The 72,089-nt window shown below is 40.2% G+C and overlaps 1 long non-coding RNA gene across 1 annotated transcript; it reads right to left on the reverse strand.

Annotated features, from left to right (window-relative positions):
* Positions 1 to 4,764: 4,764 nt before the first annotated feature.
* LOC138759857 (uncharacterized) lies at positions 4,765 to 46,329 on the reverse strand. The gene is made up of 5 exons (XR_011355157.1): positions 46,209 to 46,329; positions 41,760 to 41,860; positions 41,347 to 41,501; positions 14,439 to 14,458; positions 4,765 to 5,131 (listed from the first exon to the last, which is right to left on the reverse strand). It is a non-coding gene; the product is annotated as an uncharacterized lncRNA (long non-coding RNA).
* Between the last annotated feature and the right edge of the window lie 25,760 nt (positions 46,330 to 72,089).

Consider the following 72,089-nt stretch of genomic DNA (forward strand, 5'->3'; position numbering starts at 1 on the left):
CTCTCCATTCATAGAGTCATCCCTTCTCCCCCTGTGCAGTGAACTGTGTTGTTCAGATGGCTGGCTCCTCCCTTGACCCCACCTTACCTCAGATTCACCTGAGGACTATTGTATCTAATGGCCATTGATTGTCAGCTATTAAAAGCCTGTTTGTACTCCTCACTTGTCTCTGAGTTCAGTCAGTCATGTTACACCCTGTTTGCTGGTGTGCCTTCTTTCCCTTATCTACCTATTACCTCTTGCATGTGGGGCTGTGTTCCTGGCCCATCATTTTGTTCAGGCACCTGCCTACATTTTGTCATACCTTGATGAAGGGCTCAAACCCGAAATGTTGATTACGTATCTTTATCTTTGAAAGTTCACTGTTTGACCTGTTGAGTTTCTCCAGCTTTGTGTTTTTATTTAACTCAGACAAGTATGGGTGTTGAATCTGGGTAGGTTAAACAGGATAGAACTTACATGGCATATGATAGGGTCTGAGGAATGTTGTAGAAAAAAGATACTTGGTGGTACAGGAATATTTCTCCATGAATGTGATGATGCAGGTAGATTGGGTGGTAAAGATACATTTGACATGCTTGCTTTCATTGGTCAGGACATTGAATGCAAAATAGGAAGGTCTTGATACCACTCTCTAAAACATTGATGAAACAATACTGACTATTGTCTGCTATTGGTCACACAGTTATAGTCATTAAGATGTCATTAAGCTGGAAAGGGCACAGAAAAGATTCATAAGAATGTTGCCGGGAAGAAGAGCTTGAATTAATGGAGCCTGGGACTTTTCACCCAGAGCATAGAGAGGCCAAAGGGAGGCCTAATCAAGGATTATAACATAATAAGAGGAATAGATAAGGTAGATAGGCTTTTCTCCCAGAGTAGGTGAATCGAAAACTGGGGAGTGTAAGTTTAAGGTGAGAGGGAAAGATTTAAAAGAAACCTAAGGGGCATCATCTTCACACAGAGGGTGGTAGGTGTATGGAATGAGCTAGAATTTGTAGAAGCAGAAACAGATGTAACATTCAAAAAGCATTTGTTCAAGTACGTGGTCAGGAAATGTTTATAGGGATCTGGGGCAAATGCAGGCAAATGGGACTAGTATGATCAACATGGACAAGTTGGGCCAAAGGGCCTGTTTCTATCTTGTAGAACTCTATGAATCTCTGACACCAAATTGACAGTGACTTTTAGCATTAATTTGGATTTAATTTTCAGGTTTGAGAAGAACCCTGATGGTAGGTAACCTCACAGCCCATTTACTTATCACAGATGTATCAGGGAGATCACTGTTGTGGATCATTGTTCTGGAATCATTGTTTTTTTTCCCCAAAAATAAAAAAAAAACAATTTCCCTATCAGAGGCACCACAGAGAATGTTGTGATCCTTTACTGAATGAAATGGGACATTTCACCTGCATTCATTTTATGGTATCTGAGTAAAGAATTTGGCTGGATCTCGTTCCAGATGAATAATTTAAATGCCATGCTTTAAAATTCCCTATGAAGTTGAATTTTCTAAAAGTGATAATATAAGTAATCTTTATAGAAAGGTACCTACAACTTCTACTTGGTAAGTTGGCCACAGCTCATGTTCTTTGAAGTGAGCCAACAAATCAATCAGTTATAAAAAATGTGATATGATAACGGGAAACTCAATACATTGTTCCCTCTCTCTCTCCCAGTTCCCTTGACATCTTGAATCTGGAAATTTTTCTATTTCTTTCAGTGATTTGGCCTTTGTGGCAGCAAATTCCTCAAATTCTCACTCTCTAAATTAAGAACTTTCTCCTCAATTCTACGCTAAAAATGTGACTTTCATTCCCTCTTTTTCTAAAGAGTGGATGGAAACATGGACAACCACTGGAGAACCTTTTCTGCACTTTTTTGATAAAAAGTATATCCTTTCTGAGCTAAGAAGAACAAAAGTGAACACAATAAGAACCATTGGTCCATGGCCTCACATACTATCAAACCAAGACCACCTGTCAATTGGAGGACCAACACCTAATTTTCCATTTGTGCTCTCCGACTGGATGCCATTAAGATCAACTTCTCTGGTTTTTGCTAACCTACTCCACATTCTCCCTCTTTTTTTTCATCCTTCTGCCTTCTTTCCTCCAGCTCTCCATCCCCTTCCCTCTCAATTCACAGAGCCATCTCCCCTCCACCTATTTGCTGGTGTGGCCTCCCTCCCATACCCACTTATTACGTCCTGCGTGAAGGAATGTGCTCTTGCTCCTGCCCCTCCCCCCACTATTTTGTTCAGACCCCTGCCTACATTTTGCTCATACATGGATGAAGGGCTGAAGTCTGAAAAGTTGGTTAAGTATCTATATAAAGTACATTGTTTGATCTGTTGAGTTTCTCCAGCATTGTGTTTTTACTTCAATCATGGTATCTGCAGATGTTTGTATTATATACTACAATTAGAACAGGAGTTAAACAAGAAAGTATGCATATGATATGATTGCAGTAAATAATGTGCCCCTTTCACGAATTCTCCTTTCTTCCAGCTCCCCTCCGCTTATCTCCCTCTCTCTCCCTATCTGTCTGACTCCTTTTTTCCAGTCTGAATTCAGATCAATTCTCAGCTTTTCTCTGCTGCCCTCCTATCTGTGTCCACCTATAGCCTCTTGGCTCCTCCACTTGTGCTTTCTTCCATCCTCCCTTGCCTTTTTATGCAGGTGCCTGCCTGCTTTTTGCCCAGATCTCAATGAAGGGCTCCTATGAGAGCTGCAGGACCTACTGAGTTTTTCCAGCAATTTTGTGTATTTGGAATAGATTTGATTTCATGAAGGCCCTGAATAATTGCAGTAAGGCACCCATTTACTCACATCATTTTTAACTCAAATCCTCAGGGCAACACAGTTAACGTAGTGGTTAGAAAAATGGTGTTAAAGCACTAGTGACTAGGACAGGGTTTTGAATCCCATGCTGTATGTAATGAGTTTGTATGTTCTCCGTGTCTGCATGGGTTTCCTTGGGTGGTCCGGTTTCCTTCCATCGTTCAGAACATACCAGGATTGTCCGTCACTTGGGTATAATTATGCAGCATGGGCTCATGTGCGCTGTATGTCTAAATAGAAATTAAATATAACATCTTGGAGTGAAGTTCAGCTTACCATTTTCTTTTTGCTGCATTTGCATATTTACTCTCAGGAATTAAAATACATGAAATTCCAAGTTCCTTTATACCAAAAAAACTTTCCACTCGAAAACCATTCATCATGCCGTCTGTTTATATTCCAATCTAAGTAGATAATTTCATGCCTGCATATCAATATATTCCCAAGTTTATGCCCTCCCACTCAATATTTGTTTTGGAATTCATGAGCCAAAAATGATGAAGTCCGTCTCTTTTTCTGCTTTGACTTATGTTAAAGAGTAACTGTATAAAATAATGCAATTGTTACAGCATGGAAGGAGGACATTAAGTCAGGGAGAGCCCAAAGGTGTGGGTTAGTAGTTATTTGAGGCCTGCATATTTGCCTTGCTCTGGAGGCTGCAGTAGGAAATCTACGACCCTTACCACCGTGTCCTGATCGAGGGTGCTCATGACGTAGAAGTAGTGGGTGTTATTGGCGATGATGTGGCAAAGCTGGAACTGATATTCGGCCTGCTTAAACCATACGTGTGACTGCAACACCCAGAATGTTGGAAGCCCAAGAGAGACCTCGTGGATTGTCGCTGGCTCCGCTTGATCTGGCATCTTCTGGTCCAACTGGTGGTTGTATGTGCTACACATGTGAGAAGAACGACATGCACATCAAAGCATTGGAAAACGAGACTGATTTATCGCTCTGGCCATCTCATTTATATGGGCCTCTGGTGCTGATGTCAGAGCCCCAAGTCATCGGAGCACCAACCTCAGATTGGCCAGGATTCCCCATCTTCCCTCACCTGGGTCAACAGTGGGTATCACCCCCAAGTCTGGGTGGTTATTGCATTCGTCGGCCATTTTGCAGTCCGGTCCAGTTCTCTGTGCACATTCCGCTACAAGCAAATATATATTGATTTTAAAAAAATCAATTAGTTTAGGACTCCAGATTCCAAGACATTGACTAAAATAAATTAAAATTAACTGAGTTAAGTTCATTATATTAACTTTAATTGTCCAGAAAACAATTGAAAAATCCACCCTTATGTCAATTTGAAATCCCAATACCAATGTAGAATTGGCATTATAAAAGTAATATCAGTTTTTTTGTGCTTCAGAATAAAGTTACAATAAATAGACATGATTTCCTTTTAAGCTGTCAAAATGATTTGTTTTGAAATGTTATATATATGAGACAAAAAGGCAGTTGAATGAATAAGCAATTTCATCTTTGGCTCTGACTATAATAAAGCATTGCCCCTGGATGACCTCACAAATTTTACATTCACAGGTGGAAAAATGAGACAGACCCAATTCTAATCAAAGTCAGAGTCTCAAGTTAAATTTCAAGTTAAAATATTCGGAAAGTATTAATGCAAGATATGATAAAATCATTTTTGGAATGTGCAAGTGGGATCTTAATATAACCTTCAGAGATGAGGACTGGCATCCCACTCTCAGCTTGATTAATGATTCGTCATTTTGTGCTAGGTATTGTTTATTACAATTTAAAGTTCAGATGTTGATCTATTGTGTGAAATGTATGAAAATTTAGAGGCCTCACTAATTCACATGTTTCGGGAATGTTCCAAATTAGCAAGATTTTGGGAGAACATTTTTTAATCTTTATCAATGATTTTTAAGATTAAAATAGATCATGCTCTTTAATTGCCTTGTTGGGCTTCATTCACGATCTGACTATACCTTTGTCAGCATCTCACGCGATGGTTTTAGCTTTTAGTACGCTGATAGCCAGATGAGGGATTTTAATGAAGTGGAAAGATGAACTTCAACCAACTCATGGGCAGTGGCTACATGCTGTAATGGCATATTTATATTTGAGAAAATTAAGTTACAATATCAAAGATAACAAGTAACAGTTTGAAAGGATATGGGGTTAATTCATAGATATTATGTTGGTTGTCAATTTTAGGAGGTTTGGCTGCTCCGGCGATGCTCCGACTGGCTTCTGGAGGTAGATCCGACCCAGTTTTGTTGTTTTTTCTCTTCTCTTTGTTTGGTTTTATAAATAACCTTGAATGGAGGGAAAGGCGAGATTAGCGATAGTTTAGTTTTTTTCTCTTTTTTTCTTCGACCTTTTAAAAAAATAAGATGATTAATTAGGGTTAATATATGGTTGTCCTAGCCCATAACATTATTTGATATTATACTAAGTCATAAACAAAATGCTTATAATGTAATTTGAGTGATTTTCATTTTTTTAATTTTAACAGTATTGATCAATAATTATTAACAAAAATTGAAATTGCTAATTAATGGATTTTTACCAGTTATATAATATTTATATATAATGAGCAACGTGATTCCCCTGTAGTTTGAGCAGTCTGATTTCTCGCCTTTGTTTTTGTACAGGGTGATGATGGTGGCATCACGAAGATCCTGAGGCAGTTTTCCTTCGTCCCAACAAAGCTTGAAAAACTCATGCAGTTTGGCATGCAGAGTTTTGCCGCCAGCCTTCCAGACCTCTGGGGGGGATTCCATCCATACCTGCTGCTTTGCCACTGTTCAGTTGTTCGATTGCCTTATATGTCTCATCCAGGGTGAGGACCTCATCCAGCTCTAGCCTTAGGGACTGTTGAGGGAGCTGGAGCAGGGTGGAATCTTGGACTGAGCGGTTGGCACTGAAAAGAGATTGGAAGTGTTCTGACCATCGGTTGAGGATGGAGATCTTGTCGCTGAGGAGGACTTTGCCGTCTGAACTGCGCAGCGGGCTTTGGACTTGGGGTGAGGGGCCGTACACAGCTTTTAGAGCCTCGTAGAAACCCCTGAAGTCGCCAATGTCCGCGCTGAGCTGGGTTCGTTTGCAGGCAAAATCTTCGCTAGGATTCTACTAAATAGAATAATACCTAGTGTCGCCGAGAATATTCTCCCAGAATCACAGTGCGGCTTTCGTGCAAACAGAGGAACTACTGACATGGTCTTTGCCCTCAGACAGCTCCAAGAAAAGTGCAGAGAACAAAACAAAGGACTCCACATCACCTTTGTTGACCTCACCAAAGCCTTCGACACCGTGAGCAGGAAAGGGCTTTGGCAAATACTAGAGCGCATCGGATGTCCCCCAAAGTTCCTCAACATGATTATCCAACTGCACGAAAACCAACAAGGTCGGGTCAGATACAGCAATGAGCTCTCTGAACCCTTCTCCATTAACAATGGCGTGAAGCAAGGCTGTGTTCTCGCACCAACCCTCTTTTCAATCTTCTTCAGCATGATGCTGAACCAAGCCATGAAAGACCTCAACAATGAAGACGCTGTTTACATCCGGTACCGCATGGATGGCAGTCTCTTCAATCTGAGGCGCCTGCAAGCTCACACCAAGACACAAGAGAAACTTGTCTGTGAACTACTCTTTGCAGATGATGCCGCTTTAGTTGCCCATTCAGAGCCAGCTCTTCAGCGCTTGACGTCCTGCTTTGCGGAAACTGCCAAAATGTTTGGCCTAGAAGTCAGCCTGAAGAAAACTGAGGTCCTCCATCAGCCAGCTCCCCACCATGACTACCAGCCCCCCCACATCTCCATCGGGCACACAAAACTCAAAACGGTCAACCAGTTTACCTATCTCGGCTGCACCATTTCATCAGATGCAAGGATCGACAATGAGATAGACAACAGACTCGCCAAGGCAAATAGCGCCTTTGGAAGACTACACAAAAGAGTCTGGAAAAACAACCAACTGAAAAACCTCACAAAGATAAGCGTATACAGAGCCGTTGTCATACCCACACTCCTGTTCGGCTCCGAATCATGGGTCCTCTACCGGCATCACCTACGGCTCCTAGAACGCTTCCACCAGCGTTGTCTCCGCTCCATCCTCAACATCCATTGGAGCGCTTTCATCCCTAACGTCGAAGTACTCGAGATGGCAGAGGTCGACAGCATCGAGTCCACGCTGCTGAAGATCCAGCTGCGCTGGATGGGTCATGTCTCCAGAATGGAGGACCATCGCCTTCCCAAGATCGTGTTATATGGCGAGCTCTCCACTGGCCACCGTGACAGAAGTGCACCAAAGAAAGGGTACAAGGGCTGCCTAAAGAAATCTCTTGGTGCCTGCCACATTGACCACCGCCAGTGGGCTGATATCGCCTCAAACCGTGCATCTTGGCGCCTCACAGTTTGGCGGGCAGCAACCTCCTTTGAAGAAGACCGCAGAGCCCACCTCACTGACAAAAGGCAAAGGAGGAAAAACCCAACACCCAACCCCAACCAACCAATTTTCCCCTGCAGCCGCTGCAACCGTGTCTGCCTGTCCCGCATCGGACTTGTCAGCCACAAACGAGCCTGCAGCTGACGTGGACTTTTACCCCCTCCATAAATCTTCATCCGCGAAGCCAAGCCAAAGAAAGAAAAAAGAAATATATAATGAAGATGCTGTTTATATCCAGTACCACACGGCTGGCAGTCTCTTCAATCTGAGGCGCCTGCAAGCTCACACCAAGACACAAAAGCAACTTGTCCGTGAACTACTCTTCGCAGACGATGCTGCTTTAGTTGCCCATTCAGAGCCAGCTCTCCAGCACATGACATCATGTTTTGCGGAAACTGCCCACTGTTTGGCTTGGAAGTCAGCCTGAAGAAAATTGAGGTCCTCCATCAGCCAGCCCCCCCCCCCCCCCCCCCCACCCCACATCTCCATCGGGCACACAGAACTCAAAACAGTCAAACAGTTTACCTACCTCGGCTGCACCATTTCATCTGATGCAAGGATTGACAAAGAGATAGACAACAGACAAACCGAGGCAAATAGGGTCTTTGGAAGACTACACAAAAGAGTCTGGAAAAACAATCACCTGAAGTCTAGTGGGCAAGATCAGGGAGCATGGTATTGGAGGTAAGGTGCTAACGTGGATAGGAAATTGGTTAAGAGATAGGAAACAAAGGATTGGAGTAAATGGGTCTTTTTCAAAATGGCAGGATGTGACGAGTGGAGTGCCTCAGGGATCGGTGTTGGGTCCTCAGTTGTTTGTAATTTATGTTAATGATTTGGATGAGGGGATTATAAATAACATGAGCAAATTTGCAGATGACACTAAACTGGGTGGCGGTGTGGGGTGTGAGGAGGATGTAAGGAAAATGCAGAGGGACTTGGACAGGTTGGAGGAGTGGGCGGCTAAATGGAAGATGAATTTCAATGTGAACAAATGTGAGGTTATTCATTTTGGGGGATGTAATAGGAAAGCTGAGTATTATTTAAATGGAGACAAGCTAAGGAGTGGGGAAGTGCAAATGGATCTGGGTGTACTTGTTCACCGGTCACTGAAGGCTAGCATGCAGGTTCAGAAAGCTGTGAAGAAGGCAAATGGAATGTTGGCTTTCATAAAGAGGGGATTGGAGTATAGGAACAGAGACGCCCTTCTGCAGTTATACAGGGCCCTGGTGAGACCCCACCTGGAGTATTGCGTCCAGTTCTGGTCTACAAACTTGAGGAAGGACATACTAGCTATAGAGGATGTGCAGCGCAGATTTACAAGGTTAGTTCCAGGGATGGCAGGGTTGTCATATGCAGCAAGGCTAGAAAAACTGGACTTGTGTCCATTGGAGTCTAGAAGGATGAGGGGGGACATGATTGAGGTATACAAAATCATCAGGGGGATAGACAAGGTGAAGTCTGATTACTTGTTCCCAATGATGGGGGAGACGAGGACTAGAGGGCATAGTTTAAGAATACAGGGTAGGCCCTTTAGGACGGAGATGAGAAAGCATTTTTTTACCCAGAGAAGTGTGAATCTGTGGAATGCTCTGCCACAGAGAGTGGTAGAGGCGGATTCGCTGACTATGTTCAAAAGAGAGTTAGATAAGACTCTTGTGGGTAACGGAGTTAAGGGTTATGGGGATAAGGCTGGAAAGGGGTACTGATGGTAATGATCAGCCATGATCTCAAATGGCGGTGCTGGCCCGACGGGCCAAATGGCCTACTCCAGCTCCTATTATCTATTGTCTATTGTCTAAGAAGCACACAAAGATCAGCGTGTACAGAGCTGTTGTCATACCCACGCTCCTGTTCAGCTCTGAATCATGGGTCCTCTCCGGCATCACCTATGGCTCCTAGAACGCTTCCATCAGCGCTGTCTCTGCTCCATCCTCAACATTCATTGGAATGACTTCATCACCAACATCGAAGTACTCAAACTGGCAGAATCTGCAAGCATCGAATCCATGCTGCTGAAGACCCAACTGCGCTGGGTGGGTCACGTCTCCAGAATGGAGGACCATCGCCTTCCCAAGATCGTGTTATATGGCGAGCTCTCCACTGGCCACCGAGACAGAGGTGCACCAAAGAAGAGGTACAAGAACTGCTTAAAGAAATCTCTTGGTGTCTGCCACATTGACCACCGCCAGTGGGCAGATATCGCCTCCAACCGTGCATCTTGGTGCCTCACAGTTCGGCGGGCAGCAACCTCCTTTGAAGAAGACCGCAGAGCCCACCTCACTGACAAAAGACAAAGGAGGAAAAACCCAACACTCAACCCCAACCAACCAATTTTCCCTTGCAACCACTGCAACCGTGGCTGCCTGTCCCGCCTCGGATTTGTCAGTCACTAACGAGCCTGCAGCAGACGTGGACATACCGCTTCATAAATCTTCGTCCGCGAAGCCAAGCCAAAGATATATAATGATTAATTATTTCTGTTATAGTAATGCAACATGTAGATAGCATTATCATATTGAACTCAATAAAATATGTTAAGAAGGAATATACAAGTGAAAATGAAAAAAAGCATTCCAGATACTGCAAATCAAGTCAAGGTAAGTTAAGTTGAGTTTATCATCATCTGATTGTACAAGTACAACTCGACGAAACAACATTCTCTGGTCATCAGTGCAAAACACACAGACACACAACCAGACATAACACACAGCAGACAAATAATACATATGCCCAACAAGTATTTTAATCTATGAAAACAAATAAATAAATAAATAGATTTTGCTTTGAACAAATGAAAGTCTCAGATGGTTAGTGTGAACAGTTCCTTCGGTCGTTCAGCATTCTCACTGTCCATGGAAAGAAGCTGTTCCTCAGCCTGGTGGTGCTGGCTCTGATATTCCTGTATCTCTTCCCCCCACAGGAGCAGCTGAAAGATGCTGTGTGCAGGGTAGAAGGGGTCCCCAATGATTTTGCGCACCCTCTTCAGACAACGATCCCGATAGATCATGTCAACAGGCGTGATCCTCTCTGCCGCTCTAACAGTACTGTGAATTGACATCCAATCCATTTCTCTGCAGCAACAATACCACACTATGCCAAACATCTAAATCAAGAACAGAAAATGCTAGTTTCAGGTTGAAGACATTTCCAGTTCCAACAAAAGGTCTTTGCCCTAAAACATTAACCCTGTTTCTCTGCTCCATGTTTCCAGTATTTCTGATTTTGTTTCAGGAAGTACATTTATTTCATAGCTGAAATATTTTTGTCTTACAACATCAAGTACAACATCCTCTGTTGCAATTCAATGGTGTGTTAGACTTACTCCTGGTTAATGGTTAGAGACCCTTAATGGTAGTTTACAAATGTTCTGTGATATTTTGATCCAAAGATTAGAAAATTCAATGTTTTGGAATCATAAATGAGTTTAATGTTATGATGAACCATCAGAGATTTAAAGCCTGGGGTCTTCATCAGGAATAAGTAACAACAGGAGGAGGGAGAAGGAAGGAGGAGAGGAGAGGAGGGACAAAGGGGCATGGTAAGGAGCACAGATAACAGGGAAGAGGTAATAGCTGGAGACAGGTGGGAGGATAGAAGAGAAAAAGCTGAGGTGATGGGGAGAGGGTAACTCTCTGGCAGGAGAGGAAAGGTGGTGTGGAGCTACTGTCAGAGTGGGAAAAGGGGTAATTAAGTTAACTATGGGAGATAGTGGGTTTCTAATAAGTGTCTGCAGATTCCAGCTACGTCATGAAATCCACTAGGGAAGAGAGACTGATGAAATTACCAAGAAAGCATCTATGACCTGACTAACTGCTATGTTTGTTTGCTATCAAAGTTTAAAGAATTTTCAAATGTGAAATTTTATTTGCAATTATATTTAAATGTTAGTTTTAAATGTTCATAATATAATATCAGTTAAAGAAAAATGAAAATATTTAGAATATCATGGAATAAAAACTTACATTTTCCTTACATTTCTTATCCCACTGCCCTAAAATTCCCATTGACGTCATCTGGCTCCAGGTTCTGAGAGTGGTAAGAATGTATTGATAGACATTGTACCATCTATCATTGAGGACTTGAATATTTGAGTATATGGGATCCCATTTAAACATTTTAATTATTGGCAGTTTTGGACCTATATTTCTGATTGATTCTGGGAAATCATGTTGAACAAGTTGAGATTTCCCCCAATATAGCACCTAATCTTCAGATTGCAGTGAGACATTGAAGCAGCAAATTCACAACACATGATTTTGAAGAAGATGGTTGCATGGAAAAGAAAGAAAATACCATAATATTTTGTCATCCATGGTGATGAGGAATAAAGGCACCCTGTATGCACAATGAGAATGGGAGAAGAACGTCTGGACATGAACATCTGCTGGGAAGAATGAGATGCAAAGTTTAAGGCCTCGATTCTAAAGGCAAGAATGGATGCATTTCAGGAAGAAGTGCATTGACTTAATTCAAGTTGACAAGATGAATGAATTCAGTCTTCAAATGCATAATATTCTCCAGGTTCAGCTAAATTCCCTGAGGAAAGTGTGGCAGGTAACTAATGTCTCTGAGCATTTTCTTTCAGCAGAAAGTTTTTAAAATGTATTGCAGGCTTAGATAAGTATTCAAAAATTAACCCATAGTTGTGTGCAGTTTCATGAGTAGCTGGAAGGGATATATCTAGAAATGATCTCTTTAGGTGGTACTCCTGCGGGTGTACCAATAATGTAATGAAAGTTGTCTTCAGTGAATAATATTAAGACTGTTCATAAACTGAAATCAGAATTTAAGATATGGAATAGCTTCATATCAGCATTACATAATAGCATCATCCTCTAATTGTTCATGGCTAGTGGCAAGTAGACAGGAATTCCCAGGTGTGGATTTCCCTTTACTACGATAGCATTGTACACATTCCTGTTGGAAGTGTGGCTTGCATTTCAAACCCTATTTCCAAGATTTATTTGGTAATTCAACTGTAAAACTGCAGGTGCATCATTGCATAGTTTATCCTTCATTGAGAGAGAGAGAGAGGAAGAGATACAAAGATGGAGGGGAAATATAATGGATGTAGTTACACGAGTGGTGGGGGAGAGAGGCAGATATAAATCACATTTCCCATAATTTATATTGTGATCTACAATTAGCTGGATGTATTGATGACTAACATTATAATCCATCAATCTCAAATAGATCACACTGATGGCCTTTTCCTATTGCCTTAATGCATATTCTTAAGACATATTTACTGCAATTCTATTGATTAGTTGGTGTATTGATGAGATTGCTAAATGGGGCATACTTTTAAGTTTTGACGTTCTGCTAAATTTTTCATTTGAATTTGATGGAAAGTTTCTCCCACAAGAGAAACAGCTGAAACATTGTTCTGTAGATCTATGACCAGTAATGTCAGGTCATGTTAATAGTAATTCTAATAACGATGACTCTTTGTTACATCTAACTTACTATGTATATGATTTTGCCACAGCAATTTTGCTGATTTTTAACTGATCTTTGAAAATGGTTGTAGCCATACAATTGGTGCTAAGGGTACCAAGGTAGTCATGGGGTGGGGTGTCCGGGCATGCATGTGTGTGTGTGTGTGTGTGTGTGTGTGTGTGTGTGTTTCTGATTTTTTTAAAAGAAAAAGGAGACCCATGTGCATTTTATAACGTGTACAAAGTTGTTATTTTTAAAAAAAAGACTCTTTTTTTGCAAAGGTGATATATTATTCACTGGCTCGATATTCAAAGGTTGGTGTTTAGTGGATTAATTTAAAAAGTTCTCTGCTCATGGCATTGTTGTATGGGCCATATTTGGAAAGAAAGCTGAAGGACGAAAAGTCCATTGATTGCATTGTACAATCAGAAATTGCCTTCATAAAGTTAGACGATAATACATTCACAGCAAGGAAAATTTTTCAATATTGATCTGCTAAACTTTCAAAAGTTATCAGAGTTTATAGCATGCTTCATCATAGATGATTACAGGTGAAGCTATCTACAGTCAGTTACAGAGAATTGTCCTCATTTTTCAATATTTCAATATATATTCACACTGTGCTGAGATCCAGACCCCTACCTTGTGCCTCTTCTCTGTTATGTGTCACGTGGTCTTTGGTCCCTATCATTTTCAATGCCTGTCTCTCAATAGTTTGTGGGAGAAATTGAATTTGTCCCATGTGACACAGATAATACATGGCTGTCAAATGAAATCTCTGGGACTATTACTATAAAAAAGTTGACTAACCTATTTAAAATTTGGTTTATATTCACAGTAAAATAGCAGAGACAATTCACATAAAGAGGGTAATCCATTTCTTTCTTAGATGTTCAGCTACTTCAGCTTGGAGGTATTTAGTTCCTGCTTGTGGTCAGTTTGAGCAGTCCATGGAAACATGACCACGCTACATGCTCTGAAGCTTGATAAATTATAATAAGCAGACCCAATCATTTTGATATTTCATTTTCATCTTTTGAGCTATAAAGCACTTGGATATGGTACAAACAAGTAGATATAGTGCATATGGCTCAAATCCTACATTTTCTGATTCATATGTTATATGCCAGGAGTGCAGGTGCTAAAGCAATCTTTCAATAAGATGCAGCTACAAGGATGTACCACCTGCTCCATATGTTGCTCTCCTGTCATTTGTAGGTTTGCCATTGAAACTTAAGTACTCTGTGAATTCAGATTGATTCAATTGACATCAGTTTCTTATAGCAGCTTATTTGTTTTTCAGCCCCACATGTGGCAATGTAATTTACATAAGCCTGATACTTTAACACATATCATCTCACTGTGTAGGAACTGTGTGTAAAGCAACTTCTGCCTTGCATGTTATTTGTACATGGGTCTTGTATTGTCTTAGCAATCAATTGTACATCCATACACTCTTTTGATTTGATAAATGGATATTTATTTATTTTTATTGTGAAAAGACAAATAGAGAATGCTAATATTGCAATGCAAATTTGAATAAAAGTTAAGGGGGCATAGTTACTCTGTCATTCTATAGACTTCACAGTAAGGCCTGGATATCCTTGATCTCAGTTAAACTGGGACTCATCCTTCATTTAATCAGGATCAGAATTCTCTGATGGATAGAACTGGGAAAACAATGCTAATGGTTCCTGCTGCCTTAGACTCAAAACGATTAGAACTAAAGTTTACCTGTTATGTTCAGTGGGTTACTGTTATATATTTGGATAACGTGCCAAACGATTCCATGTCAGATAGCCCAGTGGATGGGAGGTGAAAGGGAAAAAAGAAAGTATTAGAGTATGGACAGAACCAATCCATTGTGTCTACTCACCTTCAACCCACAAGCATTTATTCTTTATATTAACAGTGAAGGTTAGACTTTGAACAATGCAAGCTCAGACTGCTGCCATTATGGCCCTGGATATCAATCTTCAAAGAACTTTAAGCATTTAAAGAATCCATTCTTCACCAGTTTAGTAAGATTGCTGAAGCACATTTCTGGAGGAGTGACAGTGAATCCAAGGATCATGAATCAGTAGCCCTCTCCTCGTTATCTCACCACTATCACTTTGCCAGTGCCCTGATATATGACAAAGCAACAGTGCAGCTTGGACAAATTCATGCAATATTTTATATGGATTGATGTGATCCAATTTTATAGATTCAACACTACATCAGGGCTGCAGAAGGACTGATATAAACAGCTCTGCTAGCTTCCTGTGTGTATGTGCTGTTGATGTCCCATCACTACACTGTGAAATTTGAACAAAAATATGAGTCACACTATAAATGTGCATTTTCAATTTATAAATGAAACAAGCAAATTATCACATGTAATTCAAAAGAAAATGGTGCTATGTGGTATGGTTTGTAGCAATACACTTCTAGTTTCATTTTTGGGAATCCTTGAATGATGATAGACACTGAAGCTTCTGGCAGTTTTCAGTAAACAGGTGCCAAGAATGTGCTCAAAAGGACACAAGAACCCAGCAGCTGTGTGCATCGGATACTCCAAAACCACCACAACCTAATTCAATGAATGCAGTGCTGGCAGCACAGAAAGGCACAATCCCACTGCCACCGTCAGAATGGTGGCCTGGGGCTTTTTTTTTGGTTGCCAAGACTGCTAATTTATACACGATTTAAAAAAATCAATTTTTAACCTTATAAATTGGATTCAGGAAACTCCTGCAGAATTTATAGGACTTAAGACAGCTAATGAGACAGTTTGATAACTCATTCATGCAAAGTTCATGCTAAATTAGGCCCAAATAGCTTATGATTCTATTGAATCACATCTCCATCTGATATATTGCACATGATGCATCATATTTAATGCATTGTCATTCTATTCATGGTATAACACATCCCAAATTGAATCTCTGGATTCACTGAAAGATTAAATTCTTTTGTATTTATTATTTGTATGTGACAAAGCAGCATTTTTGCTGTCAGAATCTTCAAGGACATATGCTAGAATATATACTTGTTTTTTATTTATCTTTCTTTTTTATTCCATCCATCACAGTGGTCTTTCCTCCCACGCTCCAGAAAGATGTCTCTTCTCAATAATCTAAATTTCCAGGGTTGTGTGACGAACAGGATTAACCAGATATCACACTTTGTTAAAGTAACATGCTTCAGATAATTACAACTCAATAGTTAAGAGGTGCAAGAATTTCTACAATGTGTACAGAAGAAATTTCAAGTTAAATTGGACTGGACTACATACAGATCATTGCATAAAATTAACCAAGCTCATTTGCCCAGATGCCTATAAAATTTGTGCTCCCCCCCCCCCCTATTGTCATATTTGTAGCATCCATTAGCATGGACTGCACTGTTTACTGGCAAAATGTATATCCAATGATTCAAAATTGTGAGCTACATCTAAGGTGGCCAGCAATGATTGTAACTTTGCAAGGGGTTATCACAGTTATCATTCACTACCGTTGTAAATGGGAGTCATTGCACAAGATGTTGGGTGATGTTTGGAAGTCCTGACAGAGTACATGTGAGGTGAACAGAGTTATTTTTTATGAAATAATTCTGTATGCTTTGATTAGCAGGATGAAGAGAAGGGGGAAGCTCCTTTGCACATGGAGCACAGAAAAACGTTCATGTCCACACTGAAGAGATCACATTCCAGGTAAACATCAAGGGAGAAGACTGAAAAACATAAATGCAGTGGTGCCTAAAACTTAATGAGGTCATTCATGTGCTCAAGAAAAGTTAAAATGTCCACTACTACCTTCACACACAGCTCCATGCAATACAACCCAATTAACCACGAATACCTCTACATAAGCGTATGTTCCATGACATTCACACACACTCATTCATGATGAAACTGACACGCACACCACACCAATATATTGCGAAACCTCCCAGCTGTTCAAACATGAAAGATTGAATGTCGACTCATACAATGATCTCACAACGTACCAATTCCATTGCTGAATATCTTGGACATTCCTATTATTATGGGTAGATCTGATCCATATTGCATCATATTTTCATTGCAATGATATGGAATAATTCAAATTTAGAGGTTGTTACTGAGGAAGGAGATAGGGAAAATGGTTAATTATTGTGAAAGGAGAAACAGAACAAATGAAGGAGAACAAGATGAAAAAGACAAATGGAAATCATTTCGGAGACGAAAAACAGGTCTTCAAGATAAGAGAAAGAATAATAGATTAAATTATGAAGTAAAAGACCAGATGCTGAAAAAAAGGATACTTGTAAGATAAAAAAAATTGAAATGTAGCAACAAGGAGGAAAGAACAAAATTATTGTTGCAGTCTCATAATAACCCATCTGTTTTAAGTGACAACGTGAGTGAAAGAGCCAAAAAGAACAATAATAAAAATTTGTGTTACTGTAGAAGGCAGGAGATGCTAAGTGGCAAAAGGAATAATGGTCAAGGTTTTACAATGAACAAATTTACAGGTTGAAAGAAAACATTTAAGTATGATGCAATAGGCATGCAAAATGAATTGGTAATGAGTGGGCAGTTAGCAAATGATATGAATTGCTGCAAAATACATATACTGATGGTCTTAAAAATGAAATGAGGCAAGGTTAGCAGAGCTGGGACTTTTTACTTTGAGTGTAGAAGGATGAGAGGAGACTTGATAGGTCTACAAGATTATGAGGGCATAGATAGGGTGGACAGCCAGTGCCTGTTTCCCAGGGCAGGATCAGCCAACACCAGAGGCCATATGTACAAAATGAAGGGAGGGACGTTTAGGGGAGATATCGGGGTAAGTTTTTTTTTACTTAGAGACTTGTGGGTGCCTGAAATTCCTTGCTGGGGATGGTGGTGGAGGCTGAAACAATGGGGGCATTTAAGAGACTCAGACATATATATGGATGAAAGGAAAATAGAGGGTTATGGGGTAGGGAGGGGTTAGTACTTTTTTCTAGGAAGGAATATATGGGTCAGTACAACATCGTGGGCCAAACGACCTGTACTGTTCTGTATTGTTCTATATAACCGAATTTTAATTTCTTAATTAATGAAGGTGCACTATTAATAGACCTGATAATTACATTTTATCTGATAAACATAACAATAAAATGTGAACTTGTTAGAAACAGTATTTTTATAAAATATTGTTACATTATTTAAATTTATCTTTGCCTCTCAGGCAAATGATAAACACATTGTTTCCATCTTAGATCAAACATTTAAAAGATATTTTTAGCAAGCAAAACATTTGACATTCTAGCAGGAAAGACTGAAACAATATAAAGGCAAAAACATCGTCTGAGCATCTTCAGGAAGTTTTACACTGATCATGTGACTTTACTCAGCACTGGGGCTGGCAAATCTCAGGACATCTTTGAAGATATTTAATCCCTGCCTGAGCTTCCCAGGCCACTTCTTGGCTACATTCCACTGCTCAATTCTACATGGAGTCCAATGACAGACCAGGAATCAAAAATAAAAAAAATATAAAAAAAGGTGCTGGAAATCAAATATAAAAACATAAAATATAAAATATAAAAACATTCAGGTCAGGTAGCATCTGGTGAGAAAGAAACTGAGACAATGTTTCAGGATGAAATGAAAGGAGTAGCCATAGGTACCCGCATGGGTCCCAGCTACAACTGGCTGTTTGTGGACTGCCTGGAGCAATCCATGCTGCAAGCCTACACAGGCAAGACTACATCTGGGCTGCCTCATGCACCCTCCATGAGCTTGTCAACTTCATCCATTTCACAACCTCTGATCTCAAAGTCACTTGATCAATCTCCAATTAACACTCTCCTCTTCCTGGATCTCTCTGTCTCAATCTTGGGAAACAAACTTTCCACTGGCATATATTACAAACCCTCCAACTCCCACAACTACCTGGACTGCACTTCCTCACATTCTGTCCCCTGCAAGAATTCCATCCCTTTCTTTCAATTTCTCCATCTCTGTCACATCTATTCCCAAGATGAGGCCTTCCAGTGCATAGCTTCTGAAATGTCTGCCTTCATCCACAAATGTAGCTTCCCCTCCACCATATCAACTCAGCCCTCACCTGCATCTCCTTCATTTTCTGTTCATCTGCCCTTGCCCCTCTGCCCCTAGATGCAACCAACATAGAAACTGCCTCATTCTCACCTACCACCCCACCAGTCTCCGCATCCAAAACATTATCTGCCAGAATTTCCAGCACTTACTACAGGATCCCACCACTAGCCACATTTTTCCTTCTACTCCCCTCTCACCCCTTTCCCCTCTCCCCTCTGTGATTCCCTTGTGCAGACATCCCTCCCCACCCATCATACCCCTGGTACCTTTCCCTGTGCCCACAGGAGCTGCAACACTTGCACTCACATCTCCTCCCTCACCACAGTCCAGGGCCCCAAACAGGCCTTTTAAGTGAAGCAACACTTCATTTGTACATCCTGAGGACTTACCTAATGCATCTGGTGCTCCCTTTGTGGTATTCTCTACATCGGAGAGACTGCTTGGTGATTGGGAGATCATTTTGCTCAGCACCTTCTCTCCGTTTGCAACCTACCAGTGACCTACCAGTGGCTAACCATTTCAATTCCAATTCACACTCCTGGGCTCACATGTCTATCCATAGCCTTGTGCACTATCCCACTCAGACCACCCGCAGATTGGAGGAACCACACCTTATTTTCCATCTGGGCACTCACCAGACAGATGGCATTAAATTTTGACTGCTTTCCACTAAACTTGCTTTTCTTTCCACTCCTCTTTTCCTGTCTTTCCAGTTCTTCCACCCATCCTGCCATCCCTCCTCCCCCTCATTGCTGCTGTCCCCTCCCTCCTTTCTCCACCTATCATCTCTTGCCTTTGTCACCCCCCCCCCACTCTTTTCTTCCGACGCATTCTCTCATACTTTGAAGAAGGGCTCAAGCTTGAAACGTCAGTTATGTACCTTTGGTACTCAAAGGACACTCTTTGACCTGCTGAACTTTTCCAGCATTTTGTGTTTTTACTTAAAGTTCAGATAATGCCAATCATGTTCAAAAAGCAGATTACTTTCTGTATTATGAACAACACCTAACCTCTGTGTTTGTCTTCAAATGATATGCAGCTCTGCAAATGGGGTATAGAGGACACAATTCTAAAATGTACATCTGAAGTAGCCATACCTACTAGGAATTCAAGGCAAGAAAGCATGGTTCATTCCCTAGAAAAGAAGCTGCAATAGTAAGTGTGATTCCAAAGACACAGTGACTAGAAAAATCATAATAGGAAATTATAATGGCTGAGGTATTAAACAAATATTTTGCATCTGTCTTTTTTGCTACAGGCATATTATTATGGGAGAAATGAAGGGGGATATAAGATTTTAATGACCACAGGTCCTTAAAGTGATTAATATCACTAAATTAAAAGGTTGATATGAAAGATTGTATCCCGGGATCCTTATAGATCTGGTTGCAGAGGCAGAAGATCTTCTGAATTTCCCTTGATTCTGAAACACGTGCAACAAATTGGAACAGAGCAATTACATCATTGCTGATTAAAAAGGGGCAGATGGAAAAGAACTAGAGATATCAGCCATCTTCAAAATGTTGGAATTCATCACTAAGAAAGAATAACAGCATCCAAAGACAATAATATGAAGGTCAACCAGAGTCGCTGTGATTCCAAACATCAGAATTTAAAAAGCTTCAGGCTTACTTGCAAGTTGTCAGAATCAAGAAACTGCTGATAGGTCTAAGAGGCTAAAAGTTTTATTAAGAATTGTTACTGGACTCCATGTGGTGTCCAATGGAGAGGCACACCCTTGCTAGCATTCTCCAGTGTTACACTATGGCATTGCATCTCAAACCTTAATTATTAGACCTGAAATCTCAACAACTCTCTTTCTTCCCAATGAGATTTTTGACCAGTAAATTAGCAGCAAGGAAAAAAAAAGTACTTTTTAAAACATTATTTTGCTCTAGTTCACAATGTTTTTTATTATTTTCAAGAGTTTTGTGCTTTGAATTAGCCTTATTTTTAAATAATTCAATTTTTAAAATTTTTTTACTTTATTTGCTTCAATTTTAATTAATTGTCTGAACATAAAAAGGTTTAAAATTTACCACATCTTTGACGGCTGTCAAATATCTGCCTCCAATTCAACCTCTCTCAAAGACTGTTGGATGTTTCCGGGGCAGAAGTTCAACACTGCACCATTCACAGCTTAACTATCATTTAGACTAAGCTCCCGTGAGGCAAAAGGCCAACAAGATAGGCTCTTTCTATTGGTTCAGGTAAAGGCAATTATGAGGGGACCAAAGTTATGAGCTGGTCATGTTCAACATGATCAATCCAAATGTACACAGCTGAAGTGAATGATTAAAAATGTTTTATGGAAATGCATATCCAGCTTGACAGCTCAATCAGATCCATGGCCTGCAATTTGAAAATCTGGGGAATTCATGGGAATGTTGACATGCATGTTACCAGCTTCTGTTTATTTCAAATGTAATACAAACCTCCTGGTTGCCTTTGTATTCCATAGCCAGTCGAAGGGCTGACACAATTTTCTGAAAGAAATTATCCATTTTAAAGGCAATTAGCCTGATATCATGGACAAAGGTATATTTTTTTGGATATTAAAGAACTGACGAACTAATCACCAGGTTATACTAGATTTCAAGATGAGCAACTAATTAGAGTTAGTTAATCTGAAAACAAAAAAAAATCATGAGAAATATGATCAGATTTAATATCAAGATTGGAATAGGGTCAAAAGCAAATACTTTAAATGCAAATTGAGAAGGAATATAAAATGAACCGACCATTCTGAATTGAGGTAATTAAGACAGGTGGTATAGCCTAGTGCAGTATCCAGAAGTGCTGGGGAATCTCAGCAGGTCACGCAGCATCCATAGAAAGCATAAATCAATGTTCCAAGTCTGAGTCCTTAGCTTAAACTTGAATATGTTAACTGATGAACCGAGTGAAAGATTTTGGGTAATAAAAGCCACTATGTAGTTCTAAAAGGCAAACTTATGCTTTGGTAATGAAGAAACCACACTTAGCAATTGAGGTACGGACTTGATCAAGATAAAGGATGTTATAAAACCAAAGGAAAAAGCAGAACTTCAGCAAAGCAACAAAGTACTACAAAGACAATCACATGTATCACTGAGATCATGCCTTGAGGAATTTCAGGGCTGGTACACAGGATTTCAGTTGAATTTATGAGTGTGTACGACTGTAATAAAGCATTTTCTGTCAGGCATATAGGACCTGAATTTGCACACAGCAGAGACCTGCCTGTGAACATTGCTGATTTCCAAATGGAGTAAATACTTGGAAATTTCAAGTTTTTTGATCCCTCATGACCATGCCCTATGACATCACAGGGCCTTCCACAACACAACAGGGTGGCATGGTTAGTATAGCATTTAGTGCAACACTTTTACAACACTGGTGACCGGGGTTTGAATCCCACACTGTCTGTAAGGAGTTTGTAGTTTCTTCCTGAGTGGATTTCCTCTGGGTGCTTCGGTTTCCTCCCACCATTCAAAACCATACCAAGGTTATAGGTCAATTGGGTGTAATTGGACAGCATGGACTGAAAGTGCCTGTTCCCGTGCTGTATGTCTAAAATAATTATAGATTACACGAGTAGATATGTGGAGATTGTCAGAACAAGAGCTGCTAAAAAAAAATGAAATCCTTTGTCAGCTGGAGTCATATCCCCAGTTTAGCTGAAAATGTCAAAACTATCAAAACACTATATAAAGCACTAAATAATAAATATCTCTGACTGTCTCAAATAATTAAAAACATTAATAAATTTTAAATAATAGAGAAAACAATTAGATTTTCAAATGTTTACAGAAATGTAAATAATATATAAAAAGCACTTAATATGATTGACAAATTATTTTTTAAAAATAATATCTACATCAATCCCTTACAGCTAATATCTTCATTGAAACAAATAAGAGAGGTTCTCCCTGCATTAGATCTAAATTGGTGTAAAATGTCTTCTCCATTGTAAGTACTAAGGTATAACTATTTCAGGTTCCAACTTCAAAGCTTGCAGGTTCGTCCCAAAAACACTGAATACACTTCAAGTATGCAGTGAAATACTGATTTATTCCTCTGAAAGTTGGCACCTAAATAGGAGCATAAGAACATGCGAATAAATTAACTAAAGAGTGAAAAACAGGAGTAAATTTGGCAGCTTGAACCTGTGTCTCACTCACTTTCAGGCTCTTTTCTCTGATTCCATGAATGCACACAACAACTGAGCATTCAGAATCATTTCACAAAAAGAATTTGAAAAATATTAACATTTCCTTATCTCTTGCTCAGATGGATCACAGCATATTTCCAAGAAAATGTTCCCAGGTCTGGACTTGTATGAGAAAAAAAAATCAGCGGCAGGATTCTTTTCTCATGGCAGAGTATAAAAAACAAGAAAGCATTGGCGAAGTTAAGAATAATGAACTCTAAAGGGAATCTGAGGGGACTATTTCCTGCACAGAGAGTGGTTGCTATCTGGAATGCATTGCCAGTAGAGGTGGCTTGGCTTGATTCACCCATGATGATCAAAATGCCTGTCTATGCTAATTCCATTTGCTTATATTTGGGACATATCCCTCTAAATCAATGGTTCTCAACTTCTTTCTTTCCACTCACATAGCACTAAATATTCCCCATGCCATCGGTGCTCTGTGATTAGTAAGGGATTGCTTAAGGTGGTATGTGGGTGGGAAGGGTTGAGAATCACTGCTCTAGACCCAATTGTTACTGAGATATTTTGCTTGAGAAAAATTGTCATTGGCTCATTTCCTTTGGAGTTAGGAAACCGTGAACATATCGAGTTAATTAGGTATGATTAAAACAGTGGTTTTCAAACTTTTTCTTTCCACCCACATACCTCCTTAAGCAATCCCTTATTAATGACAGCGCACTATGGCATAGGGAATATTTAAAGTGGTATGTGAGTGGAAAGAAAAAGGTTGAGAACCACTGCTCTAAACCTTTCTCATCCATCCACTTGCCCTAATGTCTTTTAAACAGTATGATTATAGGGGAAACTACCACTTTCTCTGGCAGCTTATTACATATACCCATCATCCTCTGTGTGAAAAACACCCCTCAGATCATTCATCTCATTACCTTAAACCTATAGTGTGGGATCAATGGACTAAAGGGCCTATTTTTGTACTCTGCAGATTTGGAGTGAGTTCTTACATATTGGCAGAAAACTTTACCCTGAAATTTGAAAACTTTGCTTCCTGAAGTGGAATTATACTCTGTCAATTTGCTTATCAATTCATCAGATTGTTATAGTTATACAGCAAGGAGTAGACCTTTGGCTCATGAGTCAAGTTGGTGTTCGGGCCTACTCCCATTTGCCTCCATGTTGTCTCTATGCATATAAACCTTTCCAACCCATATATAGTGCATGTCCAAATGCTTTTTGAATGATGAAATGTTACTTTCTTCTTTAGCTTCCATTTTACCAGCTTTAAATCCTATTAGCCAGCTCACTTTGGATCCCACGTGATCTAGTCATCCTGACTAATCTTCAATGCATAGTTGACAAAGGCCTTGTTAAACTCCATATATTCAACATCAACTGCCATGCCCTCATCAAGCATCCTGGTCACCTCTTCAAATTAGACTCACGAGACAGAATCTGTCGCACAAAGCTATGCTGACTGCCTGTAATCAGTCCCTGCCTATCGAAACGCTGATAGATCCTGTCCCTCAGAATTTCCACCAAAAACTTTCCAACTACTGACCTCAGGCTCATTGGTCAGTAGTTCCCTGGCTTGTCCTTGCTGCCTGTTTTAAATAATAGTACAACATTAGCCATCCTCAAGTCTTCTGACACTTGAGTCCAACTACCTCTTAAATACCCCTGGAAGAGCCTCTGAAATGTCTTCCTTTGCTTCCTGGGGTGATACAACCACTACACTGGCTGCACTCCTACCAGCCAACTGTATTGGGCAACTACTGTATCTGCAAGTAGGCAACCCGGGAGGCTGGGCCCATGTGCCGGGTGTCAATTACAAACCTGTATAAAGACTTGAGCTGGCCCCTTTGGAGAGCCAGACATATGGAGCCAGCAAAGATACTGAAAATGGTATGTGCAAGTTTAAGCTAATTAAAGCCTGTACAGTCTGTGGACTTTGCGTCAGAATTATTCGCACAAAAGTGCTCACATTTCCCATAAGGATCCATTTGGTCAGGCCCTGGTGAATTTTCCACATTAATGCACTCTAAAGGCATCAAAACCTCCTCACCAGTACCTCATACATAGCCCAGGACATTGCAAATCGTTTATTTCAATTCCTTATTTTCCATAATCTTCTCCACGGAAAAGATTGATGAGAAATATTAATAATGCACCCATCTCCTGTGGTTCTACACAAAGATGGCTATATTGATGTTTAATAGGATTGACTATCTCCTTAAACATCCTTTTATTTTTCTCTTACAAATCTCTTGGAATATTCTTTTATTCTACCTGGTTGATCTATCTCCTAACCTCTTTTATTCTTACTGATTTTCCTCTTAAGTGTATTCCCACACCTCTTATGCTGACTGAGAGATTTATTTGATCCAGACTGCTAAGTCTAACCTTGATCAGAGTCTCAATATCCCTCATCAACCAAGGTTCCTTAAACTTGCCACATTGGCCCTTCACCTATTAGGAACGTGTTGTGCTTGAACCTGTGCTGTCTTACATTTAAAAGCCTCTCTCTTGCCAGCTGCTCCTTTATCTGCAAATAGTTTCTTCTGATCACTGCTACCAATTTCTGCCGAATTTCTCCAAAATTCGGCCTTGTCCCATCTTAGATCCTTGACTGTGTACCTTATATTTCTCCATAACTTTTTAAACTAATTGGGTTATGCACACCTACGCAGGCACTTCAGGCACTTGTCCTATCTTGTTCCCGAAGAAAGGGTTCAGGTTTATGCCATTGAGGAAGTTCCCTTGGATACACTTGACAAACTTGACCCAGTCCAAGCCCTTTGCACTATGAGTGACCCAGTCAATATTAGGGAGGTTAAAAATCTCACAGTAATACTACCTTATTATTCTTATAGCTATCCACAATTTCCCTGCACACCTCATTCCTTTTTTTTTCTAAGCCTCTACCAAGAATATTCCATTTAAGCACTGTTTTTTCTCATCAAAAAGACACCCCTCTTACTTGTATCTCTGTCGTGTCTTTAGTATCTTCACCTTAGAATATTGAGATACTAGTTGTGTTGTTCTCTCAATTAATTTTCTGTTATAGCAATAATATTTTAGTCCATTAGTCCAACCCCTGAGTTCATCCACCTTGTCACTTAGGCCTCTTGCTTTGAAATAAATGCAATTTAAACCACCAGTCTTTCCTTTCTCTTTGCCCTGCTCCTACCTGTCCTTTTGATTTTACTTTTCTTTTTAACTAAAATATTTTCCCCAGCTTCTCATCTGCTTATTCTCTTCTTTGGACAAGCCAATCTTGTTTAAATCCTCCACCCCTCCCCCAACTTTTCACCTGAGTCAGATTAGCTCTAGGTCTGTGCTATATTCTGATGCACCTTGACCTTGAGGTCTAACCATCACATAAGTGTGAATTGAAAGAAAAGGAATGATTTTTGTTCAATGTTTTTAACTCAATGGCATGATGTTATTCACATTTTCTCTCACTGAGCTCCACAGTTCTGCTGAGCAAGAGTAGATGCTCTCGAACATGCATCAGGAAAACAGATCTTGGTCATCCATATTCTATTAATTCATCAGTTGAATGTTACTGCTACTGCACATTTCAAAATCCACTTTAAGAAAGCTCCCTGAATTAACCATAGAACTGAAATGTGATACACATTTCCTTCACTGTGAATTTCACATTCTTTCAAGAGCTAATTAATTGGATTGTTAACAGTGGCACCTTGAAAAAAGTTTACTGGTACGTGATTTATTTTCAAATGTTCTCCATCTACAGATGATCCTGGTGTAATGGAAAATTGTAAACTGATGATTTAGTTGAATAGAAAATACAGTAGAACATAGAACAGTAGAGGCCCATCAGCCCATAATGTTGTGCTGACCCATGTATACTTACAAAAAAACCCCAAAAAAAAACAAAAAAAACCCCTTCTCTACCTCATAATCCTTTATTTTTCTTTCATCTATAGACCTGTCTAAGAGTCTCTTATATGCACCTATTGTTCCAGTCTCTACTACCACAAATGGCAATGCATTTCAGTCACATACAATTCTCTGTGTAAAAACCTACCCTTGATGTCTCCCATAAAATTTTCTCCCTTCACTTTGTGCTGACAGTTTTCCTTATCTATGCTTCTCATAATCTTGTAGACCTCCAGTAAGTCACTTCACATACTTCCTCACTCCAAAGATAAGAGCCCTAGCTCTGCTAACCTTGCCTCATAAGATATATTTTTCCTATCCAGGCCACATCCTGGCAAACCTCCTCTGCACTCTCCCCATAGCTTCTACATCTTTCCTGTCATATGGTGACCAGAACTGAAGTGCCATCTCATCAGAGATATATAGAGCTGCAACATTACCTCATGACTCCTGAATTCAGTACCCCAATTAATGAAGCCACACATAGCATAGATCTTCTTAAGTGTCTTATCAACCTGTGCAGTAAACATAAGAGATCTATGTATTTGGACCCAAAGGTCCCTCTTTCGTCCACACTGTTAAATATCCTACCATTAACCATGTATTCTGCCTTCGTTTGACCTACAAAAATGCATCACCTTACACTTATCTGGATAGAACTCCATCCTCTGCTTGTTTGCATCCTGTCTATAGACTTTTGTAACCTACGACAGCCTTCCACACTATCCATCATCTGCATGCTAACTGATCCATCCCTCTACTTCGTTCATTTTCCAGGTCATTTATAAAATTCAAAAAGAGCAGGGGTCCCAGAGTAGATCCCTGTGGAATTCCACCAGTCACTGACATTGAGGCACAATACTTTCTGCCCATGACTACTTTCTGCCTTTTGTAGGCAATCCAAGGTTCCACGGATCTTATGAATCATGACTTTATGAATGAACTGCCCAAGGGCAACCTTATCAAATGCCTTACTAAAATTCATATACACCATATCTACCACCCTACATTCATCATTTTTTTTGTTACTTCCTTAAGGACTCAATTTGGCTCAATTGACCTTCCCTTCATAACTACCATGAGAAGACTGTTCTTCTCTATATGCTCATAAATCCTGTCTTTAAGAATCTTCTCCTTTAGGTTGTCCACCACTGATGTAAGAATCACTAGTCTAACTCCCTGGATTCTCCCTGCTACCTTTCTTAAACAAGGGGACCACATTTGCCATTCTTCAATCCACCAGCACCTCGCCCTGTGGACAAGGAGGACACAAAGATCATCACTAATGCCCCAGCAGTCTCTTTCCTCCCTTCTCAAAGCAACATGAAATACAGGTACTCCACGACCTATGACCATAATGGGGACCAAAGGATTGGTTATAACTCGGGTTGGCTGTAAGTCGGGGAACAGGGAACTTGGGCAGCCGCCGGGAAAGGGGACCTCGGGCTGCTGCGGCAAACGGGGACCTCAGACTTCAGGCTGCCACTGGGAGTGGGGACCACTGTATACAGTACTTTTAATACAAAATGCAGTAGTTTGAACAAAGATATTTTTAAAAATTTGTTCATATGTGCAGGTGGACGTAACTCACGTAGGTCAGAAGTCAAGGACTACCTATATTTCATCCAGTCCTGGGAATTTATCAATCCTAATGCTTTTAAGAAGATCCAGCACTTCCTCTTTCTTAATCTCAACATTGTCCAGCACAAAAGCTTGTTCTGACCTCACCTTGACCGAGGTTCTTTTCTCCAGTAAATACTGAAGCAAATTATTCACTCCCCAGCCTTGTCTGCCTCGAGGCACATGTGGTCTCCTTTATTCTTAAACAGCCCTACCTTTCATTCTCATCATCCTTCTGTTCTTCACTTAAGCATAGAACAATTTAGGGTTTTCTTTAATCCAATTTGCCAAGGCCTTCTCATGTTCCTTTCTGGCTCTATTAAGTCCTTTCTTAAGTTCCTTCCTGTTTACCATATAATTCTCATGAGCCCTGCCTGTGTTTTGCTTCCTAAATTTAATGTATGCTTCCTTCTCCCATTTTTCTATCATCTAGGCATTGTTGTCGTAACATTTAGTACAACGTCTTTCTTTTGTTTTGGCTTGGCTTCGCGGATGAAGATTTATGGAGGGGTAATGTCCACGTCAGCTGCAGGCTCGTTTGTGGCTGACAAGTCCGATGCGGGACAGGCAGACACGGTTGCAGCAGTTGCAGGGGAAAATTGGTTGGTTGGGGTTGAGTGCTGGGTGTTTCCTCCTTTGTCTTTTGTCAGTGAGGTAGGCTCTGCAGTCTTCTTCAAAGGAGGTTTCTGCCCGCCGAACTGTGAGGTGCCAAGATGCACTGTTTGAGGCGATATCAGCCCACTGGCGGTGGTCAATGTGGCAGGCACCAAGAGATTTCTTTAGGCAATCCTTGTACCTCTTCTTTGGTGCACCTCTGTCACGGTGGCCAGTGGAGAGCTCGCCATATAACATGATCTTGGAAAGGCGATGGTCCTCCATTCTGGAGACGTGACCTACCCAGCACAGTTGGATCTTCAGCAGCGTGGATTCGATGCTGTCGGCCTCTGCCATCTCAAGTACTTCGATGTTACGGATGAAGTCGCTCCAATGAATGTTGGGGATGGAGCGGAGACAATGCTGGTGGAAGCGTTCTAGGAGCCGTAGGTGATGCTGGTAGAGGACCCATGATTTGGAGCCGAACAGGTGTGTGGGTATGACAAAGGCTCTGTATACGCTAATCTTTGTGAGGTTTTTCAGTTGGTTGTTTTTCCAGACTCTTGTGTAGTCTTCCAAAGGTGCTATTTACCTTGGCAAGTCTGTTGTCTATTTCGTTGTCGATCCTTGCATCCGATGAAATGGTGCAGCCGAGATAGGTAAACTGGTTGATCGTTTTGAGTTTTGTGTGCCCGATGGAGATGTGGGGGGGCTGGTAGTCATGGTGGGGAGCTGGCTGATGGAGGACCTCAGTTTTCTTCAGGCTGACTTCCAGGCCAAACGTCTTTACAGCGCCTGCAATTGGCACCAAGGTACAAATCCTGCACTATCTTGAAGGACTTTGTATGTTCTCCCCATGTCTGCATGGGTTTTTTTCCGGGGCTTCGGTTTCCTCCCACCATTTGAAACATACAGGGATTTAGGTTAATTGTGTGCAAATTGGGCAGCAAAGACTCACGGGCCGAAATGACCTGTTGCCATGTTGTATGTCTATACTTAAAATTTAATTTAAATGTTCCATCTCAGTGGGACAAACCCATCCAGAACCCCACACAAGTGGTCCCTAAACATCCTCCACATTACTTCTGTGCTTCCTCCTAAAGACATTTGTTCCCAGTTTACCTTCCCAAGTTCCTGCCTCATCCCATCATAATTCTCCCTTCACCAATTGAACACTTTCCCATTCCGTCTGCTTTTATCCTTGTCCATAACTATGCTCAGGGAGTTGTGGTCTCTATCACCAAAATGGTCCCCCACCGAGAGGTCTGTCACCTGACCAAGTTCATTAACCAGTATGAGATCAAGTATGGCCTTCCCTGTCTGCTGGTCCACATACCCGTGTCAGGAATCATTATTGAACAACCCTAGCAAATTCCGACCCATCTATTCGTCTTGCAGTAAGGAGGTGCCAGTCAACATTTGGGAAGTTTAAGTCTCCCATCACAACAAACCTTTTCTTTCTGCTCTATTCTAAAATCTGCCTGCTAATCTGTTCCTCAGTGCACCAAAGGCTATTAGGGGCCTATAGACTAGTCCCAATACAGTGATCAATCCATTCCTTATTCTGTCTTCCACTTACACTAACTCAATAGAAATTCCCTCCACAGCATCCTCCCTTTCTTCAGTGAGATACTATCCCTGACCAATAATTCTACCCCCTCTCTTTTACACCCATCCAATCCCTTTTATAACATCTAAACCCCAGTACCTGCATTAGTCAATGCAGTCCTTGCATCAGCCATGTCTCTGTAATAGCCACATCGTCGTAATTCCATGTACTGCTCTGTGCTCTAAGTTATTACCCTTTATTCTTAATAATCCTTGCATTGATATAGATACATTTCAAACCCTCCAACTTACTACATTTATGGTTCCCTCCCTGTCTGTCCTTCCTCGCAAATCCACAGTGTCATGATAATGAATATGTATGAGATGTACCGGAAGTCACGTGGTATGAGAGGGAGATAAGAACACAAGCAGGAGAACAAAGGGAAACTGGAGAATAAAGACCCAGAGAAGTTTACCTGATAAACTTGTGTTTAATGTTTTATTAACTTCACATTTCGGGCCACAAATGTGACATTGGCGACGAGGATGAAAGAAGCTTGGAGAAAATTAAAGACTAAACAAGATTACAGAGGATTACAGACAACTTCAAGGTGATAAGAATTTTCTCTGTGACTCAGTACTTTTGGGGCTGGAATATTTCCTCATGGCTGGTGCAAACGGTGACTTTCTAACACATAGTGGAATTGCTCATTTTGACCCAACGGGTGATGCAAGCACAGTAAGTGTGAAGTGGAAGGCATGGCTGGAAGAATTTGAATCCTACGCCGACAGTCGTGGCCTATTTCTAGATACCGGTATAGTTGAACAAAAAGCACAGAGAAGGGCGTTACTTCTTTTCACCGCAGGACCTGCAGTTCGGGAAACATTTAAGACACTTTTGAATACTGGAAGAAAGGATGAGTACCGGAAAGCGGTAGATGCATTAAATGCACACTATGTAGTGACACCGAATGCTACATTTCAACGCCATTTGTTTCGGAGAACGAGACAAGAAGATGGCCAGACAATTGCTCAGTACGTGACGAGACTATGCCAGCTAGCTGTTGGATGCAATTACATGCCAGCTGATTTGGAAAACTAATTATTGGATCAAGTCATACAGCACTGCAGATCAGATAAACTCAGAAGACGTCTACTGGAAAGAGGAAGTGAGTTGGAATTCACCGATGCTTTAGCCATTGCTGCTGCATTAGAGGTTGTTGAAGGGCAATTTCATACCATGACCCTGAAAGACAACTCAAGCCAGCAAATTAAGAGGCTCTCACATCGCCATAATCAGCCAAGATATACGTCGACACAGGACGTGGAGTGTTATCGATGTGGAAACCGAGGTCACTTTGGAAAAGACCCATATTGCCCGGCCAAAGGCAAAGTTTGCAGAAAGTGTGGAGGTAAGGACCACTTTGCAAAGAAGTGCAAAAGCAAGTCCAATGCAGACCAGAAGAGGAAGAGTACAACTTCCAAAGGCAAAGCCTGGGGGAAAGGAAAGTATCCTGGAAAGAAAGATACCATTCGCCAGATAGACGGTGACGATGATGATACCCAGGAGGGACAGATTTGTTACCAATTCACGTTGAATGAAGTACATCATGAGAAGGTCCCAGTGATCATTGGTGGAGTGACAGTTCAGGTCATTGTAGACTCAGGCAGTGACAGTAATGTGATTGATCGACATTTATGGGAGAAGTTGAAAAGGAAAAAGGTCATCTGTAACTCAAAGAAGTGTTCCAAGAAACTGTATCCATACACAGCAACCAAGCCATTGCAGACCATTGGATGTTTTACTGCAACTGTTGAAGCTGGAGATAAGTACACCGAAGCAGAGTTTATGGTCATAGAAGAGAGGGGAGAACCATTGCTGAGTAGAAGCACAGCGCAAGACCTGGCAATACTTCATATTGGAGCTTGTGTCAATTCAATTCAATCATATGAGGATATGAAGCATGAATTCCCCGCAGTCTTCCAAGGAATAGGAAAGCTGAAAGGTCGACAATTGAAGCTAGCGGTAGATGAAACGGTCAAACCCAAGGCACAACCAATGCGCCGAACTCCGTTTGGACTTCGTGGGAAAGTCGAAGCCAAAATTAAAGAATTGATCGAACAAGACATTATTGAACCTGTGGAACATTCGACACAATGGGTCAGTCCTGTAGTGATTGTGCCCAAACCAAAGGGTGACATAAGACTATGTGTTGACACGAGAATGGCCAATGAAGCTATAATTAGAGAATGACATCCTATACCAACAGTGGAGCAAATACTTCAAGAACTAACTACCAGCAAGATATTCTCAAAAATTGATCTGAAATGGGGCTATCATCAATTAGAGCTGGATCCAGGTTCCCGAGATGTAACTACATTTGTGACTCACTGTGGATTGTATCGTTACAAGAGACTATCATTTGGAATTAATGCAGCTTCGGAGATCTACCAGTATGAAATCCATCGAGTGATTCAAGGCATTCCTGGAGTTGCTAACATTTCTGACGACATCATAGTCCATGCACCAACGAAGGAAGAGCATGACAAACGGTTGAGGCGTGTACTATCTAGACTACAGGAGGCAGGCCTTACCGTGAATGGAAACAAGTGCCAGTTCGGTGTGTCAGAAATGGACTTCATGGGACACAGACTTACACGGAAAGGACTAAACCCTGCAGAGGCCAAGGTGAAAGCTATTGCAGAGGCACGTGCACCTCAGAACGCAACAGAGGTGAGGAGTTTCCTGGGATTGGTTAATTTTTGTGCAAAGTTCATTCCTAATTTCGCTACAGTGGCAGAACCACTAAGGAAACTAACCAGGAAAGGTGTACCTTTTCATTTTGGATCTGAGCAGAAGAAAGCGTTCACAGCGCTGATGCAAAGCCTGACAGATGCAAAAACTCTTGGATATTACGATCCGGCGGCATCAACCAAAGTCATAGCGGATGCCAGCCGGGTTGGTTTAGGAGCCATGTTGGTCCAGATGCATGATGGAGGACCAAGAATCATTGCCTATGCCAGCAGATCGTTATCAGATGTGGAAAGAAGATACTCTCAGACAGTGAAAGAAGCACTCAGACGTGTTTGGGCCTGTGAGAGGTTCCATGCATATTTATACGGCATTGAATTTGAACTCATCACAGATCATAAGCCATTAGAGGTGATATATGCACCTAGATCCAAACCATGTGCCAGAATAGAGAGATGGGTACTCAGACTACAACCCTACAAATATAAAGTAATCCACATTGCAGGGAAAGCAAACATTGTCCAGATTGGTGAAGGATGGAGGTCCACAATCCAAGTCAGAATTGGGAACAGAAACAGAGAGCTTTGTACGCTTCGTACGCTTCGTACGCTTCGTAGCTATTCAGTCGACACCAAAAGGAGGTCAAGAAGAATCCGAACGTGATCCAGAACTCATGGAAGTAAGAGAATGCATACAGGGTGGACAATGGGACAAGTGTACTCACAAGGCTTACATTCCCATTTGAGACAAACTTTGTTGCATCAGACAGTGTGTATTGAGAGGTTGCAGATTGGTGATACCGCAAAGATTGAGACTGAAGATCGTATCCTTAGCACATGAAGGACACCTAGGTATTGTTGGTACCAAGCAAAACCTCAGGACCAAGGTATGGTGGCCAAGTTGTGATAAAGATGCAGAGAGATTTGTTAAAACTTGTCATAGATGTCAAATCACAAGTAAGAGTAATCCGCCAGAACCGATCCGGAGTACGCAACTCCCGAATGGACCATGGATCGACGTAGCTGTTGATTTTCTTGGACCTTTACCGACGGGTGAATCAATTATGGTAGTGATAGATTACTACAGCAGATACTATGAGTACGTGGTGTTGCATTAGCAGAGATATTCGCAAGATATGGATTACCTGTTACATTATACTCTGAAAATGGTCCACAATTCATTTCAGAGACATTTGCGGAATACATGAGGACCACAGGTATCCACCATCATAAAGTAACTCTGAAATGGCCGCAAGCCAACGGAGAAGTAGAGAGACAAAATCAATCCATTGAAAACGACTGAGGATTGCACACGCAGAAGGACAAAATTGGCGAGAAGCATTGCTATCTTATGTGGCTGTCTATCGAGCAACACCTCATGCAACCACTGGAAAAAGTCCTGCAGAAGCATTTTTTGGGAGAAAAATCTGCACAAAAATGCCAGAAATAAAGGAAATCCGAGACGACCAGGAGATGAGGGACCACGATGCTGAAAAGAAAGGTGCAGCAAAGCTGTACACAGATTCGAAACGTGGAGCCAAGTACTCAGACATCATGCCAGGAGATAATGTTCTAGTGAAGCATGAAACTGGTGGTAAGCTAGACACACCTTATTACTATCAACCCTATACTGTCGTATCCAGAAGTGGCAGTATGGTGACAGTGAAGTCTCCGACTGGAGTCCTGTATAAGAGAAATGTATCAAGTCTAAAAAGGTACCAGTCCAGAGATACATCGAGCGAAGAGGTGAAAGGCCAATACGAGATGCTGAAACTGAGAGACCTGATGATGTTCCAGAGGCAGTTACCAGCACTCCTGATGAAGTGACTAGAGCGCCAGAAACACTCGAAGCCGTGGTGAGCAGTATTTCCAACGCCGAGAGTGAACAACTGAGAAGCGACGACAATATCGCAGGCAGGCCGAAACGAAACCGGAAAGTGCCCAAACGATACGAAGACTTTGTGCCATAATTTTAATAAGAACTTTGGGACAGTATTTAATCTTATATCATAAAGTGCATGTATGAGTGCTGTAGGAAGTAAACTTTATGTAGTTGAGTTATAGTATAACCATTAGTTACGATGTTTGTATGTTTCCGAGGGATATTGGTAAGTGAAGGTAAAGTTTATTTCTGATTAAAGGAGGGATGTCATGATAATGAATATGTATGAGATGTACCGGAAGTCACGTGGTATGAGAGGGAGATAAGAACACAAGCAGGAGAACAAAGTGAAACTGGAGAATAAAGACCCAGAGAAGTTTACCTGATAAACTTGTGTTTAATGTTTTATTAACTTCACATTTCGGGCCACAAATGTGACACACAGCACCTTTCCTTTTCTACTCTATTTTCTGCCCTCACATTCTTGTTCCCATCTCCATGTCAAACTAGTTTAAACTCTCCCCAACAGTTGTAGAAAATCTGCCTGCCAAGATATTGGTTCCTCTCCAGTTCAGGTATAGTCAGGCCTTTTAGTATATGTTATACGTTCTGCAAAAACAATTCCATTGATCTACAAATCTGAACCCCCAACTCTTCAGCCATGCATTCATCTGCCACAACTTCCTATTGTTAGTCTCACTGGCATGTAGTACAAGCACCAGTCATGACATTACTACCCTTGAGGTCCTGCTTCTCAGTTTCCTTCCTAACTCTCTATATTCCCTCTTGCTGAACTCATACCTACACTTATCTATATAATTGGTACCAATGTAGGCCATGACATCTGGCTGCTCTCCCTCCCATTTGGGAATGTTGTAAACTTGATCAAAGACATCACTGACCCTGGTATTTGGGAGGCAACATACCATCCAAGAGTTTTGATCTTGTTCACAGAACCTCCTATCTATCACCTAACTATCTAATCCACAATCACTATTACTCTCTTCTTCCCTTCTTAGCTAAAGGGCCAGACTCTGTGCCTGAGACCTGTCCATTATGATGTCCCTAACTTGGCCATAGGAGCTGCAGCTGGATGTACCTCTGCACATGTAGTCATCAGGGACAATTGTGTCCTCCCAGTATCTCATATCCTGAAATCGGGACATTCCACTGCCCTAGTTGCCATCTCACTGTCTACTCTTTTACTATGCCAACATATTACCTGACCTTACCTGTTGTACCTTCTAAGCCTCTGTTCGCCGAAGCTTCTTGAGTCAAAGTCTCAGACCACCACTCCTACACTTAGCTGCTCCACACTAGTAACTCTATACTCGCCGCTCCACTTGAGCTCCCCTTCTTCTTATTGGCTGCAGCTAATTGAAAATGGAGAGATTGAAAAGAGCACCTACCTCTCCCGCTGCTTCCTAAAGGCTTCTCTGCTCCACTAACAGCCCACCCTTGCAGTCGCTAACAAGAATGCAAAGAGCACCTATCTCTCCCACTGCTTTTTAAAGCTTTCTCTGATATCTGAAATCTGGACTTCAATTCTGCAACAGATCTAGCTTTTGTGAAACCAGTGAGAGAATCCCATCTATTCCTAGACTTACAGTTCTTGTTCAATCCATGTCCAACTTACTCAGCGATCACACCACATCATTTGAGCATTGGCACTGCTTCACACTAATCTGCTATATTCTTATCGACACAAATTGATGGAAAAACTCAGCAAGTCAGGTAGCAAGATTTTGCCTCCACAGATGCTTCCTGACCTGCTGAGTTCATCCATCAGTTTGTGTTTTTTTTTTTCGCTCCAGGTTCCAGAATCAACAGAATCTTGTGACAGCAAAGTACTTCACTTGGACCTGGAGGTGACTGTGTGAGATCTCAGTTGAATCATAAATTTATCCATCAATTGTATTTCTTGAGAATCTGATATTTGCATAACCTCAACATTTAATTAAACAAAAGAATCCATCTGTTATGTCTCTGTCCTTAGCCGCCAATACTATTATAATTGCTTAAGAAGCAGCTCCAAATTTGTAAGAACAGATTTATTATTTCTGGACTCAGTATTCAGAATAGGAAATCTTGACTCTTGAAGGAAATTGGTAATATATCTTTACCTCCTATGGATGTTGTGAGACTGGCTGATTCCCTCCATCATTGTGTTTTTGCCAGTATATTACAGTATGGAGGGATGGGACAAAGGCTGTTGGATAATAGATGCAGAGAAATGGAGAGGGAATGATGGGCAAATGGAATCATGTTAGGGAGAGGGTAGGAGGGATGAACAAAGGAAGAAGAAAACTAGGTGGACGGGTGAATGGGAGGAGAGCATTTGTGGTGAGGCTCTCTTAAAATGGAAAATTCCATATCCACTCCCAAATAGAATATGTGATGTTCTTTTTTCTGATTCACATTTGGCCTCTTCAGAGCAATGGAGAAGACTGAGGACAGACAGGTTGATGTGGGAGTGTAAAAGTGAGTCAGGATGATGCGCGCCTGGAAGCTTGAGATGGCCATTGAGGACATGGAGCAAGTGCATGACATATTTCTTTGCACATCTGACAAACACCGTCTTTCCCCTTTTCAGTGCAATGCCTGTTTGTCATTTAATCCCTTCTGCTTTACACTTCGACACAATCCTACCCATTCCATCATAATCTTCCCCCTCACCTGAATGCATCTTCCAAATTTGTTTATCCTATCTGTTTCCAGTTCAGATGAAGTCATTCACTCAAGTATATGAAGAAATTAAAAATTATAATTACCAGAGGTGTGGGTGACAGAAAAACCTGATTTCTTTGGGAAAGAGATGATCTATTTAAGGTAGATTTCCGGTGGAAAGGTTTGAGGATAGATGCGAGAAATTTGATCGGTCTCTCACATTTAGACCTATTTTCTATTGTTGTAGAAGCCATTGATTTGACTTTACCCAGTGATGACCTTTCATTCTGATTCCCTTTGACTTCAGCATTAATGCTAGACTCAATTAAAAAAAAAGAGTCTAGATGTCATTCTTCACCTCAACTTTGAAATTCAATCCCTTTGACCACCTTTGGACTGGAAACATAAAAGGATTTTGGTGTTATATAGTCTTTGTGAGGTACAAAGTGAACATTTGTGAGCAGGTTATTGTGAATATACTGTACATATGTTGCTGACTAGAACTGTAATAAGAGTAAACTGTTGGGGTGTTAATACAGCACTGTGATTGGTCCTTTTGCTTACAGGAAACACATGGGGAATGTTCCATTGATCTCATTGGTGCCCTTAGTGTGGCTGCACTAACATAATATTGTTAGAAGCAAGGCTAGAGCATTAAACCTGATGTTGTCAGGACAGTAGAATTTTAATCTGATCTATAATTTATGAAATAATTTAGTTCTCTGTATACCACATGTTTCTTCTGTTTACAATGCCATGCAACTGAGATTGAGTCTCAATAATAATGGCCCAATAATGGCAGATTCCCCCCCCACCCCAACCCCCACCATGATACAATGAAATTGTTGGCCTTAATAATAAAGTGATTATTCCAAAGTCACCATTATTGATATGAGCTTTTCCTCAATAATTTAATCAATTAAAATCTTTCAGCTGCCTCACAGTGGTATTTGAAATTGACTCCCTGTTTTATTGGCCAAGGCTGTGGGTTGATAATGGAGTAACATAACCACAATATTACCATACTCGAACAAAAACGATTCAGAACTTTCAAACTCATGAAAAGGCAATTTGGCTAAAATGCACACAGTAAATTGATGCATGCTATAAAAACATTATAAAAAATATTGACAATTTTCCTCAATATTGCAGAGTCACATTTGACCTTACTGAGTTTTTATCTTGAAAGACATATAATACACAAGCTCCAAAGGACAGTTGTGCAAATAGGAAAATCCCAAACATCCTCCAGCTGATTACTGGCATTTTCCAGTTTTACTTCAGAATGGATACCTCATGAAATCTACTTCCAAAGATTTTCATGCACCTATACTGAGAAAACAGCACTCTATTTCTAACACCAATTTGGTCTTAAAAGAAAAATGAAACCATTAATTTCTGGTAGGGTAAATTACAAATATTTTGCTTCTTCGTAACTTGATCAAATAAAATTATTGAATTCATTTAAACATTTGCAATTAATGAAATAAAATGATTAAAATTCCTATAATTTACTCTTCTTTCTTGAGTTATGAAATAAATAAAGTTAACAAGACAAAAAATGTCTTCAAAAATCATTGCTGGAATAACAACAGCAGCTGCAGAGACAAAATATGTATGTCGACATTTTGGGTTGACACCCTAATGCAACTTGAAAAATGTTATGATTTGACAAAACATTTGGTTTTGTTCACCTGTACAAATACGTTTGTGGATTATTTTACTAAAATTCCAGTAACATCTATATGGCTTTAGAAAATGATGTGCTGCTGAATGTATGTATGGATATCTAGTTGGATTCTTCAATTATCAAGTCTATGTAGGCCTTTAATACTCTGCTGTGATCCATGAATGGAGGGGAACTTTGTAAGGGCAAAGAGGCAGTCAATGTATACTGGAACATCCTTGACCCTATCACGCAGCACCCTATCCACTGCATTCTTGGCTGCATCTCTGCCAACTAAGCTATTGAAAAGGACAATCAACAACCTAAAAACAGCAACAGAGAATGTGAAATCCCTGCTGAGAAGAAGCACTTTGGAACAAATACATGATCTTCTCCACTCATCATAAAAATCCCCAATATGCTGGCCATGCTCTCTTCTTGTTGCTACCTTCAGGACGAAGATACAGAAGCCAAAAGTCTAGTACCTCTCAGTTCAAGAACTGTTTTTCCAACATCTTATGGGTTCTTTAATCTCCCTGTATTACCATCACAAGACCATTAAATATTTATCTGTATTACTGAAATAACACAGTTTTTGTATCATGAATATTTATTCTTTATCTTATTTTCTCTTTCTTTTATACTTAACTTTTTTCTCTTCATCACATATTAATTGTACTTTTAAAAATTTAAATGTAGACATACAGCACGGCAACAGGCTCTTTCAGCCCATGAGCCCTTACTGCCAAATTACACCCAATTGACCTACAACCCCAGGTATGTTTTGAATGGTGGGTGGAAACTGGAGCCTCTGGGGGAAAACCCAGACTGAGAATGTACAAACCCCTTACAAACTGCATGGGATTTGAACCCCGGGCTGGATTTGCTGGCGCTGTCACAGAGTTGCATTAATCGCTACGCTATCTGTGCCACCCGTCAAATTTTGTTAGTGTTTTAGGAAAGCTGCAGCAATTAAAATTTCACTTTCATTCATTCCTTTATCAGAGAAGAATAGAGCATTTGAGGGAATTTTAGATGGATTGTATTGGTAACCCTTCTCAAAAAAGGAGACATCTGACTGAGTAAGTACAGAAGGGAAATTACCACAAAGCTCAGGCACCACCAGCACATGCATGTAGTTTAAATTTGGATTCCACTTGCTTTTTAATTCCAGCCTTCTTTAAGGACCATTTGTTTGGTTGCTTTAGTCAATCCCAGTCAAATTTCTGCAAGTAGCTAAAAGCTGTATTGACCCTCCATTTGTACAAGCAATGGGTCTCATGCTCACCACAGGAGGGGCTTGGACAATTTCAGGCGTAGGCAGAGCACAAATATCAAGCCCAGCAAATTGCACCTTTATGAAAAAATTAACTGTGTTCAATCCAGCTTTGAGACTGTCAAGTTAATTATATATGAGGTGTTTTAAAAGCACCCTTCCATACATTGGCCTGGGCTAATCTCCATTCGTATACACAACAGTAAGCACTTTGTACAATTTACTTTAATGACATATTTTATCATTCAGTTGACTGTTTCTATGAGTGATTTCTGACCTGAAAGAGATTTCATTAACACATGCCATTACATTAACAGTACAACAATTTTATAGTGTATGAATTAGATATTAATAATTCCACTTGAACGGAATCATGTATAGAAAGGATAATGAGATCAAAGCAAATCAATGGTTAGAAAACTAACAAATTTCATTTTAATACAAAGAATATAATTAATCTGAAACAGAAAATAAATTTCAAGAACTATGTTAATGTATGAATGACATACCTGGTCATCATTACTGTTGACATGGCATAACAGTTAGCACGACGTTGTTACAGCACCAGCGACCGGGGTTCAAATCCGGCGCTGTCTGTCAGGAGTTTGTATGTTCTCCCTTTTGTACATGGGTTTCCTCTGAGTGCTCCGGGTTTCAGCACATCCTTTAAAATATACAGGGCTTTTAGATCATTTGGCTGTAATTGGGAGGGAGCAGCTCGTGGGCTGGAACTACCATGCTGCATTAATAACAGAAAAAAACAAATATCCCACTTGGAACTAATTACAATTGGTTGAATCTTGTGAATTATGGTAGTTGGTCCGAAAGAGGACTGCTAGCATTCAGATATTAAAATTGAAATAAGTCCTTGGGCCTATGTTTCTGGGATTCAGTGGATAGAACCTGTTCCTATGTTTTTTACCTGGAAGACACCAGTGGGTCTCTCTTGTTGAGAATCTCATATTGGCAGCCTGATCTGGTACAGCATCTAGGTCTGTACTGACTTCCATAAGAATTCAAGGTCTGCAAAAGAGGTGGCAAAGGGAGAGGTAAGTTACATGTTTATTAACTTTATTTTAATTTAGTATGTGCAATTATTTCCATTTGTTTTTATGTTTTAATTTTTTTTTAATTCTAAAAAAGTTATTTTCATCTTAATGATTTAAGTCATAATAATTTTTAATATCCCTGAATATCCAGATTTTCCACATGTTAAAACTGAAAAGTAACTTACTGGTCTAGGACCTATGCTTGCCCTCAAAGAACAAAGGGCTGGTGAGACAGGCTCTGTATATATCATGTAAATATGGGTAAATGGGGATGCAGGACAGAAATTCGAGGCCTCAGGCCCCATCCTGTAAGATCTGGCCCAAGGATCTTGGTGACACATATTCCATCGGCCAACAAAAGATATTCAGTGGCAAAGGATACAAAGGAATGTGGAAACAGTCATGTCTGTATTTTTAAAACAATTTGTAGCTTTATAATAGTAAAACTGGCAAGGATATTAATGTTTTTCAGAAATACTTTTGAAACCTTTATAAAGCTTGAGGCCAGTGATTCAGATAATTTTGAGAAATTAGGAGTTACTCTGAACAATATTTATGATTCATAATAAGGACACAACAATTATTCAGATTAAGAGAAACAGCTGAAGAATTTTGGTTTAGCTGGCTTGTGGCTACAAAGAGAAGAAAAATGGTAAAATCTGTTGTGACTTCAAAATCAAGCTGGAATCATGAAGGAAAAAGTAATTCAAGGAGGGGAAAATAATGGAACCACAAGGGTCCAGAGTTTTACTAGATTTATTAGGATGTTGCCCGGACTTCAAGAACTGAGTTACAGGGAAAGGTTAAACAGGTTATGATTTTATTCCTTCAAGCGTAGAAGAATGAGGGAGATTTGATGGGAGTATTCAAAATTATGAGAATAAATGTAGTCGGCTTTTTCCACTGAGGGTAGCTGAGATACAAACAAGAGGACATGGGTTAAGGGTGAAAGGAGAAAACTTTAGGGGGAAACATTAGGAATAACTTCTTCACACAGAGAGTGGTGGGAACGTGGAATGAGTTGCCAGCTAAAGTGGTGAGTGTAGGCTTAATTTTACATTTAAGAATAATTTGGACAGGCACATGGATGGGAGAGGTATGAAGGGCTATGCACTGGGTGCAGGTCACTGAGACAAGGCAGAATAATAGTTTGGATCAGACTAGAAGGGCCAAAGGGCCTGTTTCTGTTGCTGCAATGCTCTATGGTTAGAGACATATTTTAATCAATATTTAAAATATTCAACATTATTTATGGATGTACATAGATGGAGATTTGAAACTGACCTAACACATTTTAAGTATTTAACCTTGATATTGATGGTTTTATTCTGAATATTGTGACTTGTAATTCATGAAAATGTAAGAAGGAGGTCAAATTAATTCAGCAATAATCCATCACCCTTAGCAGATGAAAATGCAATGCTAAATTACCCTCTCCTAATGTTGAAGGATAGAAGTAAGTTGTATGCCATCCCCCAGTTCATTCAGTCATCCAGGAGCCACAAAACTGCTAACAGTGAGTAATTCACCAGACAATGTATCACCAGACAGTGCATCACTGCTGCTGGATCAGAATGTAAAAAGAGGTTGTGCTCTTCGCACCACTTTCCATACAGAGGCATGCATATCATTTATGTCAGATAGATGAAGTGCTGTAAATGCTTTCTGATGGTTGCAGACAATATAAGCAGCATGAGATGACCCAGGTAAGGTCCCAATTGATAAATTAGTGTTTGTTTCATTATCAGGATCTATTAATAAATTTTTCTTTGTTTCTCATCTTCAATAATTTTATTTTCTCTGTTAGCTAGAGGCAACAATTTATCTATGCCTGTGAATTCCATTTCCAAAAATTAACAAATAAATGGTTGCTGTTGGAAACACAGAAGTAATTTTGAGTAGCATTGAAAATATTTGTGTTATCTTCAATACCAATTTTTTAAAAATGAGAGGCTTTGATTTTTATGTCATTTTCATCTTGCGTTTCACATCTCGTTAGGGCAAGAAATTGTGGAAGACACAGACTATTGCTGTTTCTCCTGGTTTGCTATCTCAAAATCTGTTCTATTATATCTGAAACCATGGAACGCTGGAACATTGAGCTGCCAGAACTGCCTCTCCTGTAACCAAGTTTCACTAATGGCCACAATGTCATAATTCTAAGCTCATCTGCATTTCCTACAATACTCCATGCATTGAAATAGATGCACCTGAGAACCTCATTTCCACCACACAAATGCCTTTGAATTCCAACTCTACTATCTGCTCTGTCATTCTGGTTCCCATCCTACTGCAAATCTCCCCGGAACATCACAAGCAAATCTTCCTGCAAGGATATTAGTTCCCCTCCAATTCAAATGCAAACCATCCTGCTGGTCGAGATCCCACCTTTCTTAGAAAAGAGCACAATGATTAAAATATCTGAAGCCTTCCTACCTCCACCATCTCTTTAAACTCTTTATCCTCCTATTTCTAACCTCACTAAAAGGGAAATCAGTAGGAAAGTGGCAGAACCTGATAGCTCTAACAGATCTGGTGATGGAGAATCCATAGAGATTCTCCAAATATTTTAAGCACAAATCAGTAACTAGGGAGAAAATAAGGCCACTTAAAGAGGTCACATGAAATGGGAAAGAACTGAAAAAAATATTTACATCTATATTAACTTGGAAAATGGCACGGCTGCGAGGGAACTTGTGGAAGTTAATAGTGATGTCTCAAAGACAACCTAAATGACAGAGAGGAGATTCTGGGGTCTGAAAACATGTAAGGATAAATAAATCCCGAAGAAAAAATTGTGGGAACCCTACAGAGGGGAAAGTTTTGGAAGAGTGGAGGTTGGAGAATATTGTTCCTTTATTGAAGAATAGGTTCAGCAATAAACCTTGAATTATAGACCATTGAGTGTAACATCACTGTGTCATTGGAGGGAATTCTGAGAGAGGACCTATTAGCATTTGGAAAGGCAATTAGAGAGAGCAGAATGGCTTTGTGTATGGGAAATAATGCCTCAAAAATTTGCTTGAATATTTTTGAGGTTGATGAGGACAGGGCGCTAGACATCATCTACATGGAGTTTAACAAGGCCTTTGACAAGGAACCACATGGTAGGCTGGAACAGAAGGATAGCATCCATAACAAATTAACCATTTGGATACACACTTGGCTTGACTTAGTGGTGGATGGTTGTTTATCAAACTGGAGGGCCTGTGACAATTGTCCCCCTCTTTCCAATCCATCCCACTTTTACCCAGCCTTTTCCCCTCTTTCATCTGGTTCCATCCACACCTCACCCACCCACAACCCACTAGGTATCCTCTTCCCCCACTGACTAGTTCCTCTCTGCCTATTGTCTCACCCTATCTGATTCCACTTCTCATTTTTCTTTCTCATCAGATTCCAGAATCTACATCTTTTTTCTTCTCTCCACTTACCATCTTCCAGCCCCTTTCTATCTCCACCCTTCACTTCCTCCTACTTGGCTGCATCTGCTCATCATTCCCGTCCTTATCTGGATCCACCTATCCTCTGTCAGCTCCTGCTTCTCTCCTATTCCCTCACCCTTATACTAGATATCCCTCCTCTACACTCTCAGTTCTAATGCAAGGGCATGACACAAAACATCGATGTCCTTTCACCTCCACAAGGCTATTTGATCCTTCAGTTCCTCCAGCAGTTTGTTTTTTCTCCCAGTTCCATCATTTGCAGTCCCTTGTGTTTCCAAACAAGGTTAAATATCAGACCGTGTTCAGAAAGTAGTCTTGGTGGAGGCTTGTTCTAGAGATACCAGTGATACATTTTTGAAACCAGAAAAACAGAGCACTTTTAATTTGAACATTGTTATCAAACAGTGATTAGAAAAGTTATAAATGATGATGCTTTGATAAGGAACTAAAGCTTCTTGTTAACACTTGCTTGCTCTGCATGCTCAATATACATGCTGAACAAGTAACACTTATTGAAAATAAACAGTGTCTGGCTACTGTCTTTACTTTTGGAGCCTTGAATTAGCAAAAGGATCTTCATATCAAAGAAAGGTCTGTACCATGGCAGACATTGTTACTGCTGTCCTTGGATAAAATTGACACATAACCTTCTACTTACTGGTTTTATTCTGATTTCTGCATAAAATGCATCAAACCATCAATCAAATCTATTCATTCTTTTAAACCATACTTACTTTTAAATCTTGCTTTGAATGGGGGAAAAAAATGTAACTTTCTTGAATAAGTCCCACCACAATTTTCTTTTGGAGGTTGCAAATAAATTTGAAAAACTTGGAAAGGCATGAATATATTTTATCACAATAGCAAATCACTTACCATTTTTTCACTGGCATCCCAGTTAATTGGTCATTCAGTGTCCTGGGATAGGAAGCCATTTGTGCTGCTTCCAGTCGACCATATTTAATTGGGATACTGACTGCTTTTCCACTGAATACAACTCATCCCCGGGGATCGGAATGTTCTACCTCAACCTGAAACATCCCGTGTGATGTAACACTTAAAAACAGGAAATTACATCATAATTCTTCAGAACAATGTCAGACATCAGACAGGTTGTTTTGGATGTCCTGAAGTTGTGTGAATCTGTCGCCAGACAGTCAGTCTGATCAGTCTCTTTATCTGTAAGTCGATGCAGACAATGGGGGAGCCTAATGGAGCCCATATATCTGCTCATATATCTGCTCTTAGGGAGAAGAATTTTATTGCTATAATGTGGATAACCAGGGAAGAATTTGAGGAGGAGAGGCAAACTGTGTAAACAAACCGCTGGAGAAAATGCCTGACTATAATGTGGTATTTTGAAAAGGTGCATCATAACAGAAGAATGTGGAAAAGGGAGAGAATTCAAGGACTTGTGTTCCAGAATAAAGTCATGGATAAATACGATGATGTGCAGTGGTGTGAGAATCTTAGAATGTGTCGTGGAACCTTTGATTTCATTGCAGGGATCCTTGAGCCACAGCTGAAGCAGAAGATCAGCAACTGCCGGAAGCCTCTGGAGCCTCGTATCAGACTCGTATCAATAGCTTTGTGGTGGTATGCCCCCCCCCCCGTAAGTGTTCTGTCCAGTGTGGACATAGCCATTGTATTCAGGGTGGTGAGGCAAGTGACAATCCCAGTGAAAAAGCTCCTCATTAATCGTTTCATTAAGCTGTTGAGCAGAAAGAGTCTTCAGGAGATAATTGCTGGATTTGAATGAAGGGGTGGATATCCAATGTGTGCTGGTGCCATCGATGGCACCCATATTCCTATCATTGCCCCATATGAAGATCCAACTTCCCACTACAATCGCAAAGGTTGGCACTCAATTATTCTGCAAGCTGTTGTCGACCACAACTGCCGGTAAGGATGACGTTTTCTAATATCGGCTGTCGTCACTCTATGCATTGTCCTTTTGTGTTTCCAGCTTCTCAGATGTGTATGTGGGTTGGCCTGGTCACACCCATGATGCTCGAGTTCTTATCAACTCTCCCATTTACAGAATGGCTGAGGTTGCAGGTGGTTATCTATTCCCCAATTACATAAATTAATATCACAGTGTAAGAAGAAGCTTGTGACGTGCACATTTAATCATTTAGAGTGTCAGGTGAAGGACTTAAGTTCTTTCGTTTGCGTGTTGTATTAAGACTGTCACATGACTTCTCATTCCTCTGCTAACAGGTTTCCAAAAATGATAATGAGGTGGAAGTCTCTGCACCTTTGATCGGGGACATAGCCTACCCACTGAGAAAATGGCTGATAAGGGGGGGTGGGTTCAGGTAGCATCATCATGGATCAGCGTAAGCAAAAATTACACTATGAACTGAGTTCTGCGTGAATGGTTGTGGAAAATGTGCTTGGATGTCTCAAAGGCTGCTGGAAGTGCCTGTCTAAACGAATGGACGTTAATACCGCCTTCATGTCAAAGGTCGTTGTTGCCTGCTGTGTCTTGTATAACATTTGTGAGATTAATAAAGAACACTTCCTGGAAGAATGGAAGACTGTTGAAACAGATCTCCCTCCGCCAGAAAGGGTCCCTGCAAGGGTCCAACAGGCTGGGGTCACCAGGCTAAACGTGAGCCTATTACGACCATCTTGTATGTGAGGAAGTCAACTGAGGCATGGCAGCTAAATGTTAATAGAAATTATTGCTCATCTTAGAACATAGTGTAACAACAACTTATTAAAATGTAAGAAAAAAGTTCTGAATGATCATAGGGAAGCCATGTATAACATATGTAAATATCGACATAAAAGGTTGTTAAAAGCAGTGCTTTTCTGAAATGAAAAATTAACATAACAGGTAAACACAGTGTTTGCATCTTACAATTCCCTGAGCTCCGCATGATCATTTATCTCGTAAGCATTCATGAAATAGGGCAACTTTAAATTCTAAAAGTTTGTAGTGCACAGTTGACAATAAATTGCACTGCTCATCAATGATTACATCTATGAAAGAATGTAAAATTTCCAACTTTGGAAATAAACATCTGAATTTTTGGCAGATCATGTGCAATTGCTTGCTTGGCATTGGCATTACTCTTCTTCCTCCAGTAACTGGATGTAAGAGGAGTGGACGGTGGTGTGAGGAGGAAGGAATTTGGAAGGGGACAGGCTATGGAGGGTGGTAGGATGGAGGAGTATTGTATAAGGATGGCTACTGGTGGTGAGATGATGGAGGGCTACTGAATGGGGCATGTGGCTGCAGGGTGGAGGCAGTTGATTGGAGGGAGGATGCAAGAGGCTGACTAATGGTGGAAGGAGAAAGGATTGTGGAGGGCCAAGGCTGAGTGCAGGCAATCACATCGATTGAAGCCGCCAGGCTCCTCATCATGCCTGGAAGGGCCTGGATCTCCTGCTGAATCTCAGTGATCAGGCATGATAATCCTTTGTTATTTGCCTAGTACTCCTGCCTGTCAGCATTTCGTCCAGATTCTCCACTTGCATCAGCCCCTACGTATTCATTCCTGGTCCACCAGACCTAAGTCATGTAGGAGCTCTTGGAGTTTGGTTGTGGCCTCCTGCTTTTTTATGGGCTTCCTCCATTCTTTCCTCCCTTCGGTTCCTTGATATGAGATTTACATGCCACGTCATTTCCATGAACTCATGAATAAATAAGCAATAATAAACAGATGAAATATGATTCATACCAGCCTCCGGGGCAGCAGCAGATGAAGTCCCTCTTTTCTGGGCAGTTGTGGTCTGCTGGGTGGCTGAGGTACTGCCAGTAGATGAGGTAGAGGGAGAGGGTGTGGTACAGGGGAGAGAGGAGGTAAATAGGGCAGATGAGGTACCAGGGATGGTGGGGGGGGGGGGGAAACAAGGGGCAGACGAGGTACAAGGAGCATCTGTCCCTCTACCTCCTCCTGTTCCTTCACCTCCAGTGGAAAACTGTGTTCAGGTGATTGTGCAGCAGCCCCCTGACTAGGCTAGATGTTGGCTACCAGGGAGAGGGCTCAGCTTGCTTGCTAGTACCCTAGATACTATAAGCCTGGTTGAAATAAAGCCAGTCCAATCAGCCTGTTGTGGTCCAAAACCTGATGAAACCTCCTCTGAAGTGTCTTCAGCTTATTTATGACCTGAGACTTGATCCTGTTAAACTCCATTCCCCTGAGTGTGGATACTATACTCTTATAAAACCTGCCATCTTGCCCTACAGCTTCCTCCAACCTCAGTGAGTGTAGCTCTTACACTTCCCTATCATCCCAGTTTGCAGACATAATTTATTTTTTTATTTCTGATTATATCTTTTAAAACTGTTCACCTTGTTTTTTTTTATATAATGCATACATGATTTTTAGGCTATAATAATTTGGATTGCACTTCTAATTGAGGAGAGGAAGTGCCACTGAGAGTCAGCTTTACCTCACAACTCTAACATACATGGTAGAACTTGCTCATGAGAAAAATTGCGTCACTTCTGTCCTGGGATGGAAGTTGTCCTTTTTCCACTGGTTTATTCAGCATACTGGCATCAGCTGTTGCTGGGGATATGAGCGGGGATAGAGGCCGTCAATCCCCAGCATAATTTGACATCATTTGACGCCGGCGTACTGATGGTTTTCCTTTTCCACTGGACCCTCAACTAGTTAATTCCCCATTAATTCTTGGGAGAAGGAGCTGGTGGAAAAGAAGCTACTGACTACCAGAAATGTCAGAGTGCAGTGGAGACAAAGAGCTGCCAAGTTCTGACACTAAATGGCATGATAACACTGTGACAATTACATGATTTGAAGAAATAATTATGATAAGACAATAAGATCAAAGGTTCACCTCAGAACACAGAATATTCATAACATTTACAAGCTACAAATATTTTTGACAGGGTATTATTTTGTGCAGTGCAGTATTCATGGTAAATCACTATAAAACCTTCTCATTAAACTCATATTTGAAGCTTTCCAATCATATAACTGACATACCTGACACATTAAATGATGTTAAATAGCAGGCAATATATGTTTATTGATATTTGCAGAAATCTAATTTGCACTTAAAATCCACTAAACTTTGCAATGGTTCTCAACCTTTTTCAGTCTAAAGCCAACCTGGCTTCTGGCCTAACATGCCATTGGCACACTAGTAGCAATTACTGAGCAATATTTTCAAGTCAAAGGCAGCTCCTGACAACTTTTCTTGTAAACTTCCCCAAATTACTTTTCCTGACTATATCCCCAATGTCATTTCCCTGACATTACTCTTTTCCTAAAAATCCATGATCTCGGGCCCTTGGTTCAATTCTCCCTACCCTATCCTTATCATTGACCTTTCATCATTGACTGTCCATTCCTCTCCCATCCCAATCCATCCCTACCAGGACTCACGGTAAGCCCTAAATGAGGTTTATTTGCCTCAAGATGCAAATTCTATCGCATATAATATCTTACAGCTCAAGCTCGAATGAACATTGCTCTTTAGAGGCCCTCAACAAAACAAAAAGCTCCAGGTAATTGAGTCTAATTTAGAAGGATCATGTTTAAGGAGAGAGGAGAAATACATAAAAGAGACCTGATGGGAAACTTCTGGACATAGGTGGTGGTAGATAATGGAACAAGAAGCCAGAGGAAGCTATAGATGCAGAAACAATTAGTGTTTGAAAGACTTTCAGACAAATACAAGGTTCAGATGGATATGGGGAAAATGGTACTATCTCTGGAAAAACAACTTGGACAAGACAGTTCAAAGGGCCTGTTGCCATGCTGCATAACTGTATGACCGTATGACAGAGCAGGGCCCATGTAATATAATGTTGTTTCACACACTGACGAGATCCTACATATCTAAATCTGACAATTAACCCCTTGAAACCACTGAACTTTGAAAAGTGTAGATTTGACTCACCAAACCATAGGGGATAAATGGTGAAAAATAATAATACATCGACTATCAGCCAGAGATGATACCAAATGAAGTTTACGATATACAGGTTAAATAATAGTGATCAAATGGTTTGTCAAAGCTTTAGAAATCTACCACTAAATCTTATGGCTAAAGGAAATAGAAAATATAAAAATGCCATTTCAAAATCAGAATTTATTGACATAAACATGTGGTGATACAACCACAACACTGGCCGCAATCCTACCAGCCTACTGCAGGGGGCAATCACTGTACCTGCTTATGGGCAACCTGGGAAGCTGGCCCCACCTGGCCGACTGTCAATCACTGGCCTGTATATACACTTGAGCCTGCCTCTCCCGGGGTCAGTCAGACACGTGGAGCCAGCAGAGGACAGCTAAGCACACGTGGAACCAGCAAGATATTAAGACTGGTGTGTACACAGTTTGAGCTGATTAAAGCCTGTAGTACAGTCTTCTCGTGTTTTGTGCTTGGTGGCTGCACCACAGCGCATCACAGAATATGTCAGGAAATTCATTGTTTTGCTGGCATATTACAGCTCCAGATATTAGAAATTACATTATATAAAAATAATTAGTGTAAAAAAAAAAGTGAGGTAGTGTCTGTGGTTCATTGTCCATTCAGAAATCTGATGATGGAGGCTTGTGTTCTGGTTTCATCCTCCTGAAATCCACAATGAATTCTTTAGTTTTGCTGACGAGCAACATTGCTGTTGTGACACCACTCAACCAGCTGATCTATCTCACTCCTATCTCACTCCTGATTCTGCCAACTACCATGCTGTCAATGGCAAATTTGTAGATGGCATTTAATTCCACCTAGGGCGTAGAGAGTGTAGAGCAGTGGGATAAGCATGTATTCTTGAGGTACACCTGTGTTGATTTTCAGCGAGATGTTGTAACGACTGTGGTCTTCCAATGTGGAAGTCAAGGATCCAGTTGCAGAAGGAGGAACGGAGGCCCTGGTTTTGAAGCTTGCTCACCAGTACTGAGGATGTGATGGTGTTGAAAGCTGAGCTGTAGTCGATGAAAAGTAGCATGATGCACATGTTGCTGTTGTCTAGGTGATCTCAAGCTAAGTGGAGAGTCAGTGAGATTGCATCTGCTGTGGGGCGATTGCAGCGGTAGGCAAATTGAAGTGGGATTGAGTTCATTCTGGCCATGACCAACTTCCCAAATCATTCCATGACGGTTGATGTCTGTGCTATTGGGTGATATCAAATTATGATTAATAAGACACAGAATTTTGTTGATTTTTTTTCACATTTGTCAGCATCATGACATTTGCCTTAAAAACATCTTATAATTATGAAGTTTCTAAAGATTGTGAGTCAATATAAGAAGTATACTCTTTAAAATGCACACAGTTTAGAGGTTAACACTGAATGGTTGGGCCCTTGAGATGCATAGTTTTATGGAAGTAGCGACACAGGTAGAAAGGATGACGAAGAAGGCATTTGGCATGCTTTTCTTTATTAGTCAAGGTACTGAATACAGGAGCAGGTATTGATATGATTCTATACATTGACACTATACAAGAAATTGGTAAATACACCGTTGTAGTGTGGTGTGCAGTTTTGGTCATTCAGCTATAGGCAAAATATCATTAAACTGGGAAGTCTGCAGAAAGGATTCATATGAATGTGGCAGGGAATGGTGGGCTTGAATTATAAGGAGAGGGGATTGTCCGTAAAATCTCTGCCTGGAGCCTAGGAGATGAAGGGGCAGCCTTATAGAGATTTATGAAATCATGTCAGACATATATAAAGTGATTAGTCATCATTTTCCCAGAGTATGGAAATATAAAGTTAGAAGCATATATTTAAGAAATATTTAAAAGGGGCCTGAAGGGCACTTTCCTCAGGTGGTATATGAACATTCTGCCAGAGGAAGAAACAGGGGCAAAAGACATTTGGCAGGAATATAGATAGGAAAGATTTAGATGTGATGAAATTGAATGAGCTTGGTCGACATGGACAAATCGAGGTGAAAGGCCAGTTTCTGTAATATAAAACAATTTTCAGGTAGAGTTAGAACAGAAAAGGGAAAGGAGAAAATAATGTATTTATCAAATTAGTAGTGTAACGATGAACCAGGGAAGAGGAGGTGGTGGAGAAGGGTTTGGGGTCAGAACACGGAGCATCAATGCAGGACATTGAGAAACTAGTGTTTGCTACACCTTGATGGTGGTGGTGTCATAGATGTGATGGAGCAATTCATCTGAACATGAAGGATGGTTAGATGGATGTGATCAATAAGAGAAAATGTGCTGGACACAGTGGTGCTCTGCAGGGTCATATTGCCCTGTCATCTCTGTACAGGCTTTAAATTACCTGGCAAAGGAGTCAGCAGTGTTGTTTTTAACATTCTGTAACCACAGAGGTCTGTGCCCCAGAGTTAGGCAGTAGATTGTTAGGGGTTGCAGACTGCAGGGGAATAGTGGGCTGTTGACGATGAAGATGAAGGACTTGTGCAGACTGCAGGCTACTGGCGACTTGCGATCAAAGGACTCAGACCAGTCTGTGGGCAGATGAAGATTAGATCATGGGAATTAGCCTTTGAACAAGATTTCAGGAGCTGCTGAGCACAAAAAGGGCTCCCAAAGGCTCTGGGAGCACTGGAGGTGAATCCATGGACATTCGGTGACTCTAAAGCTTCTCTCTTTAGCTTCTCTTTCTCTTATGATTGGTGGGGGGGGGGGGGTGGTGGGGGGGGGGTGCTGGGCAATGCTAATGCCAACTCTTTGCCTTTAAAGCAAGCAAAAGATGATATATCTCATGTATATTACATTTTTTGTAGGATTACATGACAATAAAAGGAATCTTGAATCATACAGAAATTTAGTTAATTGACCTCTATGGATCAGATCATTTTGATTGTCTTTGCTAATATCTGTTTCTGTGTGGACTGGTCATATAATTAATGGATAAATAATGAACTTTTGAACCTCATGCAAGTAATGACAGTACATGCAATCCATGCAGTTCGGTTTCACTGCATGTTCTTGAGACCCACCATCCATTAGATATGAAATCTCCATAACAAACTTTTCACATTGTTCTATCGATACATAAAGTACCCAATTATCTTCACAATTGAGTTTTGGATTGATATCCTTTGCAGAATGCACCAAATAATGCTTTGTACGTGGAAGTATTCCCAGTTCCTGGTCTGCTGAGTGCTGAGAGAATCCCTGCACGGTAACAGAAGCATATTTTCAGCACTCCAAAGGTCTATTTGATTATTTTGCCACAGTAGTTGGAGTAACCTTGTCAATTCCCCTTTTTTCTTCAGAGATGATAAATTAATCTTCAGGGTCAATTGTATCATACTGTCCATTAATCATCCATGCTTTAAGGAATCATTTAAAATTATTTTGAGCATTGATTCTCTCATGCTATTATCCAATTAAATTACAAGGATTGTAAAATAACCTCTCTCTGTCTCAATCAAGTAACCTTGACTAAACCATTGCATTTTCAGTGTATTGCACTCGAGCATCCAACTTTTAAAATGAAAAATTATTTGTGATAAAAATTTATTACTTTTGGCTAACGAATTGTATAGATCTCTTAAAGTCAGTGGGGTGAATTCTCAGAGGGAACAAGTGCAAAATACTAGTTCCCTATATAAACTTAGGGATGGAATACTCTCCTGGATCCAACTAAAATAACAATTCCTTTTTGGTACCATCTTTGGGTGTGCATTCCTGTTTAGGGTAGCACAAAGCTGTTTCACAGCTCCAGAGACCTATCTGAAATTCTGATTTCAGGTGCTGCCTGTGTGGAATTTGTGTCTGCTTTTCTGATGTGAGTTTCCCTCAGATGCTCCAGTTTCCTTCCACATCTCAAAGATGGTTGGAAGGTTAATTGGCTGCTTTAAATCATCTCTGATCTAGATAGCTTGTAATGGAATTAATGGCCATATATGAGAGTATAGATTACAGGGAACATAGGAAATAGGTGAGGAAAATAGATTTTGTCGATGAGCAGAGAACTTCTTCAGGATAGTCTTCATCTACCACCCCACCAGCCTCTGCAATTTTTGTCACCAACAACATGATCCTCTCCATCAGACACATCTTCTCCTCTCCTCTCCTCTTCACCTTCTTTAGGGCCCACTCCCTCCATGATTCCCTTGTCCAATTACCCCTTCTTACGATTAGCCCCCTTGGCACATTCTCCTGTGACTGCAGGAAGTGCCACACTTGTATCCACACCTCTCCCCTCACCACTATTTGGAGCCCCAAACAGTCCTTCTAAGTGAAACAACACTTCACTTGTATGAATCTGCAGGAGTCATCCACTGCATCGAGTGCTCTTGTTGTGGCCTTCTCTACATCAAAGTAACCGGATGCAGACAGGGAGAATGTTTCACATTGCACTTTCACTTGTTATACTGTATCCTGTGGATAGTATGCTAAGAAGTGAGGGATAGATTCTGAGTTGTGAAGATTCAAACAAGTGGATTACTTGGACCCAATGATTATCAATTTCTGAGCAATTTAGTCTGTGTACATGTTTTTGTTCAGCTTCCTGGCATGTGGTTTGCTTTGGACTGGTGGAACCAAACACAGATTGGTTATTCCATCAAGCCCCTGACATGTACTTTATTCACTGTGCATTTGGGTTGACACAGAATACTCAACTACCAATCTGCTTGAAAATTGCAATTTTTTTCAAGCAAACACACATACGCAACTTAACTACTGCTTTCTGTCTTTATAATACAATTCAATCACTAGTAAAAAAAAACCTTAAAGTAATTGATCTCTTCAAATGGCACAGGTAAGTAAGTCTCCTTCTTGAATTCTGATTGGACCATGCAGTTAAAAACATATCTGGAAAATCTATTGCATACATTAAATAATGTGATTTTAAAATAATCTACTCTCCTTCCTATTTACCCTTTTTAAGGTATATCCCCCAAGAAGCTACAGGAGATGAAAGACAAGATGTGCTTTTATCTGAACACTTCATACAGTCTAGGAACTCCATCCAGGTGAAACACTTATTCATTTGTACCTCCTCCAGTTAACTGTACTGAATGAAGTGCTCACAACATTGTTTGCCCTATATCTTTGAAACCAGATGCACACTGAGTGATGATGTTAGAGAAAACTTCAATCAACCAACAGAGATGGATTTCCAGTTGCCTGTCGCTTTAATTCTCCATTCCAATCATATTCTCACCCTATGTCCTTGACCTCTGATGTTATTCCATAAAGCTGAAAAATAAGCTGGAGAAACTCAGCAGGTCATACAGTGTCCTTTATACAGCAAAGGTAAAAATACATAACCAACATTTCAGGCTTGAGCCCTTCGTCAAGGTATGGGAAATTGTTGGCAGGCGACGGAACAAAAGAATGGGGGAGAGGGGTGATCGCGAGGCAGGAGGTGATGGGTAGAGAAGAGAGTGAGGGAACAGCAGAGACTAAGGGGAGGAGGAATGGCTGTGTGAAGGGAGGGGGAAGGAAGGGAAGAGAACTGGAAAGGGGAAAGGAAGGAGGAGGGGGGAAGAGGAGAACAGATTAGCAGAAATTGGAGCTTCATATCGGGCATATTAGAGCCTTCAGTATTTAAGAATGTATTTAACAATTACACATAGCCAGCATTTCAAGATTGCTTAAAAATGGCTAGTTCTGATAAAAGATCATCACCTTCAAACATAAACACTTTTTCACTTTCCATGGGTGCGAAATCATTCCATTGTTCCCTGTGTCAATTTAAGGGGCTGCAGTGGTTTGTTTCTTCAGTGTTTTATATTTCACAATTCCACAATTATTCCCTGGTGCCTCCTGAATCATCCGTCCCACCTCCCTGCTTACACTGGCGATGTCCCCTCTCCACAATCAATTTGAGGAAGGGCTTCGACCTGTAACATGGGTTTTTCTTTTTTCTCCTCATGATATTATTTCTCCAACAGATTGTATTTTGCTTCTGATTCCAACATCTGCAGTCTCCAGTGTCTTGTTTTTTTTTGTTTAAATCTTTGTCTTTATTGTTCATCCTCACTTTCATTCATATTTATATACAGTACAACTCCAATTATCCAAAATCAGATTATCCTAAATCCTCATTTTGTTGGACATGGAAGAGATGTCTGTTTGCTTCTAAAAAAAATTCAGATAAATGAGCATATCCTGAACATCATAAATCCTCAATCATGCAAAATTCTTTTAGAGCTGCACTGACGTCACAGGTTGAAAAAAAATTCACCTGGCATGAAATTAGAATGACGATTGTCCTCGTTTCAGGTAACTCCCTCCCCTCTCCAGCTCTACCTTTCAAACTGCCTGCCATTGCCTCCCAGCCACAAGTGGTTGGAAGAATCCCTTGCCCCAGTATCATCAAAGAGAGCGGCCTCCCGGGCAGGACCGGGGACCTCAGAGGGAAGGTGTCATTGATCAAGCAGTTGGAAGGGGTAGTGTACATAGATGAAGACTGGGTCTGTGTCGGGCTCCAACACTGAGAACCAGGATGCGAAGCCAGAGCAGCGCCTGCCAGAATGAATCCACGAGGAGATGGAAGACTGCTGACTTGCCAATGAGTGTTCCATTGGCCCGGGAAGCCTCCTGGGGGAATTTTTGGTAGTGGTGAGGACATGTCTAGGATCGGCAGTGGTGGTTGGGTGATTTCAGTGATCAGCGGCGGCATTGAGGATGTGTCAGGTATCAGTGGCAGCCATCATTTTTTTAGTGAGAATTAAACATTTTAATGCTTAAAAAGCCTTCCCTTGTTGTTAGTTTTTGTTTAAACATTGATACAAGTGATTTGCTGTTGCTACTGGGCTGTGTTTTTTAAAAATGACCATTTATCTGAAAAATTGCATTCCAAAATAGGTCTGGTCCCGACCATTTTGGATAATTGGAGTTGAACTGTATATCCATCTGTGCTCCTGAACCAACTGGGTATCTTGCCAGGTTTAACACTGGCATCTACCTGACAGAAAAAGCAAGCCAAATCCAATCTAGGTCATTATAGTCCACCTTTGATCATCACCACAGCACTCTCAGTGATTCTTGCACAACAATGGCCTACTCATGGTCCAGGCTTGGTTTTCATTAGGATTACACAGCCACAGATTTCTTCCAGCATTGGTGCAAATATGGTCCAAAGAGATAAATGGACCAGATAAAGACTTGGGACATGTCCTGGGAACCTCCAAAGATCACTGGCAGCCATATTTGCAGACGTATTTAATCTCTCCCTAAAACAGGCTATACTCCACACTTGCTTCAAGAAGGCCACAATGTACCAGCACCAAAGTAAAGCATAATAACAAGCCTGAATAACAACTGGACAGCTGATTTTGACATCCACTAATCATGAAGCCTTTGGGAGGCTGGTCATTACTCACATCAACTTTAACATACTGGTCAGTCTTCACCCACTTCATCTTGCCTATGGGCCAAGCAGATCTGTGGCAGACGCTATCTCCCTGGCACATGACCTTGGCATACCTGAACATAAAGGCCACCTCAGTTAGACTTCTATTCATAAACTAGAGCTCTGTCTTCCATACCATAATCCCCAGCAAACTCATTCCCAAATGGCAGACGCTATCTCCCTGGCACATGACCTTGGCATACCTGAACATAAAGGGCACCTCAGTTAGACTTCTATTCATAAACTAGAGCTCTGTCTTCAATACCATAATCCCCAGCAAACTCATTCCCAAATGGCAGGATCTAAGCCTTAGCATCCACCTCTGCAAAAAGATCCTTGACTTCTTGTCTAATAGACTGAAATCAGTGAAGTTGAGTCACAACAACTCCTCCACAGTCAATGCCAGCATTTTTCAAGGATATACACTGATTCCCCTACTTTACCCAGGATTGTGCTGCCAACTACCATTCCAATCCCATTTTCAAATTTGCGTTATGGCTCAAGTATCAATTAATGATGAGATGGAACATGGTAAGTCTAAAGGCATGGTTCCAAGATAACCACCACTCTCCCAAAGTCAATAAGACAAAGGAAATGATCATTGGCTTCAGGAGACAGGAAGAGATAACATCTCTATCCATTCTCTAATGCCACTGAAGTAAAAAAATAGATAGCTTCAAGTTTTAAGGAATAACTTTTCAATGATCTGACATGGGATGAGCAATTTGATGCAGTGCACAAGACACCTCTACTTTGTCAGAAGGGTAGGTAAGTTAGTTCAGTGTTCCCCTTGCCTCTCAACAACTTCTATAGGTGCACCATTGAAAGTATGCTTGCTGGATACATAGTATGGGAGCTGCTCAGCTCAAGATTTAGAAACTATAGAAACTGATAATTGAAGCTTCCGTACCCACCAAGGACTCCACTTACATTTCCTATTGCCCAGGGAAATGCAAGCAATATATTGAAAGACATCACAGGTTGGACAAATTTTCTTCTCCCTCCTCCCATCAAGGAGAAGGCTTAAGAGAGTGAAAACATGCATCCACAGGCTTGAAGTCAGTTTCTCCCCTGTAGCCTATCAGGCTCCTGAATGAACCCCTCAACAGGGCTCTCATACTGCCCTTGCTTGATGTTAATCCTTTACAGTGTAATCCTATACTCTGCAAATTGTGCTCATTGAACAGCGGTATGAATGTTGGAATTAACTTGCTAATCTGTTTGCATAAGATCCCGACACTACAAGGTATTTGGTGCAAATAAACTTCCATTTAACAAACTTAGAATAGATAATTGCACAATGTTCAATTCTATTCACAACTCCTTCACCAGCCTTGCTTTCATCCTCCAAGACTCCAGAACATGCATCTACAAAAAAACCCCACAAGAGCAGGGCAGAGGCTGAGTTTACTGAGACTGTAATTTACCTCACAAGACCTGGGTGGCCTGGTTGGCATCGCAGTTAGCACAAGACCTTTACAGTGCCAGCGATCAGAACTGGACTGGGGTTTGAATTCCGCACTGCCAGTAAGGAGATTGTACCTTATCCCCATGTCTGCCTGGGTTTTCTCTGGGAGATCCGGTTTCCTTCCACTGTTCAAAAATGCACCAGGGGTGTATTTTAATGGGTACAAATTTGGCGACAAAATTAAATTAAGACACAAATCAGGATCACTTGCCTGGTTAAATGCAGTGCCAACAATTATCAGGAATCTTGGTGCTATCCTAGACAAAGCAGCCCAAGTTTTTGGCATCCCATCAATCATCTGAACTATTAATCCTTCCACCACTGGTGTGTATGGTATACAAAATGACCTGCATGCTAAACCAACACCTCCTCCTCAACTCACAACTTCTAGCATCAGGAAGTTCAAGGGAAACAGGCACATGGGAATATTGCCATTGGCAGGATTGCCTCCATTCCCAACGTCATCTTGACTTGGAGAGACATCATCATTGAGTCTGAATCCTGAAACTCCTAACCCAGTCATATTGTTCAAGTACTTTTCCCAAAAGGACCACAGTCCTTAACATTCCACCACCATCTTCCTTGGGCAATTAGATAAGAACAATACTGTTGACCTTATCAACAACCTTCAGATCCAGGAAAATTGTTATAACAAGAGTCTTCTCCAGACAGATCATTTGTAATTAACATGCCTTCACTCTTTCTCTCAGCCATAATGTTGTTCAGTCTCTTTTTGTCTCCCTCTCATCACAGACATTTCACTTGTCTTCTCTAACCCTCCCCTTTTTTTGCAACTTGAAACATATTTCATGCTTAACTTCTCTCAATTCAGATGAAAGGTTATCAATTTGAAATATTAACCATTTCTCCTTCCACTGACCTGCCTGACCTGATGAATATTTCCAGCAGTTACTGTTGTTATTTCATATTTCCAGCATCCATACCTTGCTTCTCCAAGAGGAAATTAGCTTTGCTCTGCTTAATTAAAAGATCTCCATTACCTTCCTGATGATGTGTGGGCTGAAAATTGTGAGATATCGCTGAAGCCACAGTCATCAGTTTGGATGCATCTGTGGGGAGAAATTATGATCACTACCTCCTTCACTGTCACTGGTAATTCTGGTCTTGCATCCTCTGGTAGATTGGGTCATCTGCTGAAAATCCTCCCCTGCTTCCCCTGACATTTTCCAGGAGGAAATTCTGCTCTTAGGGTCCATCATTCCATTGCTCCTTCCTGAGACACACAAGGGAGAAATAGTCACTAAACACCATTGTTTCTGTTGGCCCTCTTCCAATCTTCTTCCAACCGTTCTTGATGGGAATGTCAATAGATGAATATCATTTGGAGAATGGGATTGCTCTGTGAGATGGCTAGACTCAATGGTTATGCTGAGGAGTCATGCGATGGAGTAGTGTCTGGTAGGAGAATACCAGCCATCTCCAGAAAAGAGGAAATAAAGTGAAGAAAATGCAAAGTTCAAAAAACACAAAATGCAACAAATAAAAGATAAAGTTGTGGAGAAAAGAAAGAAAATGGCATCCACGAAGGAAAAAGTAAAAACAACAGGAAAAAAGAAGAAATTACACCAGAAGAGAAAGGAGAAGGCCTTACCTGCATGAAGAAACAGGGAGCCGTCGTAGAGAATCGAGCCCGCTCCCCAAGGTTAGTGACGACCCCACAGAGTCGTGACCTCCTGACCACTGGACTGCAAAAGTGGCTCTCCGAGCCAAACAGAAGTGCGCAATGTGCACCCTAAGGAAAAAGAAAACACTGACAGGAGGGGGACCCAGCTGAGGAACGAACTAACACAGAGTGACCAGCTGAAGGATGCCTGATATCAGGGCTCTCAGCTGGAAGAAGAGGAAAGCGACAGGAAAGGGAGTGATAGGAAAAAGGAACAGGAGGCCCAACAGATGACTAGCCCAGAAGAAGAGAACCAAAAGCTAGAAGCCATGCAAGAAGACACCCAGCAAAATGAGGCAAGCAGCTCAACAAGAAAGTCAGAAGAGACACAGATACAAGGAAGAGAAGTAGAAGACACAAACACAGGTGCAGACACAGAAGAGGAAGAAGAAGACCAAGCTCTGCACAGAGGAATAGAAGGTAAAATAGATGGACAGTATATAAATAAAAAAAATTTCAAGAACAAATGAGAGCATTAAAAAATGGTTGACATTAGAATTTAGTGAAATGAAAAGAACAGAAGAAAAAGTGAATAGAATAGAGCTGGTCATGACAGAAATAGGGAAAAGATTCGAAAATGTGGAAGAATGAGAAACGGCTGTAGAAATGAAAGTGAATGACTTAAGAAGAAAATTGGAAGAAAGTGACAAAAAAGTTAGAGTCAAAAGAGCTGTTAGCTCAGAAGATGGATATAATGGAAAACTATAGTAGGCGAAACAACATAAAAATAGTGGGCCTAAAGGAAGATGAAGAAGGCACAAATATGAAAGAATTTATAAAAGAATGGATCCCAAAGGTCCTGGGAGTGCCAGAAATACAGGAAAAAATGGAAATTGAAAGGGCACAAAGAACACTAACTCCGAAACCACAGACACATCAAAAACCAAGATCTGTTTTAGTAAAATTTCTGAGATACACGACAAGAGAAAATATACTGGAGAGGGTAAGGAATAAAATTAGAGAAGACAAGAAACCATTGAAATACAAGGGTCAAAAAATATTTTTTTACCCAGAGATAAGTTTTGAACTCCTAAAGAAGAGGAAGGAGGTTAACACAGCAAAATTGATCCTATGGAAAAAAAGGCTATAAATTTATGTTAAGATATCCAGCTGTGTTTAAAATATTTATCTCAGGGGAGCAAAACAGACTGTTCTTGGATCTGGAGAAAGCACGAGAATTTGCAGAATGCCTGCAGGACAGAAGGAGAGATGAAGAGATGTAACAAGAACGAAGAATGACGACAAACTACATATAAAGATGTAAAAATAATGTATAAGTAAGAACTAAAGAAGGGAAAGAAGAGGGAGGAAAGGAAGTAAGGGGGAAAAAGAGGGTGAGCTTTGTTATATGTGAAGATACAAGTCTTTTCTGGAGGGGGTCGGGTGGGAGAGAATAACAGTCAATGAGAAATCAGTTGACGCTTACGAGCAAGTTCGCAATCCAAATGGAGAGGGGAGTTGTGGTTGCCCGGCAAGGGACAAGAGGAAATTCGGGGGGGGGGGGGGTAAACATTTGGGGTTAAGGGAATTTTAGATATGGGAGTTGTTGAAGTGTTTTATGTTTTGAAAGTGTTGTCATATATTGAGTTCAAAAAGGGAAAACTGAGAGATGAAAATGGGGAAAAGGCGGAAGGTGGTGGTGAGGAAGTGGAAATGAAGTGTAAACAGAATATGAGATGGCCAAGTTGAACTATATGACTATAAATATTAATAGAATACATAACCAAATTAAACAAAAAAGGCTATTAAATTTCCTGAAAAAAGAAAAAAATTGGCATAGCATTTGTGCAGGAAACAAATCTAACCGAAGTAGAACATAATAAATTAAGGAGAGACTGGGCAGGGCACGTAGCTGCAGCATCATATAATTCAAAAGCCAGAGGTGTAGTTACATTAATAAATAAAAATGTACCAATCAAAATAGAGGAGGAAATAATAGATCCAGCAGGGAGATATATGTAATGTTAAAATGTCAGATATATTCAGAACTCTGGAATTTGATCAGTATATATGCACCTAATGAAGAGGATCAAAAGTTTATGCAAGATATTTTTTTGAAGATTGTAGATACGCAGGGGAATATATTGATAGGAGGGGATTTTAACCTTAATTTGGACCCAATGTTGGATAAAACTGGACAAAAGACTAGCAAAATGAATAAAGTGGCCAAATTTATGGTTAAATCAATCCAGGAAATGAAACTTATGGATATATGGAGGAGGAAGCACCCAAGGGAGAAGGAATACTCATATTATTTGAGTAGGCATAAAACATACTCAAAGATTGATATGTTTTTGTTGTCAACCCATATTCAAGGGAGAGTTAGGAAAACTGAATATAAAGCTAGATTGCTATCTGATCATTCACCCCTGTTATTAGCAATAGATCTGGAGGAAATCCCTCCAAGAACATATAGATGGAGATTAAACTCCATGCTATTTAAAAGACAGGAATTTAGGGAATTTATTGAACGCCAAATTAAAATGAAATAAATAAATATGGAATCAGAGAAAGACAAATTTATATTATGGGATGCAATGAAAGCCTTCATTAGAGGGCAGATAATAAGTTATGTAACTAAGATGAAAAAGGACTACAATCGGGAAATAGAACAGTTGGAAAGAGAGATAGTAAGTACAGAAAAGGAACTAGCAACAAGGGATGACATGACAAAAAGAAGAGAATTGGCGGACAAAATAAAATTATGAAACATTACAAACATATAAGGTGGAGAAGAACATAATGAAAATAAATCAAAAGTATTATGAGCTAGGAGAAAAAACACAGAAAATATTAGCCTGGCAACTTAAAACAGAATAAGCTAAAAGAACTGTATTGGCATCAAGGAAAAAGGACAAACAAATTACATCTAATCCAATGGAGATAATGAGAACTTTAAGGAATGTTATGAATAATTATACCAAACTGAGAACGAGGGGAAAGAAGACAAAATAGAAGAGTTTTTAGATAAAATTGAACTGCCAAAATTGAAAGAAGAGGAGCAAAACAAGCTGATAAAACCATTTGAAATAGAGGAAATATAGGATTTATTAAAAAAGCTGCCGAACAATAAAACGCCTGGAGAGGATGGATTCCCATTAGAATTCTATAAAGCATTTAAAGAGTTATTAATTCCTCCTCTCCTGGAAGTAATGAACCAGATAGAAGAAACATAAAACTTGCCAGATTCATGTAAGACATCAATAATTACAGTAATACCAAAGACGAGGAATGATCCACTAACACCAGCACAATATAGACCAACATCTCAACTTAATTCAGATTATAAGATAATAGCAAAATTATTACCAAACAGATTGGCCGACTGTGTACCAAAAATAGTAAAACAAGGTCAAACTGGATTTATTAAGAAAAGACGACCAGCAGATAATGTCTGTAAATTTATTAATTTAATTCATGCATTCAAGGAAATAAGATGCCAACAGTGGCTGTTGCTTTAGATGCAGAAAAAACCTTTGACAGGGTAGAATGGAATTATTTATTCAAAGTATTACAGAGGTTCAACCTACCAGAAAAAATATATTAATTGGATTAAAGCATTATATAATGGACCATTGGCAAAGGTGACAGTAAATGGATATGAATTGAACCAATTTAAATTAAGTAGGTCAACTAGGCAGGGATGTCCACTATCTCCCTCACTGTTCACTTTAGCAATAGAACCATTGGCAGAACTGAGAAGAACAGAAAATAAAATAAAAGGGATAAAAATAAAGGAGAAGGAATATAAAATCAATTTATTTGCAGGTTACATCATAGTATACTTAACAGAACCAGAAATATCAATAAAAGAACTACATAAGAAATTGAAGGAATATGGAGATATATCGGGGTACAAGATCAATGCAAATAAAAGTGAAACGATGCCAATGAGTAAAGCGGATTATATAGAATTTTAAAAAGAATCACCATTTAAATGGCATACACAAGCAATCTGATACCTAGGTATTAGACGAGATAATAATCTAGGCCATCTATACAAATTCAATTATCAGCCATTAATGAAGAAATTACAGGAAGACTTAGAACATTGGAATGAACATTGATAGGGAGGGTAAATCGCATTAAAATGAATGTCTTCCCAAGGATACAAAACTTATTTCAATCATTATCAATTCCCTTAACAGAAAAATTCTTCAATGAACTAAGGAGAATAATAAGGAAATTCTTATTGAAAGGGGGGAAACCGAGAATAGAGTTAGATAAATTAACAGAGTGATACAAACAAGGTGGTTTACAGTTACCAAACTTTAAAAATTATTATAGAGCAGCACAATTAAGGTATCTATCAGATTTTTATCAGACAAGGGAAAAACCAGACTGGACTAAGATAGAGCTAGATAAAATAGGGGAGAAGGTACCAGAACATATACTTTATATGTGGGATGAAAAGCTGGTGCAATAAAAGCTCACCAGTACTGCATCATTTACTCAATATATGGAAGAAGATTCACTTAGAAAGGAAAAAAAAAACCAAATGACTAACTACCAAAATTATTATTGACGCAAAATCAACTAATCCCTTTTACAATAGATAACCTTTCCTTTAGAGAATGGGAGAGAAAAGGAATTAAAAGAATAGAAAATTTATTTTTGGGAAATAATTTATTAACATTTGAACAAATGAAGTACAAATATGGAATAACTCATGGTACAATGTTTACATTCTTCTTCTTCTTTCTTCTTTGGCTTGGCTTCGCAGATGAAGATTTATGGAGGGGTAAATGTCCACGTCAGCTGCAGGCTCGTTTGTGGCTGAAAAGTCCGATGTGGGACAGGCAGACACGGTTGCAGTGGTTGCAGGGGAAAATTGGTTGTTTGAGGTTGGGTGTTGGGTTTTTCCTCCTTTGTCTTTTGTCAGTGAGGTGGGCTCTGCGGTCTTCTTCAAAGGAGGTTGCTGCCCGCCGAACTGTGAGGCGCCAAGATGCATGGTTTGAGGCGATATCAGCCCTCTGGCGGTGGTCAATGTGGCAGGCACCAAGAGATTTCTTTAGGCAGTCCTTGTCCCTCTTCTTTGGTGCACCTCTGTCACGGTGGCCAGTGGAGAGCTCGCCACATAACACGATTTTGTGAAGGACCATCGCCACAATGGACCATCGCCATCAACTGAAAGCCTACTAAAAGGATAAATTGGGAAGCAGACTGAGATTACCAGAAGGAAGCAGCTTTGAATATGTGATTACAGACACAATGATAATAAAAAGATTTATAATGAACATGTACATCAAGCTGCAAGAGAAGGAAAATTATGAAATAATCTATAAACCGAAACAAAAGTGGGAAAAAGATTTAAACATAAAGATAAAAAATGAAATATGGGAAAAGTTATGCTCTGGAACTATGAAGAATATAATAAACACAAGGTTACACATTATTCAGTATAATTGGTTACACAGGTTATATATCTTGCCCCAAAAGTTAAAAAAATGTTATCCAACATTATCAGATAGATGTTTTTGCTGTAAGAAGGAAATGGGAACAACAGTACATGCAATTTGGACATGTGAGAAAGTGAAAAAGTTTTGGGAAGATCTAAATCAGGTATTAAATAAAATCACAAAAAGCAACTTACCAAAAAACCCAGAGATCTAAGTAATATAAGAAGTAAAGAATTAGGCCTCAAACTCGATGAAGGACAAAAAAAGATTTATTATGATAGCCTTAGCTGTAGCAAAAAAATGTATAATGTCAACTTAGAAATCAGAAGAGAACCTGAGAGTACAGCAATGGTACATGCAAACAAATAAATGTATTCCATTGGAAAAAAAAACATATAACAAAAAAAATAAAGTCACATTGTTTGAACAAATTTGGATACCGTACATGGAACATAACAGAGAGGGCTTGACTCGGACCTCCACCCCCCAAAATGATAAGAACACAAAATGTGTGATGACATTGTTTAGTGGTTTTATTGTATATGTTGAATGTTTAATGGGTTTGGAGGGGGGTGGGAAGGTGGGAGGGAAGGTAGGGGGAAAAAAGGGGAGAAAATGCCACTGTGTATATTTAAGAGGAAAATGTTTGTATGTATTTTGATTGATATGGTTCACAGTGTGAAAAATAATTTTTTAAATATTTTTTTTAAAAAATGGTTATGCTGCAAAGAAAAATGGAAATATGAGAAGTAATTGAAGGACATACTAAAATATGTGCAGTTAAATTACCACTAGCAATGTTTGAACAATGTGAGGCGTTGAGCTCAATTTCACAGCCAATAACTTTAACTTAAAACAGATAGGTTCACAAATTGTTTAGAGAGATTTGACATGCACAATATTTATAGTCATGTAATTTGAGGCTAGCCTTTTTGAAATGTTTCACTGTGCTTTGCTTTGGAGTTAAATTGGGGACCAAGTCAGGATTTCTACTATCAGTTTATAGCCTGTGCAAAAATGAAATTGCTTTGCAGCTGAACATGACTCAATGTAAATTTTTCATTTATCTGATCTTTCTCATCCTCAGGAGTAAATCATCCAAGAGATATTTCTCTTATTTGATGATGGTAGCTGCTGTTTTAGCTGAAGTTAATCAATTTTCTCATATTTAATGCATATTTTCCTGATGCTTTTCCACTCTGTCAAAAGGAGTCTCCATAAAATAATTTATTTCTGCCTTTGAACAACATCCATTGAGTCCAGATGTACAATTCAGCAGTAAATACTTAGAAATGTAATGCAGTTTCGTCAGATTGTAGAATGGCAAATGAAAAATTTCCCATGACATTTGGTTGTGTGACGTCGGGGTGACATGGTTGTATAGTGGTTAGTGCAATGTCTTTACAGCACCAGTGATTGGGACCGGTGTTCAAATCGAGCGCTGTCTGTAAGGAGTTTGTTCTCCCCGTGTCTGTATTGGTTTTTCCCGGGGGCTCCAGTTTCCTCCCACCATTCCAAATGTATCAGGGTTTAGGTTAATTGGGTGACATGGGCTCTTGGGCCGAAATGTCCTGTTACTTTGCTATATGTCTCAATTTAATTTTTTTTTATTAAAAATGTATTTATCATAGATTATAATGACCATTTCCCGGTCATTTTGTGTTATTCTTCAACTTTGACTGGGTGCTTGCTGGCAGGAGACATACTTGATCAATTCAGTCTTTGTGGCACAGTTCCAATGCAGGAAAACAGAAGGTAAGGATTGTATTAACCATTTTTCTTTTGGTCATCTCATCTCCACAAAACAAATTTTTTTTCCTCCCTCTTATTTCCTCTCTCAATCGTGCAGTCACTGCAGGCCCCAATCTCCACCACCCACTAATCCACCACAACATGTTACTTGATTGCTCAGGCTGCGATGTTCCATATACTGATCCTTTGCTTACCTTACTTCCACCACCCTGCTTATTACTCCAAACCTCAATACCTTCACTCTCACCACTGATTACCCCAGATTCAACCTCAACCCCAGGCAGCACAATTTTTTTTCAGGAAATGCAATATCTATTTAGTTGTGTATATGATCTTGGACTTCAGGCATGAAAGATAATTCGAGGGACTGACCCATGCTTGAAACGGTTATTGGTGCAGTATGGGAATGAGTATATGAAGGACAATTTCAGACACTTATTTTTCACCCAAATTATTTTGCTGAACTGCTATAGACCCAGAATGTTTGCCATTACTGTGTATTATTGCAGATAACACAAAGGTTGGAGGTGTTGTGGACAGCAAAGAAGGTTCTCAAAGCGTGCAAAGGCATCTGGACCAACTGGGAAAATGGGCTGAAAAATGGCTGATGGAATTTAATGTAGACAAGTGTGAGGTATTTCACTTTGGAAGGACAAATCAAGGTAGGAGATACAATGTAAATGGTAGGGCATTGAGGAGTGTGGTAGAATAGAAGGATCTGGGAATACAGATAAATCATCCCATGTAAGTGATAACATTGTAAAGAGAGCTTTTATTATGAATCAAAATATTGAGTATAGGAATTAGGATGTTATGGTGAAGTTATATCAAACTTTGTTGAGGCCAAATTTGGAGTAATGTGTGCAGTTTTGGTCACCTAACAACAGGAAGAATGTCAGTAAGATTAAAAGAGTGCGGAGGAGTTTACAAGGATGTTGCCTGGAATTAAAAACTGAGTTACAGGGAAAAGTTAAACAGGTTATAACTTTATTCCCTGGAGCACAGAATAATAAGGGAAAATTTGACAGAGGTATACAGAAGGATAATAGGTATAGGTACAATGAATGCAAGCAGGTTTTTTCCATTGAGGTTAGGTAAGATATAAATGAAAGGACATGGATTAAGGGTAAAAGGATAAAGGTTTAGGGGACATTAGGGGAAACTTCACGCAGAGAGTGGTGGGAGTTTGGAACAAGCTGTCAGCTGATGTAGGGAATGCGGGCTCAATTTTGACATTTGAAAAAAATGTGGACAGGGGCATGGATGGGAGGGCTATGGAGGACTTTGGACTGGGTGCAGGTCAGTGGGACTAGGGAAAATAAAGCTTGGCACTGACTAGAAGGGGCAAAGAGACCATTTCTATGTTGTAGTATTCTATGTTTCTATGGTACCCACATTTGTTCTTTTCAATTCAGTTTTGCAGATTGCTATCAGGCTCCAAAATTAGCTTACAACAGTGCACTCATGCTGACCTTCTTCGTTCAAATAGCTCTTTTTTTCATTGTACCTCGGCCCTCTGAAATTGCTGCAACTGTGCTCTTGTTCTATTTTTCCAGCTGTTTGAATTGTGAGATTGACCCTTCTTGCACACCCAGGTATAATGTCACAAATTAACTTAAACAAAAGTAAAGTAAACCAAGTTAAATAATATAGTTTTCTTTTAAGTTATGAAATCCAATGAGATTGCACTCAAAATTTAAATTGAACATTTGATGACCAATTTCCTTTCCTTAAAGCATTTACTATGAATGCAAATCAAAAAATTAAACATGCTGGAAATATGAAAATAGTTGGCGATACAAGGGAAAAAAAATAGTGGAGGCCAAATGAGTTAATATCACATTTGGAGTAGATCATGCCTCTTCTCCTGTGTGATGTATTACTGCGAACAAGGCTGTGAAATAAACTCAGCAGGGATAGTTTATACTCTAGAAAAAGAAACACAGAGACAAATGATGACAAGCAGAAATAGCCATATCTGAAGGAAAGAAGGAGTTATCTGAAGTTGGAAATCCCTTCCTTCTTCCTGAACCATTCATTCTACTCTCCCACAGTGATCAGAGACTTTGGCTGCATCTCATCTATTTTTTCACACCTCGGTTCTCATCCCCTTTCCTCGGAGCATGATCGGAGCTGCCCTGGTCCTTACCAGCCTACACACTCAACAGATCATCATTCAAAAATTCCATCTGTCCGAATACGACATCACCTTTCAAATAAGACCATAAGACATCGGAACAGAAATAGGCCATTCAGCCCATTAAGTCTGCCCAGCAATTTAATCATGGGCAAATCCATTTTCCCTCTCACTCCCATCTTCCTCCCCATAAACTTTGATGCCCTGGTTAATCAAGAGACTATCAATCTCCGTCTTAAATACACCCAAAAACCTGGCCCCTCCTGTCCCCTTTCAGTATTTTAAAGCTTTGTCTTCCCTCATGATGTCATAGTCAGCTGTTCTCTATCGATGTAATTTTCCCCTTCTGTGGCACTTTCCCTTGCAAAAACAGGAAGTACAAAACTTGTTTTTGAGAACAAAACAGTTCTTCCGGTGAAACAGCAATTCATTTGCATTTTATCCAGTCTAATTACTGCATTCAGTGTTTAAAAATGTGGTCTCCTCTAAATTTAAATTTTAGACAAACAGCACAGTTACAGGCCATTTCGGCCCATGGGCCGTGTCACCCAATTACACCCAATTGGCCTACATCCCACAATAAGTTTCGAACTGGTGCTCCTGGAGGAAACCCATGCAGACACGGGCAGAATGGACAAACTCATTACACACAGCACGAGATTCGAACCTTGGTCCTGATTGCTGGTGCTGTAACAGCTTCGAGCTAGCCCCTATGCTAACCACGCCTACTTTGGAGAAATCAAACACAGATTGAGAGATGGCTGTATTCAGTTCAAAGGAGCAACCCTGGACTTCCAGATGTTTGCCAGTTCACTCTTATTCGGACTTTATATCGGTGGCCTCCTGCGCTATTTCAATAAATCCCAATTGAAGCTTGAGGAATAATACCTTATATTCCTTCTAGACATCTCACAGCCTTTTAGACTCAACATTGAATTCTTCAGCGTTATGAGGCTTGCTTTTTTCTGTTTGTATCTGAACTGGGCATTTCTGCTTGTCATCTTTACAAATCAGTTTTCTTATTCTGTTAAT

This window comes from Narcine bancroftii, chromosome 4 (assembly GCF_036971445.1).
Source record: "Narcine bancroftii isolate sNarBan1 chromosome 4, sNarBan1.hap1, whole genome shotgun sequence".
NCBI lineage: Eukaryota > Metazoa > Chordata > Chondrichthyes > Torpediniformes > Narcinidae > Narcine > Narcine bancroftii.